At 43.5% G+C, this 71,722-nt stretch overlaps 7 protein-coding genes across 7 annotated transcripts; 4 read left to right on the top strand and 3 right to left on the bottom strand.

The window, feature by feature from the left end:
* Positions 1-4,736: 4,736 nt before the first annotated feature.
* HRG_05297 (uncharacterized protein) lies at positions 4,737-5,889 on the top strand (the record flags this gene model as incomplete). The annotated part of the gene is made up of 3 exons (XM_044863768.1): positions 4,737-4,757; positions 5,339-5,557; positions 5,794-5,889. 3 exons carry the CDS (start codon positions 4,737-4,739, stop codon positions 5,887-5,889), a joined length of 336 nt encoding a protein of 111 aa, XP_044720300.1.
* A 27,245-nt stretch (positions 5,890-33,134) lies between these two features.
* HRG_05296 (alpha-L-rhamnosidase C) lies at positions 33,135-33,732 on the top strand (the record flags this gene model as incomplete). The annotated part of the gene is made up of 2 exons (XM_044863767.1): positions 33,135-33,527; positions 33,610-33,732. 2 exons carry the CDS (start codon positions 33,135-33,137, stop codon positions 33,730-33,732), a joined length of 516 nt encoding a protein of 171 aa, XP_044720299.1.
* A 3,664-nt stretch (positions 33,733-37,396) lies between these two features.
* On the top strand, positions 37,397-38,559 carry HRG_05295 (zinc-binding dehydrogenase domain-containing protein; the record flags this gene model as incomplete). Its single annotated transcript, XM_044863766.1, has 3 exons — positions 37,397-37,577; positions 37,636-38,139; positions 38,198-38,559. The coding sequence occupies 3 exons, from the start codon at positions 37,397-37,399 to the stop codon at positions 38,557-38,559; spliced, it is 1,047 nt and encodes a 348-aa protein (XP_044720298.1).
* Positions 38,560-42,059: 3,500 nt separating this feature from the next.
* HRG_05294 (reverse transcriptase (RNA-dependent DNA polymerase) domain-containing protein) lies at positions 42,060-42,824 on the top strand (the record flags this gene model as incomplete). Its single annotated transcript, XM_044863765.1, has 1 exon — positions 42,060-42,824. One exon carries the CDS (start codon positions 42,060-42,062, stop codon positions 42,822-42,824), a length of 765 nt encoding a protein of 254 aa, XP_044720297.1.
* An 8,313-nt stretch (positions 42,825-51,137) lies between these two features.
* Positions 51,138-51,947, bottom strand: HRG_05293 (reverse transcriptase (RNA-dependent DNA polymerase) domain-containing protein; the record flags this gene model as incomplete). The annotated part of the gene is made up of 2 exons (XM_044863764.1): positions 51,138-51,510; positions 51,556-51,947. 2 exons carry the CDS (start codon positions 51,945-51,947, stop codon positions 51,138-51,140), a joined length of 765 nt encoding a protein of 254 aa, XP_044720296.1.
* A 1,548-nt stretch (positions 51,948-53,495) lies between these two features.
* Positions 53,496-53,786, bottom strand: HRG_05292 (uncharacterized protein; the record flags this gene model as incomplete). The annotated part of the gene is made up of 1 exon (XM_044863763.1): positions 53,496-53,786. The coding sequence occupies one exon, from the start codon at positions 53,784-53,786 to the stop codon at positions 53,496-53,498; it is 291 nt and encodes a 96-aa protein (XP_044720295.1).
* Positions 53,787-62,530: 8,744 nt separating this feature from the next.
* Positions 62,531-63,014, bottom strand: HRG_05291 (DDE superfamily endonuclease domain-containing protein; the record flags this gene model as incomplete). The annotated part of the gene is made up of 4 exons (XM_044863762.1): positions 62,531-62,558; positions 62,608-62,630; positions 62,689-62,948; positions 63,002-63,014. The coding sequence occupies 4 exons, from the start codon at positions 63,012-63,014 to the stop codon at positions 62,531-62,533; spliced, it is 324 nt and encodes a 107-aa protein (XP_044720294.1).
* Between the last annotated feature and the right edge of the window lie 8,708 nt (positions 63,015-71,722).

Here is a 71,722-nt window from a genome sequence, read left to right as displayed (position 1 = left end):
AGTAAGCTCCTAGTATAAAACGAAGCTAAAAGGAGAATTAAGCTATTTTATAAACTACGTAAATATATATAATAGTTAGGGTAGTTTCTAGGAGTTTTACGAGATTCGCTTATCGACCTAAATAAGTACCTTATAATTACGTTCTATAATATTATATTATTAGATAATATTATATTAGCTAAAAAGAGCTATAATAGATAGCGTTAAACCCTTAAAAGTCTAGTCTACTAGATACTAAGATAGGCGGATCTTAGATTACGCTAGGTAATCTAATTTTTATTAGCTAATATAGCTAAGTAGCTAAGGAAGATATTCGCACGAGCTATTTTATAGCGGTAGGAGGGTCTAGTACTAAAGGGCTATAGCGACCTATACTTATTATTTAATAATTATTAGATATTTATAAAACTAAAGAAAGATTATATTCTAGGTTTAGGTAATATAGCTAACTTTATTTTTCTTAGCGGTCGCCTCGATATAGGCGAGGCGTATAGACTTAAACTTAGTAAAGTATAGTAGACGTCGTTCTATATTAGCTATATAGATAATAAGGACGAAGTATATCGCTATTATATAAAGCCGCGAATTCGTATTATCGATATAGTAGATAGCTATAATATCTCTAAGCGAGATATTAAGTATCTAAATAGTATTATAGAGTAGGTAAAGGCATAGGCTTAGGTGCGGTCTATTAAAAGAAGGTTAATAATCTATAAGGGGGAAAAAGAAGAGAAGTATAGGCCTAGCCTATATAGGCGCGGAGGCCGCTTATATATAGACTTAGCCTAGACCCTAGTCTAGGCCTATATAGGGCAAAAGCCCTTATATTTAAATAGTTATAGTTACTTTACTTAAGTTTTAATAGCTAACTCTTTACCTAAGTTTAACGTCGTACTTAGGCTAGAACGGAGACTATAACCGACTAAGCTATTCTCGAATCCCTTTATAGTAGAAATAGTTAGCGCTAGGTTCGATAAGCCGGTAAATACTTAGTATTATACTTTACGCTTTCCTCGTATACTAAAGATTCTATAGCGATCGCTCGTTTAAGGACGCTATTAGATTTTAAGAAAAGATAGCTAAAAAGAGTCTAATAGTACTAAATAAGAGAGCTAGTAAGGAGGAAACTTAGCTTAGGAAGTTAGGGAGCTAGGATAATATAATTAGTATATTAAAAAGCAACCCCCTTAACTAGTCTAATATAAATATTTAGGATATATAAAGTACCTTATATATTATTAAGGAGGATATATCCCTTAGGTAGAAAAGAGTAGCGAAATATAGGCTAGATAGTAAAGTAACTACTAAGCGAGTAAAACTAAGCTAAAGGAGCCTCGATAAGTATAATTCTCTTAATACTATTATAAATTAGTTATAATAGGATCGGTTATCTTATTTAAGAGTATTTTACGCGTATATCGACTATAAGTAAAGCACGGCTATTATTATCTATAGGCTCTATAATATTATAATAGGTTACCCGTCTACGCTAATAGCGGCCGTATACGGCGAGCTTAAAGGGCGGCCGGTCGTAGCGTTTATATCGCTAAACCTTACTACTATAAACCTTACTACTTTAAACCTTACTACTTTCCGCTTAAAGAGCGCGCCTCTCGACGCTTAGAGTATAAGCGGACGCTTCCTCTACGACCTAGAGCCGAATTCGGGCTCTAAGCATTGCTCTAAGTATTAAAGTTTTAAACGTACTATACCTTTAGCTACCCCTAGAGTCGATAATCTACCGCCGCGCTATCTTTAGTTACTATAGTACTATAAATCTATATTTTAGCGGCCTAATAGTATTAAAGGATTATAGTAGAGACCGCTCGATTTAACTATATTTAATTAGCGATATAGATTACTTTAATAGTATAAGGTAGCCTAATATAATATATAGTAAGGAAGGATTATATACTAGATAATAAGAGCCGCGGGTAAAGGGCGGGTACTATACGTAATAAACTTATAAGGTGCTTATGTTTTATAGGGAGGGCTTAATAGCTAGTAAGTTATAGGCATTATCCTATCGAAAGGGCTATAGGTATACTAGGTAACGAGGGGAGGTGTCGTTGCTAAGTATAGAAGCTATCTTAAGGATATAATATAAAGCGGGAGCGATAGGTATAGTTCTTAAGGGAAGGGATAGACTTCCGAGTTCTTTACGCTATACTTTATAAAGACCGAAGAGTATATAGATAATACGCGTTTTTTTAGCACCTATAATAGGCCGGCCGGTTAAAACCCTAGCTTAGAAACTACTTATATACCGTACTATAGTAGCTATCTTATAAGCGGAAGTACGTTCTAGCTATAGTACTAAGTTTTATAAAACAAGGGCTTAAAGAATTAAAAATATACCTAGCTACTATATAGCGACTTATAAAGGAATAATATATATTTACTACTATATATAGTAACTATCCTAAGAATACGGTATAAAGTAGGAACGCGTTCTAGCTACCGGTATAGTACCGTAAGAGAAAGACTTCTAAGTCCTTACTACGTATAGTAGCTATCTCGAGAGAAAGTAGTAGCACCCCTAAAAGAATAGTTAATAGATTAAGTTATTAGTCTATATTTCGGTAACTTACTATAAAAGTATATTATAATTAGTAATAGGTAATATTAGCTATTTTAGTAGTAGTAGCTATTAAGATATATATCTTACTTTTAGCTAGGTAGTTTATACGATAGAGTAAATATAGCTAAGCTACGATTCTATATATATTATACTTATAACTAATAAGCCTTTTCGCGCCGTAGCTTAGGAAAGTAGTATAGAGTATAAACTAGTAGTATATATATTAATAGCTACTTAATATAAGCGACTAGCTATAGTATAGCTAAATATAGCTATAGACATAGTAATAAACGTTTATATATATATTCCTAGATATAGCGTTACTAGAGGGCGTCTTATAAAGGGCGCGGTTTAGCTATATAAGTTTCTAGCTCTTACTTATTATCTCGTAGACGACTCTAAGACCTCGTATCTCTTACCTTCCCTTTCTCCTCTTCTTCCCTCTAGCTATACTAGTACTTAATAATAACTTCGATACTATCCTAGCTATAACGCGCTAACCTAGCTCCGCCTACGCCTACCTTTAACTCTTTTACTAATTACTTACTTTTATCTATACTTAAAAAGGACTAATAAAGATAATTTTATTTATAAATAGTATACTTAGTAATACCGCGAATAATTCTAAGGAGATAAGGTTAGCGACTTATAGCCGTTATCGCCGCTACTACTATATAGTATATAACTTATATAGACTTATAGTATCGAGAAGAAGGTCTAAACGAGTTAAGGTCTCTAGGTCTCTCTAGGTAATATAGCTTAAAACTAGGTAAGAAGGGAAGTCTATAGACTATTCTTTCTTCTTCCTAGACTGCTAAGGGGTCTAGAGGATCTCCTATTTAAACGGGGACCTTTTAAGAAGTCCGGTATAACTATTACTAGCTAAGGGACCTCGAGAGACTAAACTATCTATTTAATAGCTAGAAGAGCTATTTAATCGGGGAGATAGAGCTAATATTACTAACGTAGATAACTTATATAGCCTTTAGTAAGTAGTAAGAAGTGCCCTCTTTTTAATAGAATATATACTATACTTAAAAACGGGATATTAACTTAGGAGAAGCTTAGAAGGATATAAAAGGGGCTATTTAGATAGGAAAAGGGCAACTAAGGAAAAAAAAGAATTATTATATAAATTAAACGGACTATTAGATTATTTAAGAATCTACTATAAAAAGTCCCTTTATTTACTTTTATACTTACTTTTAATCTCTCCTTTACGAGATATAGAGCTAAATATAACTACTAAAATCCTATCTTAGCTTAGAGGAATAAAACTTAGGCTACTTATATAGATATAATTAGCTAGCTAGTAGATATAGTATTATACTTAAAGTAAATTATCTATATAAATAACTATATTTTACTTAGCTAACTCTAACGAGGCCCCTTACTTATTCTACGATCTTATAGCTAACGATTTTATAACCCTAGCTAAAATTAAAGATCGTCCTATCGTTACGTTATATCTATATATCTTTAACTTTATTTCTATCTATAGCTTTTATCCTTATAATAATATATATAGCTAATACTAGTGCTTTACGGTAAGTAGCTAGTAATAAGTTACTTCGAAGATAAATCCTATAGGTAAGCTTAGGGCTAGATAGTATTACAGCTACGCTTTATAACCTTAACCCTTTAATACGGCCCCCCCCCTTAGGTTCTATATACTTTTTACTACGTCTAGAGGATATTAGTATAATAAGAATCTAAACTATAATAGTTTCTACTTATATATAATCTATAAGTACTATATAATACTAATATTATAGAACCCTTCTTTAGGATACTCTTAAATACTAGTAAGTCTTCCCCCTTATAACGTACCGCTTATATAGTTAGGTCCTACTATATCTAGATTTTCTTACCCTATAAGCTTAGTAAGCCCGGTCGGTTCTTTAGATAATATTAGATATTTATAAGAAGAATAAGAAGCTTAGCTATAATCGTTTACCTTACCCTACTATTACGGAGTAGGTAGAGGCGTATATATAGGTGCTATCCGTAGGATAATATTAATAAGCTATATAGAGCTCTTCTATGCGCGGCTAGCCCGCCCCTATACTTATAAGATCCGGCCCTCCGTATATAACTATACGGCTTAGGCCGCGGCCTAAGCCTATTACCTATAATAGTTAAAGACTCTTATATAATGCCCTCCCTCGAGCGCGGCGTAGCGCTGCCCTATTAACGGCTCCCGTATAATTAGGCCCGTGCCGCGGGCTCTTCCCTGCCCTTTCCCGTTAATAGGGCCGGCCCTACTAGCCTTATTATCCCCGCGCCTATTAGCCCGGGCAGCCGGGACCCGGCTCTATACTCGTCGGCCGGCTAGCCGTTTAAATAAGGGCGTAACCTATTATATACGCCCCTAGGTAGCCGGCGGCTAGTCCGGACCTACGTAAGCCTTAGGTTGCCCGTCCCCTCTACCTTAGGCAGCATCCTCTACTAAGGGGTATATAAGGCGGCATCCCCCCCTTCCCCCTTCCCTTCCTTTTCTCCCTTCTTTAACCGTAGTAGTAGTATTAATAGGTAAGTTCCGCTCTACCTAGGGCATTAGTCCGTTCCTAGCTATATAGGCCGCTCTATTAATATATACTCGTAGTAGTAGCGGTAGTAGTAATAATAGCCCTAATAATAATAATAACTTTAACTAGTAAGTTCCGCGCCTTATAGAGCGGGAGGCCGTATTCCGTCGTACTAACTTCCGCGATAGATATATCCGCCTCTCCCTCTCCTACCTCCTCCTTCTCGGAGCGTATAGAGTCGTTCGTCGACGCCGTGCTAGCCGCGGCCGACGACGACTCCGCCGCTGCCGCCGCTCCTGCCCGCGCCGCTACTACCGCTCCTACCGCCGCCGCCGCCGCCTCTACTACGCTATTCGCTCTTACGTCGCCCCTTAGGGTAACGACGCCGTCCCCGCCGCTACCCGTAACGCCCGGCCCCTCGGCCCCTACCTCCGTCTCCGCTACCCCCGTAAGTCCGTAGTTAGGCAAGCGTAATAGACGTTGTCCGCTAACCTCCTATAGTATAAGCGCTAAGTATAGGCCGGCGCCGCCCGCTCGGCCCCCTATATGCGTTATACGTCGTAGGAGCTCGACTGCTCCGACTAGGCCGGGCGCCGCCGCGGCGGTAGCTGCTACTAGTGCGCGCGAGCCGGCCGCGCCTATAAGGCGACGCCTCCCGTCCTACTCGCTACGGCGTCGGCTTAGAAGGCCGGCTCGCACGGGCAGGCGCGGGGGGCTACTAAGAAGCGCCTTACCGCCGCCGCCGCCGCCTACCGTAACCTCCGCGCCCTCGAGCGATAGGGCCTTATACCTAAGTAAGTCCTACTCCTCCGCTCCCCTATTTCCGCCTCTAACGTACCCGGCGCTAGGGATACTGCCTCCGTCGCCCTATCGGCGGTCCCCTTAGCCGTGCCCGCCTCCGCTACCGCCGCTGCCCCTACCGCCGCCGCTAGCCGCCGCCCCTCTGCCCCTAGAGCCGCCGCCGCCGCCGACTAGCTTACGGGCTTAGAGGGCCGCCTTAGCGCCCTAGAGACCGCCGCCGCTACTAATAAGAAGGAGGAGGCTAACGAGGACGACGATAATAAAGATAATAATAATAATAATAATAATAATAAGGAATAGGCCTAGGTAGTCTAGGGGCTCCGCCCTATAATAAACGCTGTTTTTATCTCCGCCCGTACTATTACGCTTATATTGCCTATATTACCGTAACTGCCCCCTCCGCTATACCTACTTCGTGGTCCTAGCCCGGGCTACTATTAGTAGTCCGCTAGTTTATCGTTCTCGTTTACCGTTCTAAATAAGGCTTTAAACTTATCGAGGGCTATAGTTCCCGTAAACTTACGTATAGGTTCCTACGTAGGGTCGAGATACCCGCGCTACTTAACGAGGACCTCCCGGCGTTTCCCCCTACCGACCTTTTTCTAGCGCGCGGCCTATATCTCTTCGACCTCGAACTCGTCCTCTCTCTCTACCTTAATTATAGGCGGTTAGGCGTCCGCTATTTCTTATCTAGGCAGCGGGTTAAAGGAGGCTCTATAAAGGAGGTTTACGTTAATCTTATTATAGACCCCCGTTAGGAGACTATCGAGCTCTATAACCTACGGGCTAATAACCCTCTATACTATAAACTTCGCGTATAGCTAGTTAAGCTTCTTCTTTAGCCGTGCCGACCTATAATTACGGAGGTCTAGCTATACCTTATCTCCTACCGTAAACCTATCTACTAGGGCCCTAGTCTTATTAGCGTGCCGCTCTTAATCTTACGCCGCGGCGGCTATCGTAGATTAGTAATAATCTATAGTCTCCTATAGCTTTTATACGAACGCGGAGGCGCGGCCCTCTAGTAACGAATTACTATACTACTCCGCTACTACGTCTACGGTAAAGGGAACTAGTAAGGGTAGTTCGAAGCTATACGTTGCAAAGAAAGGGGCTATCCTAATAGAGGTATATAGTCTACTATTTAACGTAAGTTAGGCCGCGGGGAGCTAACGGTCTTAGTCTACTTAGTTATAGGCTACGACGGCCTATAGGTAAGCCTACGCCTCCTAGTTAACCCTCTCGGGCCCTCTATCGGTCTATAGGTAATATACCGTGCTAAGCAGCTATATAATCTAAAGTAGCTAGTATAGGTACTACTAAAAGCGGCTAGTTTAATTCGATCCCCTATCGCTTATAATAGAGGCTAGCTAGCTATACGAGCGGGCCTAGTATTATAGGAAGCGCTCTATATAAGACTCCGTATCTATAGACGGCATCGGCTCTAATACTATAGACTTATTAAGTCGGTCCTTAATTACCTATATATAGCGGTTGCCGCCCTCTATAAGTAGGAGGTCCGTTATAAAGTCTATCTATATATACGTATAGAACCGGTCGGGTACCGGAAGCTACTTAAGCAGCCCCTTAAGCTACGCCCTTTAAATCTTAGTACGGCCGTAGATATCGTAGTTACGGAGGAAGCGGCGAACGTAGTGCTATAGGAGGGGCTAGTAGAAATCCCTCGCGAGGCCTACTACTATGCCCTGCCTACCCGGGTAGCCTACGATACTAGAGTTATAGACAAGCTAGACTAGCTTCCCTTAGAGCTCGTTCCGTTTATTTAGCTCCGGCGGTCTATCCTTCTCCCTAGCTTCTATAGTATATAGCGCGCCCGGCACCTATAGTCTCCCCCGCTAACGTAGGTGCCCCTATAGGTCGATATAATAGTCGGCTACTTATACCTTTAGCTTTAGCTTTAAATCGAGGCGTCGAGCGCCGGACTTAACGGCGCGGCGTATACTCTCGTAGGTACGGTCTAGAGACGATATCCTATCCTATAAGCGCTAGAGGACCTTATCTTAGAACACCCGCGCCGCACGCGCCCCTAGGCCGGTCTATCCCTCCTCGCCGGGCCGAGGCGAAGGTATAGGGGAAGGCTTATCCGTTAGCGCCGCGCCTTCCTCTACTAGGGAAGCTCCTATATAAGTCCGTAGCGCTTCTTACGGGATAAGCTATAGATCCCGGGCCTCGATGTCCGCTCCCGTCGGCCGGTCTTAATCCCTCCGGGAAAGCGTATCTAGGACTATAGAGTCCCGCCCTAGCCGGTACTTAATCGAGAAGTTAAAGCGTAAGAGATACTCCGCCTAGCGGGCTTACCGCTCCGAGAGGTGCTAGCGAGTTATAAAGTACTCGAGGTTCCTATAGTCTATAAGAACCTTAAAGCTCTTATAGCTCCGGAGCTCCGCTTACTATTGCTTAAGGTAGCTAATAATCGCTAGTATCTCCTTATTATAAATAGCGTAGTTCCGCTCCGCTAAGGTTAGCTTATAGGAGTAGAACGCTACCGGTTACTTCCGCCCGTCTACCTCCTAAGAGAGCGTTCCTCCGAGTGCCTAGCCGCTATAGTCCGCTTTAACTAACGTAGACCGGTCGAAGTCCTACTAGAGTAGCACCGGGGCTTAAGAGAATAGGTCCTTAAGCGTATAGAACGCTCCTTCCTATACGGGCCCCTAGTAAAAGGCGGTCTGCTTCCCGGTAATCTCGTTTAGGGGCATTATAATACGGGAGAAGCCCCTAATAAATATCTTATAATAGTTCGCGAACCTAAGGAAGCTCCGTACGCCTATCTACGTAGTTAGGGCAGCTTAGTCCTAAATCGCCTAAATCTTTATAGGATCCGCCTATATGCCTACGCTAGCGTAGATAATAAAGCCTAGGTACTTAACCCTCTTAACCCCGAATTCGCACTTATCCGGGTTAAGGTAGAGCCTATAAAGTTAGAGGCGCTCTAGGACCCTTTATACTTTCTATATATAGTCCTCGTAGGAGCCGCTTATATAAATAAGGATATTATCTATATATACGGAGGCGAACTTATCGAGGAAGTCCTAAAGCACGTTATTAATATAACGCTAGAAGGTAGCGGGCGCTCCTAAGAGGCCAAAGGGCGTTATAAGCTACTTAAATAAGCCGTAGCGTATATAGAACGCTGTCTTCTACTCGTTACCCTCTAAGATCCATACCTTATAAAACGCCTATTTTATATCTAGCTTTATAAACTACTTCGCCTTCGAAAGGTTATAGAGCGTATCTAAGATTAGGGGTAAGGGGTAGCGGTCTAGCCTCGTAATTGCGTTTAGAGCCCTATAGTTATAATAGAACCGTATCCCGCCCCTTAGTTTACGCACGAATAGGACCGGCGCTCCTACTTCGGAGCTGCTTACTTAAATAAAACCCTTATCTAGGAGGTCCCTTAGCGTCTTCTTTAGCACTAGTAGTTCCGCGTATAATATACTATATAGCGGTCCGAATAGTGCGGGCAGTTCCTGCCTCTTCTTATCGGTGCGGAGTACGATCTTATAGTCTACCCCTAGCTTATACGGGTTAAGCTTATCCGCTTCCTAGGACTTAAATAGCGGTAGGAGGTCGTAAAAGCGCTCCGGTATCTACTACTATAGCTTAGAGGGCGACTTTAGCTTCTTTGCCTAGAGGGCCTTATCGATGTCCGCTAGGCTAACTATATAGACCGCTACGTTAGCCGCTGCCCGGCCTTCCTCCCGCTCTAACCATCGCACGGTTCCTATAAAGATAGAGGTAAGGACTTCTTATGCCGAGTATAAAGCTCGCACGCCTAGTCCTACGCCTACGGAACTATCGTTATAGCGGACCTACCGTTACGTAGGCCTAAACCATAGCTTCTTTTAGTACGGAACTAAGTATAACTCTATATATAATAACTAGGGTTTCCCGAGGATTAGGGGAAACTCTAGTTAAGGGATTATATAGGCTACGATAAGCTTACGGCAACCGTCGACCTCTATAGCTAGCCACGTAATGCCCCTAATCACCGCACCCTCTATCGCGCCTAAGGCGCCCTTTACTCGCCTTAGGGCGATCTTTTCTACCGGCACTTATATCTCTTATATAAGCGCTTCGTTAACTACGGCGTAGCACTAGCAGCCCTCGTCTATAAGGGCGGCGACGGGCAAGGAGTTATTAACTATAACCTATATTAAAGTAAGCTCCTCTTTTATATAGGCGGATAATTCCTCCTTCTCCTTTGCTAGTGCTAGTAATTAGGGCTCCGGAGCCCGTCTTTGCTCTAGAGCTACTCTTTTTCCTCCGGGCCTAAGGGAGCGGAGTCCTCTTCGTCGTCTAAGGCAAGGAGCGGTTCTATCTTCGCTACTTAAACTACTATAGGCCGCTTAGCTAAAAGGAAGGGGCATTTTAATATAAAGTATATAGACGCGCCGTAACGTAGGTAGCGGCCGTTAGCCTTCCTTTTCCCGATTTCCTCGCTTATTACCTACTTCGCCCGCTGCTTAAAGAGCGGGATAGTATAGGGGATATTCGAAGACGACTTCCTACCGCGTTTAGCTCGGTCTATACGGGTAGCCGATATTAGGGTATCTCCGTTAGTATCGATAGTCGGCTATTCCTCTTATAAAGGGGCGGTGATCCCGTTACCGCTATACGGCGTGCGCTTACGAAGCTTCTAGAAACGCGGCGTCTGCTCGTAGCCCTATACTACCTTTATTAACCGGCTTACGTACTTGCCGTAGTTAGTAGGCATAATTACGGGGATAAGCAGCTCCTATAGGGCTAGCGTAATCGAGTTCCGTAACTATATAAGCTTCGCGCTATCTTCCTATACCGTGGTTCCCGCTGCTCGTAAGAGCGTCTCTTTAAAGTCGGGGAGGAATTCGCTAAAGGTCTACCCGTCCCTCTACTTAAGGGTCCGTAGCTTATCCTACGCCTTCTCCCGCTCCTATACGTTGCCGAACGTATATATAAGGTATTAGAAGAAGTCCTATAGGTCGCGTCTACCTCTAGGGCCGCCCTTATCCTAGAATCCGGAGATCCGCTATATCTAGGGCTCCGGCAGCGTATAGAGGAGCGAATACTACGCTATATCACGACAGCCGTTTAGGCCCTATTTCTCGTCTATTATAAACTTCGTCTATAGCCGGCTAAGGAAGAAGTAGAAGGACTTAGGCTTGCCGTCCTAAGTCGGCTAGGGAAGCGGCTTCTATATCGGTAGTACCGCCGCCGTAACCGGTGTTGCTAAGGTCGTAGGGGTTAACGCTAGTCTTATAGACGGCTCCCCTAGTATAGCGAGAACCTCGTTCTTCTCGCTAGCCGTCGCGCTTCTAATCGCTTCTAGGATAGCTATAATACTTCCTATCCGCCCGGGGGGTAGCGGGGTGCTCCCTTAGGGAAGCGGCACCCTTTCCGGGGAGATATCTATTAGATCTATTAGTTAATAGCTTATACTATTACGGAGTAAGTAGAGGCGTATACGTAGGTGCCGTCCGTAGGATAATGTTAATAAGCTATATAGAGCTCTTCTATACGCGGCTGGCCCGCCCCTATACTTACGGGATCCGGCCCTCCGTACGTAACTATATAGCTTAGGCCGCGGCCTAAGCCTATTACCTATAATAGTTAAAGACTCTTACACCTACTACCTATTATATAGAGAGCTAATCGTTACTACTATTATCGATATATATAGTTATAGGCTTTCCTAGTATAGCGCTTATACCTTTAGACCGGACTATCGCGCCCTTAAGACTTATATCGCTATAGCTATTAGCGCGGGGAGCGTTAATTATAGGTATTAACTATAAGGTAACGGCTCTAACGGTTAAGCCTATAGTAGGCAATATCTAAGGCGCGTTTACTATACGGCTATCCGCTTACGCTACTCCCGATAAGGGGGACTATATACTAGGAAAGTAACGAACTACGACTAACTCTTTACCGATCTAACTATAATCGGTCGCCCTATTCTTATACGGTAGGCTCGGCTTATATATTATATTAAGGAACGGACTTAGCTCTTTAATATTAGCTAAGCTTTAAAAGCCCCGGTATATCCTATACGATATAATATAAACCTTTAAATAGGATTTTAGGTCGTTTTTATTAACGTATAATAGTAAGTAGCCCGCTACTAAATATATATAGTATCGATCGCGGTTAGAATATAATTACTTTATATTAAATAGTGCTACTATATATATAAATACCGACCTCTATTAGACTTATACCGTACTAGATATAAAGGCTTCTCGCTACTTCTTATATAAGGCATAAACTCTACTTAGTTTACTGCCTTTATACTAGTCCGGTAAGTTATAGTTATATTTAAGGGCGGTCGCGAGGGGTGCTTCGGCGTATATTACTAAGTTAAAGACTCGCTTATCCTTAGTATAAGGGCTAGCTTTATCCGCTATCGGTAAAATTTAGCGTAGAAGACGGCTAATATATTATAGTTTAGATACTTAAGCTTAGTAGAAGGCTTAGCGTAGGTGCTATAGAAATACGCTACTAGGGCTAAGGAAAGTTTAGGACTTTATAGTGCTTAACCTAATACTATAAGGCTAAAGCCCGAGGCGACTAAAGTATTATTAGTATACTAGAGCTAAAACGTACCTTAAGAAGGAATTAGGCCGAGATAGGTATACTAAATTATATTTAATAGAAATAGGTAGGAATACTATACGCGCGCCTTATACCGGACACTACTTAACCTAAATTAATTGCTAGCTACGGCACCTTATAAGCTTTATATAGGATAATATATAAAAGACTATTACTCTTAAAGTAGCTCTTCCCTCTAGACTAGGTAGCTAGACCTCTCTTAAGGTAGTAGCGGAAATAATAGGTAATAGTCGGAGTCTTACGTTCGCGTAACTACTAAGACTATAGGTTCTAAGATAGATCTAGGCTCTATATACTTAAATGCCTCGCTATATTATATTCGCTTACGCGTACTTAGCTAACGTTTACTACGATAACGGATTTATAGTACTAATTAACTATAGGCTTATAAAGCTAATAGCTACTACCTTAATCTCTAGGTTTCTATAAAATATAGTTATAGAATAGGTTATAGCTTTAAAGAGAATATTTATATTTATAGGCAGTTCCTAGTATTAATATATATATTTCTACTTTTACCGTTAAACGAGGTATAGGAATTAACCGCTAGAGGTGCTTTTTAAAGGAATATAATATAGTATCGTTAAGTCTAAATATATATATATTAGTAGAGAGCGTTATAAGTATATTACCGGACGGTTGCCTATAAATATAGCCTATATTATAGCTATAGGTTAGCTAGGACTATTTAGTATCGATAGAAATAGATACTTATAATAAATACTACCTTATTATATAGTGCTTTTATAACTAAACGCGGTTATTAGTAGGTATTTAAATTAAACCCCTAAGCCTATAACTATAGTAGCTATGCCTATATAATATTAATAGCTATAGGAGGACGTCGTAAGCTATAACGACTCCTAGATAGATAACCTTATCGTCGACCCGCTAGTAGTAAAGGGCTCCTAATATAACTATCTCGGTAAAGAGAGGGAGAAGTCTTAATCTAGACCGGCTAGTTAACGCGGTATTAAGAGCTATTCTAATAACTAGATAGCGGCCCTAGGGTTATAGGCGTAAAAAGGATAGCCTTAGTCGGCATTAAGTAGCACGAAAGTGCCTAAGTATAAGAAATAGGTAATATAGCCGTTACTAAAGCTATTCCTATTAAGAAGCTCTTATAGCTACTTATTCTCCTTAGCTACTATCCTCGCGGCTATCTAGATCTCGGTCGAAGCCTCGATGCCCTAGAGCTCGTATACCTTAAGTCGTTGTTCGAGCTCCTAGATATACTCTCTCCGTCGGGCGCGCGATCTCCTTTAGTTATCTCGAATTCGGACTAAGCTATTCTTCTACTAAAGCAAAGAAAGAGAGATAGAGTCTTATATTAAAAAAGGCTATTCCTATTAATAGTATTACCTAGGTTTATATTACTTACTATAGGGGCTAATATTTAGCTTATAGGCTTATATATATACTCTTCTTACTTAGTAAAGGAGGAAAGTAAAATTAAAATAAAAATTAAGTAAATAGTCTTATAAGTAAAGTATCGGTCTAATACTAAGTATCGGGAAAGAATAAGGGTTAGTAAAAGGGAAAATAAGGAAATAAATAAAACTTATTAGATTTACTAGTAAGGGAAGTACTTAGGGAAAGAATAAGTAAGATATATATAATAGCTTTATACCTTCTTACCTAGCCGCGTGCTAGTTATAGCATAGCCCTTATAGTCTTCCTAGGGGCTTAAATAAAGGATAGTTAGATTTATATTTTACGGGTTATATTTACCCTATATTAGTAGGAAATAGAATACTCGCCCCTAAGTAAACGTAATAAGTTAGTTAGTTAGCTAGACCGAGTCTTAGGAGCCGCTCGCTTTAAAGCCCCTACCTATTTACTAATATTTTATAACTATTATATCTAACTAGTATTATAAAACATCTATACCTCGGCAGCCGCTAACGTAGGTCTTATAAAGGCTACCTTCTTCTTTTAAGGTAGATGCCGACGTAGGTAGCCCTTCCCTTATTACGAGGCTTCCTTCCTTATAAGCTTCGCTACCCCCTAGCACTTCCTATACTAAGACGAGGGAAGAGAAATTAAAAGGCGGAATCCTATGTTACGCTTACCCCCTAACTCCTACTATAGGGGAGCTGCGGGCTAGTCTTTATAATTCGGGAGAGCCGGTCCGCTTAGTTACTCTAGAGATTCGTCCTAGTGCCTATTTAGAAGTTAGCTACTAGAGGATTTAGGGTATAATCGACGCGTAGATATAGAAGCTAGAAGTATCTTAGTTAGGGGTATATAGACTATTTAATATAAGGGATAGTTAAAGACTTAGGCTAACTAGTAGACGTCCCCCTTAAGGGGTAGCTTATAGGCATTAGCTAAGCAATAGCGGACTATAACCCCGAAATAGGAGGAAGGTATATAAGTTAACCCGGCTAAAAGTTAATATAAAGTAGCTAAGGTCGTATTATAAAGGACTTACGGGATAATTTACTAGAGCTTATATTAAGGGTTATAGATAAGCTCGACCTAGGAAGCCTATTCTATACTCGTATAGAAAGCAGAGGAATATAGATACTAGCTTACTTATTCTTCTTCTTTATTACTCTCCTTATTCTTATAGTCTCCGAGGGCTAACGAGCGGCGGACGATCTAATAAAGGCCCTTTTATCTATATATCGACTAACTCTGCCTTAACGACTTAAGAAGATACGAGTCCCTTTTACGCTAAGTCGATTTCCTATAAATAAACTAGTTATATATATACTATCGATAGGATTCTACGTCTTACCTTACTAACCTCGGAGGTTTAGGATACCGAAACTTAATATAACGGCGTAGGCCGTCGCGACGAATAGGCGTAAGGCGAGATTGCAGAGTCACCTATAGTAGAGGTATATCTAGTGCTCGTACCTAGCTATCTTTATAACTCTTCCTCTTATAGCGACGGGAAGGAGAATCGTCTTCCTAGACTTATATTTTAGGTCGCCGTATCCGATACTTACGATCGAGTAAAGGCTAACGGTTCTATCGATAGCGAATAAGATAAATAAATTAAACTAGAGTTCGGCTTTCCTCTTTACTTAGCAATAGCGAATATATATCTAGTGCTCGCACCTAGATATCTTTATAACTCTTTTTCCTATAGCGATAAGAAGGAAAATCGTCCTCCTAGACTTATATTTTAGGTCGCGATGTCCGATATATACGAACGAGTCGAGGCTAGCGGTTCTATTAATAACGGATAGGATAAATAAGTTAAACTAAACTTTAGCCTTCCTCTTTATAAGCTAGTTTAAATTACTATAAGATTCTCCTAGTATTCCTCTTAAGGTTCGCTATAATAGTAAGCTCCTAGGAAAGAGGGGCGTAAGAGGCAGCGTACTTACTAATCTTAGAGCAAAGAGTATAAGATCTAGTATCCTTACTAGCCTTTTAAATAATAGTAGTCCTTAGCTGCCTTCTCTATTAAATATTAATTCTATATATAAGCGTTAGTACTCTTAGTAGCCCTTAGCGAGTTATTCTATAAGTCTAAAGAAGTCTTTCTTTAAAGTATAAATTTTAGGTAACTAGTAGAATTTATATAAATTAGTAGGCACGTTAGTTAAGAAAAGTATTACTAAACTAAAGGTTATATATACGAGATAATTTACGCGGAAGGCAAGGCTTTATTTACTACTTTAGAAGGCACCTATACGTTACCCTTTTTACCGTAAAAGGATAACTTTAAGCGGCATTAACCTAAACGGGGCATCTACGCGTTACTTAAACTTAGGACGCCTAGTAAAAGGAAATAGCCGTAGGTAGAGTGCTAATAGTAATATAGACTACCGTTAACTTTAAAACGATTACCTTAAAATACTTTTCTATATATACCGTCTTAGGGTTACGCTTACTCGTAATATTTAACTCGCCTATAGTACTAACTAGGACCCCTTTATTATTCTTACTATAGTCCTAGAAACGGGGCCGTTAAGCGGCTACGGTGCTATCGGAGTAGAGATCGGGCTGCTCCTAGGTAGCCGAAGAACCTTTCGAATATATAGAGGAGCTAAAAGGAGGAAATTTAGCTTATAATATCGTCTCTTAGAAAGTAGAGTATATAGTTAAGACTAAATAAATTATATAGTTAGAAGAAGTACTAGGAAAGATAGTATAATAGCTAGATAAATAAATATCTATACTAGCGGTCTAGTTTTTAATAACGCCTTATAAGCGGAGGGATAGGATAGGGCTAAGTATAGGGCGTATTATAAATAGCGGCTCCGAACTATATTTATGCCCCTAATCGTATACTAACTATAAACCACGGTTAAGGTGCCCGGCTACCCCTATATAGATAAGAAACGAAACTACGCTTAGTACTATATAATTTATAAATCGATACTTAGGTAGAGCTTAGAAGTATCGCGATATCTCGCTTTTCCTACCCTATAAGGTAAATTAGTAGGCTTTCCTTATATAAGGCGTATATATATAACGAAATAGAGAGTAAAAAGGGGGCTAATAATTTAATTTATTAATCTCTAATAAGCTCCTTTAAGGGTTATACTACCCTACTTTTATAACTACGAGATGCCTCTTAGCCCCGTGCTTTCTCTAGAATAGTTACTCTAGCTAGTAGTTAAAGTTAACTAGCTATCTACCGGAGTTAAGCACTTTAGGCGTATAATACCTTAAACCCTTACTATAGGTAGAAGCATTACTAACACGCTATCTAATAGGTCTAAGCCGGTAAAACGAATAAACCTTAGGCTATATTACTAAGTTTCCCTAATAAGAGGAGTAGCGAGTCAGTTAGTCGGTTAGACCACGTCCTAGGAGCCGCTTACTCCTATATAGGTCTTATAGAGGTTACCTTCTTCTTTTAAGGCTAATACTAAGGAAGGTAAACGTTCTTTATTATAAGGCTTCGTACGCTAAAGGCTTCGCTATATCCCGACCTTCCTATATATATATATATATATTAGTACTTAGGGCTAAGTCGGAGGGAAGAGAATTTAATAGGCATAATCCTACGTTACGCTTACCCCCTAAACCCCGCTATAGAAGAGCTACGGGCTAGTTCGCGTTATACGGACGAGGCGGTCCGCCTAGTTACCCTTCGCCCTAGTACCTATTCGGAGGTTAGGTGCTAATAGATTTAAAGAAACTTCGGATATAATCGGCGCATAGATATAGAAGCTAGAGGTATCCTAGTTAAGCTAGGGCTAACTATTAGATATTTATTCTAGGAGGTAGCTTATAAGTATTAGCTAAGTAATAGCGGACTACTATCCTAAAAGAGGAATAAGGCGTAAAAGATAACTAGCTAAAGATACTATAGGATAGCTAAAGTTATACTATAGAGAACGTATAGGATAATTTGCTAGAGCCTATATTAGGAGTCACGGAAAAGCTTATCTAGGATAGCTCGTTCGTAGTTATATAGAGGATAGAGAAACTTAAGCACTAGTCTACCCCCGTTTCCTTGGTCCCCTATTATTCTCGTATTCTTACACTCTTAGAAGGCCAATAAACGATAGAATCCTACGAAGAACCTCCTGCCTACTATATCGACTAACTCCCTCTCGACGATCTAGGAGTATACGAGATTATTAGGTACGGAGTCGATTATATATAGATAAACTAGCTAACTACGTGCTCTCGGCAGGCTTCTATATCCTAAATCGCTAATATTAGAGGTTTTAGACACCGTAACCTAATATAAGGACGCGAGCCGTGGCGATAAACATACGCAAGATAAGATTATAGAGTCACCTATAACCGACACGCAGCCGACACTAGCACTAAGCGATCTTCGAGAGGCTAAACACTCTTCCTCTCGTAGCGACGGGAAGGAGAACTGTTCTCCTAGACTTACATTCTAGGTCACTTTATTTAGTGCCTGCCATCGAGTAGAGGCCCACGGCTCCATCGATGGCGGACAGGACGATTGAATTGGATTTCACTCTCCCTCATCGCAATCTAGTCAATATCACTATAAGATTCTGTTAGTATTCTCCTCGAGGGTCTTCACGACATACCAGGCAACGCGAGCAGAAGTTCCATGACTAAGTCTCCCGGAGGATCGGTGCGGAATTTTAAGCGCCTGAGAAAAGATGGCAATCTCCTGGACAAGGGCGCAAAAGGCAACGAGCCTGGTCTCGAAGGAGCAATAAAGGGGCCTTGCAAGTCTTGCAGACTAAATGAACGTATTGATTTCTAATTATGAGTCAGGCCGGTCAACGATACGTATCGACGGGGTTTTCCGATACGGGGGTACATCTTATCGATATTAAAAAGTATGGAAATATACTTTTCCATACCCTTGGCATAAACGTTTAGGGGCTTAACCACTAAACAGATAGGCCAGTCAGCCACTAAATCCTAATAAACCGCACTGAACGGCTTACGCTAAGAGTATGGAAATGGGTCTTTCCATGCTTTTAATATCGATACGATGTACCCCCGTATCGAAAACCCTCATCGATATGTATCTGTCGGTGAAATGTTATGTCAATACACATCGGAATAAGGGGGTCACACAGCTAGGTTCAAGATGCATGTTCTCTCTCTAAAGGGGCAGTCTGAAGGGGCTATTTATACACGAGGTCTTAGGGACATCTGGGGACCTCCTGAGTAAGAGGCTTTACCCACGCATATGTGGCTATGCCCACGCATAAAGTGGTAGCCTTCCTTACTCAGGAAGTCTTCATGCGTTCCTGTTACATAGGCCAGGGATCCCTTCTCCAGGTCCCCCAACGTGGCTGCCCTGGTCCGCCGACAAGTACTAATTCAGTCCGAAGGACTTCGATACGAGGATAACTCGAAAGTAGTTCCTCCATTCTCATTGGTCAGATAGGTCTTGTGTCCCCACTCACCGGGGACTGGTCAGAATGTGTCCTGCGGCCCCACTCTGTGTCGGCCTGCCAACGCCGCACCATGTCGCCAGCTCGTAGTCCGTCATCCTTCCTCATCAAACCTTCTCTCCAATCCAACATACACATGATCGAGATACATCCTTCGGACTGTGTTACACCCTCCCCACCTCCGGTGAGGGTCAGCATATTTTAGGCTCTTTGTCGCATATCAAGCCTGCCTAAGATGATTACGCATGAAGTGGCGATATTACTACGCAACGCCGCTGTTGCCTGGCAGGCAACAGCTACCGTAATACGTAGGCAGGAAACAAGCCTTTCATTTGTGTATAAAGAGCTGCATAATTCCCTGCAGCTCGTTCACTCACTTCCTGTTCTTTAGATAATTCTCATCAATTGCCTGATGCCATCTCTGACCTGTGTGGAGCCAAATGTCTGACACTCTTTTGCTTCGTAGGAGCTTCAGAATTATAATAGGCGGACACGTAATATGGGCATTGGGGCAATCAGGTAGGAGGAGGGTGGCTATTAATATATTCCTATCCCTGTGTAATAGAGTCACAACAATCTTATCGTGGGGCTGGGTCGGCCGCGCGTGACATGCATACTTTTAATTAGCCGTCTATAACGGGCTAATACGTATTAACGAGTATTTGTGAGAATCAACAGAGCCCGACTCCGGTGTTCTTGACGCAGACTCCGTGCAGTAATGATTAGACTCTTTCTCACACCGTATGTCGGGATCATCCGTACTCGTACTCATACGAAGTAACTAAGGTTATGCTTTAATTCGACAGCTAAATACAATTTTTTGTTGGCGGCGAACTTGCTGAACTCCGAGCAGGATCAAACAGACGTTCGATGAGGCTGCATTTGATTAATGGCAATGACTATGCGGGCCGAACCACTTTGCTACGGGGGCCGCGTTACGGGGGCCGTGTGGCTAACTGCCTCCGTCAGCCACACCAATTAGGACGTCTACCCTAACGGAGACAAGTTTCCAAATATAAGTTACTACTCTATTATGAACTACTGTAAGAATAAAACGGAATAGGGACTAGCTAGATAGGTTAGCAATGCATAAGCAACTACCGGTATATAATAGGAGCCGGCAGATGTAGAGGTCGGGCTAAAAACGCGAGCGGCGACATGCCCGCTTATAAGGGAACACGTATCACGGTACGATCAGTCAGGTAGTAGAGATAGCTGGAGGTACTGCGCTGTGTATATTGTGTTCTCCTCGTCGTAAGACTAAAGCTTGCGAGAAGAGGGATTTCTCCTCTTCGGTCGGAGTGGCGAGTGGTCTATAACATGCGAGCGGGGTAGGCACGATTCCCTGCCGATACCCTACCGATATATTAGTACTACGTACCCGAGTGCTTTATTAGCCTATACCTCCTAGTAGCGCTCTTATAATTATCTCCCCTCCTATATAGACGTCTCGGCTATATCTTTAATATATATTACTTTCGCTACGCTGCGTATATTCGGTTAGGAAGAGAGGTAGTTTCGGTTATATATCGCGCGTATACGCCCGTATAAGTATACGTTAGTCTACGCTCTATAACGTTAATAGTTATTATACTAGCGGTTGCCGCCGAGTAACTATTACGGTGTCGCCTATATATCGGCCGCGTAACTATAATATAAAGAGCGTGCGTATATATCTCTTACTTCTTCTATTTTCTTTTCTTCTTTAACTCTTCCGCTTACGATTACCGTAGAGTTTTACGCCTTTTTTTATTAATCCCTTATACCTTTTTATATTACTTTTTATCGACGATTTATTAATAATAATGCCTTCTACGCTAAAGAAGATAAAGAACTATAACGCCGATTTCCTACGCTATATATAGGAGTAGGTAGCGGCGGGTTCGCCCTCGAAGCGTAAGCGATCGGCTTAGAAGTCTCGTAGTAACGCTAGTTCCCCCTTAGCGAAGAAAGCTAAGAAAGGCATAAGGGGATCCTAGTCCTAGGAGACTTCTAGTCCGGGACCTAATATTAGCGAGGGTCGTGCCCCCGTTACCCCGCTAAGTGCCCCGACTCCGACTACCGATAAGCCTACCTCTATAGGCCCGGAAACTTATAAGTCTATTACCCCCGTTAGCGATGCTAATGCTAGTAAGGAGATCGTGCCTAGGCGCTCCTAGGTAAGTGCCGATAACCCGGCTACTCCGTCTCGATAGGGCGGCTCTAGCTAATAGGAGATTATCGCCTAGGCCGCTCCTTAGAATAAGTAGGCCGATATTAACGACGAGGCCTAGCTAAACGAGGGCTAAGACTATCCCGATGCTTAGCTAAACGAGGGCTAAGATAACGATAACGGCAATAACGGAGACGGCCGCGATCCGACTCCTTTTACTAACGAACCCGAGAATAGCGGCGCCGGAGACGAGGGCACCTAGGCGGCGGTATAAGGCGGTCGCGCTCCTACGAAGAAGCGTACCCGATCTAAGGCTAAAGCCCGCCTAATTAAGGCCTATAAGGTTATCCCTTATAAGCTTTAGTATATATATTGTTTTAGGACGGTCGTTAAGGAGTATAGTACGACCGAGCCTAAGCCTATTAAGGTGCTCTCGATTAGCTATATTTTCTTAGGGGTTTCCTCGACGCGCTATAAGTAGTGCTATAGACGTACCGCGACCTATAACTAAGTAAGTTTCCCCTTAACTTTAAATATTACGATTAATAAGCTAATCTTTCTCGAGGCCGCTACTCTTATATCTAGTAACCGGGCCGATATAGTCGCTATCGTTAAGCACCTACGCGAGCTTAATAAGCTAAAGACCGGCAATAAGGATACCGAGGACGATAGCTCGGACGCGGGCATGCTCGTTTTCGAGGAGGCTAATCGGCGCCGTCTTACTATTACGGCATAGTATTTAGCCGAGGCTTTTAACGCCGCCGAGACGGCCTATCGTAAGTCCTTTAGGACTATAGGTATATAAAAGTCTACTATCGTAAGTTTTATCCGACCTTTTTATTAGCGACCGCCTAACGATATACTAGGTTAAGCGTGCCGACTACCGTATGCTAATTAATAAGCGCCGCGAGCTTATTATTCGCCTTAACCCCGCGCCCTTATTCGATATCGCCCGTATAAGCCTAAAGTACTAGGCCTAGGAATCCCGGTTAAAACTCCGCCTTATCGACGGCGATACGGGCTATACTTCGTAGCAATACGCCTTACTATTTACTAAGGCCGAGGTAAGTACCGTGCTAATAGAGATAGGTCTTAACGCGGAGGATAAGGAAGGAGCGGAGGATAGGGTAGTTCTAGTGTTTCTAGAGGTGTTCGGTATAGCGGAGGGGGCGCCTTAGTTAGTTCCCGCTACGCCGGCGAAGAAGAGGGGTAGTTAGAAGTAATAGATAGGTCTTATCTTTCTTTTATTTAGCTATAACTATCCTTCTCTCCTTTATCGTTAGGGCCTTAATAGAGTTATAGTTTAGTTTTATTTTCCTTAATAATATTTAATAGGTAGTATAAATAGTTTTCCCTATTCTCTTATTTTACTATTTTATATATAGTTATAGGACGTTCGGGCGTGCCGATATATTAACGAGTCGGTAGCGATTTAGTAGGGATTCGTTACTAATTCGGTAGCGTCTCCCTACGCTAGTAGGTTTCCTTACCTTACTTAGTCTTATGCCTCTTTTTCCCGGTTAAGCGAGTAGTATATTCTTTAATAAGGTCTTAGCTATTCGCTATATCTTTAGCCTCGACCTATTAGTTATACTTAGCTAGCTATCCTTTTTATTTAATAAGGAAAAAGGTATCGCCCTTAGATCTCTTTCGGTCTTTAATCTCTTAGACTTCTTATTTACCTTCGTCGTCCTTTAAGTCTAGTATCGGTAGGGTTTCGCTATCTTTATAGGTGCCTTTACGCTCCTTCTATAGCTTTAAGAGACTAATATAGAAAACGTTATAGAGGCGTAAGTACTTTTCGGGGAGTATAAGACGATATACTTACTTTCTAATAGCTTATAGGACCCGAAATAGTCTAATATACTTAGGTAAGAGTTTTCTTTTTTCGTCCTTAAGGCGTAAGTTCTTTATCGATAATACTATAAGGTCTCTTACTTTTAGTATAAGCGGTTAGTGCCTTAAATCGTAGTATTTCGCTTACGATTCGATAGCCTTTCCCTAGTATTCCTTAAGCCTCTTTCGTAGCTCCTATAGCCTAGTAACTCTTACTCTTACTTCGGGTACCCCCCTCTAAATAATATCGTCCTTAGTATTAATATAGAAGTTTAGTTAGTAACCTATTAACGCTTTATTAGGTAATAACCTAGTTATCGCGTTCTTTATATTATTATATATAAATTAAGCAATATATAGGAGTAACGCTTAGTTAGTTTATTCTAAGTTAGTAAAGTATCTTAAGTAGTACTATATAGCTTAGTTTATTCGTTCTATTTGCCCGTCGGTTTATAGGTAAAATACCGTCGATAGCCTACGTTTTACTTATAAGATAAAATAGAGATCTAACTAGAACTTACTTATAAATAGGGACCCTCTATCTAAGATAATGCCTTTCGGAGGTCTATATACTAATTTAACTTAGTAATAGAATAATTCTGCTAGCTCTAGGGCTATTATTATCTTAGAGATAGGAAAGAAGAGGCAATACTTAGTATATCGGTCTACGATTACTAAGATCGTATTAACGTCTCGTCTATTATACTGCACTTTAGGCAGACCTATAGTAAAGTCTATTAATAATTCTTCCTATAGTCGTATAAGATATAGTAACGATTATATAGTGCTATAGGGGCGATGCCTCCTAGATACTATACCTTAATATACTAGGTATAACTAGACGTATTTATTTACGTCTTTCGTTATTCTATCTTAGTAGAAGTTCCTCGCTAGTAGTTCGCTAGTACGTTAGGAGCTAAAGTATCCTACTAACGGATTATTATAGAAGAGCTATATTAGCTCTTACTATAAGGCTGCCTCTAAAGGCACTACGATACGACCCTTCTATAGTAGTAGTCTATCTAGGCGCACTAACTAGAAACCCTTCCCTTTCGAGAAGTCTTTAGTCTCCTTTAGCCTACTAATCGCTACGTTAACCGACTAAGTGCGTTTTAGTAACTCTAGTAACGGTTCTAGAACTTCTACTATATAAACCTTTATATAGTAGGCTGCTTCTTTAGCGGTCTTCCTTAAGAGTAACTATTTATAACTAGCTCTCTCTTTAGCCTAATCGGCTAATCGTTTAGGTCTCGCGCCCGAATTATTATAGTTTCGCTATAGATAAGCTTATGCATTTTCCTTATATAAAGGCACTTTGCTACGCTTATATTAACTCGAGGTTAAGTATCTCTTTGCCTATAAAAACGCCTTGTTATTTCTCTATATAGATATAGTATTAATAGTAGCTAGCTTCGCTTATAGCTCTAGTAATAGTTTCGTAGACGGGGGCTTCTCGCCCTTATATCTAGGCATTCTCGATAGCGCGTCTACTAGGTTAGATTTACCTATACGATGCTTAATCGTAAAGTTAAATAGTGCTAAATATATATACTATCTTACTTACCTCCTATTTAGGGAGGTCTAGTATATAAACGTTTAGAGGTTATAGTAGTCCGATAATACCTTTACTTTATACGCTGCCCCTTCGACGTAATATCGCTAGTATTTAAATAACTTAACGATAGCGAAGAGTTCTTAGTCTAGAACACTATAATTAAGTTCGGCTCTAGTAAACTTCCTTAACTAGAATACGATTAGATAGTAACGCCCTTCGTTATTAGGTTAAGAGATAATCCCTACTATCGCGAATTACAATATATTTATTTCGATGCGAATACGTCTTTCCGGATCGTAATATCGAAGGAGTCCTTAAAAGCATCCCTTAAAACGCTGCCCTTTCGGTAAGGTTTAGCTCTATACTCCCTAGCTTCTTCTTATTCTTACTCCCCTTTAGCAATATAGTTAAGGGCGCTATAACTCCTAAGTACCTATATATAAATCGTCGGTAAAAATTATAGAACCTAAGGAAAACCTAAATATTATAGTAGGTTATAGGTTTAGGCTATTAGGCTATTGCCTCTACCCGTCGAAGGTCTATCGATACCCTATTAATAGATAATATAAACCTAAGGAACTTAACTAACTATTAATAGAAGATATACTTCAATAGTTTTATATAGAGCTCTATAGCCCTTAGCCTTTCTATTACTTATCCTAAGTATTTAGTATATTCTTCTCTCGTTTTAGAGTATATAAGGATATCGTCGAGGTAGACTACGTAGATTATATCTACGAGCCCCTTAAGCGCTTAATAGATATAGCTCTAAAACGTAGCTAGTGCGTTAGTAAGTCTAAAGGGTATTACTAGGTATTCGAAATGTCTATAACGCGTTTGGAAAGCGGTCTTCTATTTATCTCCTTCCTAAATTTAAATACGTTAATACGCGTTCTATATATTAATCTTAGAAAAATACTTAGCTCCTTAATAGCGGTTAATAATCTCTAAAATAAGGGGTAAAGGGTACCGATTCTTTTACGTAACCTAGTTAAGTCCTCGGTAGTCTATATATAGCTATAAGGTGCTATCCTTTTTTAGTACGAAAAGGATAGGCGCCCCGGCTAGGCTCTTTAACTCCCGGATTATTTTCCTTTTTATCGCGTCTTAGATCTAGTCGCGTAATACTTAGAGTTCCCTTTACGATAGAGGGTAAATCGGTCTATAAGGAGGTTCTATATTAAGGATTAAATTAATTAAGTAATCCGTTCCCTTTCTAGCTAGTAATAAATCGGATTTATTAGCCGAGAAGGTATCTTTAAACCGGTAGAGAGTCGGTAGGATTTTAGCCTATTCTTCCTATAGAATCCCTTTATCTTCGTCTTTATCTAGTAGCGGGATTAGCTTAGGATTAAGCGCTATTATATATACCCTTACTTCGTTCCTATATTCCTAAAGGAATCTACGGGGATTCTATAGGGTTTCGCTGCTTAGTTAATGCTTAAACTACTACTATTATTTCTATAGGATAATATAGATACGTTTATCCTCTAAGGTAGTAACCGATAAAAGGATTAGTACCCGATCGTTTAGCGTTAAATTATCGGTACCGATATAGAAACAAGTAATTATCTTTTCGGTGCCCCTTATATCTATTATTCGGAGCGGCACTAACTATACTCTATACTCCCTTACCCTACTATTATTAAGCCCTAATAACTTAGGGTATAATAGCGCTACTTATAGCAATCCCTACTATCGGGTAAAGTATATATCTATAAGGTTAACGGTACCGTAAGTGTCTAAGTATATAGGGACTTCGGTAGGGTTTCGCCCTAATATCGTTATAGGAGTTTTAAGTAACTATCCTATAAGTATTAAGTTTACTAAAGGAGAGGCGTTTACCCTAATATCTTGCTTTTTCCCTATTTTACGGTATTAAGTCTAAGAGTCTTCGCTAGGGTTTCTACCTTTAGAGAATTAGTATATTCTATAGATAGGTGTCCCAGCTTATTATATTAGAAATATATAATTCCTAATCGAGTAGAAGATCCTCTTCCTCGATAACGTCCCTTAGTTCGGCCCCTAGTAGGTATATCGCTAGCTTGCTAGTTATCGGTCGAATCGGTAGTGTTTCCTTAACGATTCGGCCTAGCTTATCGGCCTCTCTAATTCCTTCCCCTATACGTACCGCCTTAGGGTATAGCACTACTTCTATTCCCGGTTCCTCTAAGGGTAGAAGTAGTATTAGTGCGTCGTCTCTTATTAATAGTAGTATCCTAATATCGTTAGGCGACTTATATAAGCTCTTCCCGTTAGTAGGTATAGATAGGTGTCGAATAGAGGTTAATTTAGTCCCGAAGTTATAGCTCTAGCTTAGCGAAAAACGTAAGAGCACGCGCCTTTTCCGATAGGCGTTCGAAATACCTCTCTAAGGAGTTAAGGTATAAGCTAAACTCTAGGGGGGGCTAGCCTTCTCGTTAGCGAGCCTCCTCTAATTACGTCGCTAATAGTATCTCCCTATTCGTAGTATCCTTAATTAAGACGAGTATCTATTCCTTAAAGTATACCTAATCCGTGCTATATTTAGTTCGGTTAATCGGCGTCTATTCTTTAAGGTATCGGCGCTATCTCGCTTTATAGTCGCTATATATATAATCTACCGTATAGAGGATCTTCGTTTCGTCGCGACGAAAGCGTTTAGGCGCTGCCCTAAAGGCGTCCTCTAGATCGTAAGTCTAGTCTAAACGTTTCCGTGTATTAGTAGGTTAGGATAATTAAGCGATATTTTTGATCTTAACCTCGCTACCGCGACTACCGTCTAATTCGGGGGAGTAGGACCGTCGACGCTTCCCTAAACGGATAGCGATAGCACCGGCGCGTTTAGCAATTTCCTCCTCTAATTATATAACGCGATCTTATAAGCGTTTCGTCTCCTCTAGCTCCTTAACGCGCGCTTATAGGGCCGTAAGCTTTTCCTTATAAGATAGTTATCTTACGCCTATAGGTAGCGATATCTTCGATATAGTTATAACGCCGTCTATAGTAGGGGTCTATTCCGAGGATATATCTTCCTATTCTTCGTCTCCCGAGTAGATACTCGATATATATAATAAAGAGGCCTCGACTAGTTAACTACTACGTCGCGCTATAGGAGCGTTACGTAGTCTTCTCTAAGTAGCTATCTCTACTAGGTAACTAAAAAGGCAAGCTTTAGAAATTATAAGGGAACACATATCACGGTACGATTAGTTAGGTAGTAGAGATAGCTAGAGGTACTGCGCTATATATATTATATTCTCCTTGTCGTAAGACTAAAGCTTGCGAGAAGAGGGATTTCTCCTCTTCGGTCGGAGTAGCGAGTGGTCTATAATATACGAGCGGGGTAGGCACGATTCCCTGCCGATACCCTGCCGATATATTAGTACTACGTACCCGAGTGCTTTATTAGCCCGTACCTCCTAGTAGCGCTCTTACACCGCTTCGTTCGTTGCTATAGGTACTTAATATTAGATAGTGCTCTTACTATACCTTATAACGCTTCTATAGACCTAGTTATACTTATATATTAATATATTCTTCGTAGTCTACCCTGCTACCTAATCTAGACACGGCTAAAGGCGTTAAAGTAGTAGGCCGCCTATGGGAGCCTCCGCGTCTACGTTTCGATAGAGACTCTATTTCCTTATTATTAGAGATGGTCTCCTATTCTAACCGCCGCCTCCGTATACTAGGCTGCCTCCTACGGCCGGCTTGCCGCACGCTAGTCTACTTGCCCGGTCTAAGAGCGTCTGTCTTACTTTTAGACCTTATCCTTATATTAGTCTTACGACTCTTACTAGCTGCTATCTAACCCCCTAGGGACTCGCGTAGTCTATTAACCGCTATGCTCTTAGGGATAGGCTATATAGCATTTTTCGGACGTCCTCGAAGGCTTATTGCGATCTTAGGGTCGAGAATTCGGCGGTAGGGGTTATAAGAAGTAGACTGCCTTAAGTGCTACCGAGGGTAGACGTCCTACTTTATTAAGAATGCCCCTACTTTTAATTTTCTATAGATTATATAACGATAAGGAATTCCTAACTACTAAGAGATATTATAGCCCTCCTTATAATTCCCTATAGGTTCTAGCTAAGGACGGGATCTACTTAGTATCGATTTTAAAGCGTAGCGATATTTATTAGCTAGTAGGTCGAGTCCTAACTAAGATATTATTATACGAAGCTCGCCTAGGTACTTTAACCTAGGCTTAGAGTATTTCCGTGCGGTTAGTACTTTATCTTATAAGTAGTTATCGATAAAGTCTTACTCCTAGTTAATAAGTATACCCTCGAGCGCCTTAATAAGTCTATATAAATAGCTCGTTCCGTTAAGTAGATAGCTTTTAACGTTGTTATTGCTAGCCTTAGTGCCGGAAGTTACCTAAACCCCGAAATTACGGTATTTTTTAATAGAGTAATATGCCTACTACGCGCTTACGGGCAAATAGGTCTTATTATATTTAGGATACGTATAATAAAATACGCGGTTAATAAGCGATATTATCGAACGTTATAGATAATATTATAAAAGCATCCTAGGTAGTAAGTAGTAAATTCGCTACTATAAGGCAGTTATATTTCCTTAGGATTATAAGGAGATAGAACTTCTTATATTTATTTTAGATAGACGATAATAAATAAGATTAACTCTAACCTTCTATTTTTTATCTCTATAAGAGGTCTTATAAAGATATATTAAAATAGCCTACTAGTTATTAAACTCTTTATATAGGCGCACCTATGCCTTCTTATAATCCTCCTTAGTCTACGCGAAGGCTACGTACTTCTATATCTTAAGGACGCCCCGGTAGTTATAGGGCATAGGCGCGGTACGGTCGTTTTATAAGGACGGGCCGCCGTGTCCCCCTCCTAAGAGGACGGCTTCGATATCCCCCGAAGTTAATACTATCTACGTCTATCTATTACTAGAGCTATTATCGTCGCTATCGTTATCTTTCTTTACGTCCTTCTATTTCCGTTTAGTATTAAGAAAAACGTTAGAGTTAATATAGTAGATATATATTTACTATTAGCTATCGGGGAACTAGTTATCTAGGGCTACCTTTATCTGCTAATCGTAATCTATAATAACTACTTCTAGGAGCGGAATATTATACTTCTTATTTAATTGCCTAATCCCCTCCGTAAGGAATTAAAACCCTTTACGTTTCTCGTTATTAATTAAACCGAATACGGCATTATAGATAGACTTAAGGTAAGTCTGCCCTATAACCTAGAAGAGCGGTAGTTTAAAGCGATTTATATTATACGTATTATCGAAGCTTATTATTTCTAGAAAGCGTTTCTATATTTAAAGATAGTATAGGAATATCTATATAAGGCTAATAAAGCGATTAAGCTCTATTACCGACCACCTAACGATATATAGAATGCCCCTCTCGTTAAAGAGCTTAATTAAGGCGGCTATCGAGCTTAAATCGCTAAGCTTCTCGCGGCGTAAGAGAGCCCTAGCGTTATATATATCCTTCCTCGTATAGAGCGTATTAGGGTGTTTTTCTTTAATAATACTACGTATATCGCGCGCCCTTATCCCGACCCGCCGGCTTATCGCTTTAACTATTGCCTTTATAGAAGCAGTTAGCCTCCGATAGACGGGATAGGCTAAGAGACTTATACTATAGTTATAGTTATATTAGCTATACTAAGGATCGGCAAATGCCTATAGAGTCTATATATAGTCGTTCTATTTTAGGGCCTCTATAATAACTTTCTACTTATAGCTATAATTATAGGAGCGTTTTTAGCGAAGACCCGAGCCCTTAGATAGGCGAGGCTCACCGTACCGGTCGCACTAAAATATATATCTCGTCGTTTATACACGACTACCTAAGCCGTTGCGTCTAATAACGCTAAATCCGTTTTCCTTTACGAACTCGTTTACTTAGCGTTAAAGTTCCTTAATCGATAAAGCTATAGTGCCGGGGATTAGCGGGTTAGGGATAGGCATAGTTACACCTTAGTTACTAGACCCCGTATTAGAGAAACCGCTCTATTCTTCGTATTCTTCTTAGTCTTAGCTTAGCGATAGTAATAGTGCTAGTAGTAAGGGTAACGGCGATAAGACTAGGATATCTAAAGCAACCCGCTATAGACTAGATATTTAGTAATATTTAGCTAACTCGAGAGCTAGTAGAGTATCGAACTCTACTTGCCGCCGGGCGAAGTCTAGGGCAGACTAAAAGCGGGTTATAGTTCCTATAGAGCCGTTTCTATCCTCTAACATTAATTGCTCTCGAAGGCGCTATCTCTTAAGCTTATCTAGGTCTAGAATCGCTAAGGTAAATAATCGCTAAGTACTATAGCCGCGGAAGCAGTTATCTAAGAAGATTCTTAACTATCGTAATTCCTAATAGGGTTCGTCGATACCGCGGTTACTATATAGTCTTAGGAGACTGCTAAAGAAGTTCTCTAGCTATATTATAAAAAGGTTATATAGAGCGTTATTATTACTATCGCCGTAGTAAAGCTCCGGATTAAATAGAGGACGGGACGCTTATTTATACTACCTCCTTAGATAGTAGCCGAAAGGGCTAGTTTCGCTGCTTTTAGAGCCGCTTAAATAGACCAGGGTCTCCTATACTTTTATAGTAGGGTAATTAACGCTTTAATTATTTATAGAAGACTAAAAGGCTTCTCCGTATATAAATAGCTATATCGACGAAAGATAGTTATAGAAGGTTAGTATATATATATCGCGAAGATAGTATAGGCAAAGAATAGTGTATTTTAACGTATTGTTCGCCGTGCTTTAGTATAAAAAAAGATTCTTTATTTATATATTAATATACTCCGATTTCTCTCGGCCCTTCCTCCGCAATATCTCGGATATCTATCTTCTATCTAATTACCTGCTTCCTAGATACCTTTTTCCGTTATAACCTCTATCCTTTATATGGCCTAGATACCTAGATCATAAAACTACTTCGCGACATTATACGAATCTTCTGGTCATGATAAGTGGCCGAAGTGTAAGACCGGTACGGCTGGCAGGATGGCGGTGTCGGTTGGGTGGGTCTGACGCCAGGTTTGGAAGTCACCAGCCACACGGCCCCCGTAACGCGGCCCCCGTAGCAAAGTGGTTCGGCCCGCATAGTCATTGCCTTGATAATTTCGACCGCAAGGTTGTTATTGTCTTGCACATTAATAACCCAACTAAGCGGCACAGCGCACTCCATGTCGTCTTAATGCCAAGGATTATTAAACCAGGCTTAGATAGGCAAATGATAAGTGGAGAGCCTGCAATTGATTGGCCCATATTAAATAACATCCGCCGGTACGAGGTACCCCCCAGAAGCAAGAAGTCTCCTCCTGCGCAACCCATTCTTCTCTGACAAGGCGAGACAAATCAGAGCACTTCGTACCTGCTAAATTGTTAGGCATTGAAGACCGCAGAAAACGAACTTGTCCTCGATGTTGACTTGAAGATTCGGCAGTTCATCACTTCATTTCATCAGCCATCGCTTACCACCCGTCATGGCCACAACAACAAATGCCGAGAAAGGCATTGCCGGCCGCATTCGGCGCGCTTCGCTTTCTGTCATAAATGCGAACACCCAACTAGGAATGTGGCAAGCTGCCGGCACCGCAATTGCACAGGCCCCAACTCTCACTGAGCTTCGTGACATCGAACTCGGTGGCAACAACATCATCTTCAACGCCCAAGGCCACTCGGCACGCCTTGCTGCTGTTCACGAGGGTACCGGTAGGTTGGTGCTCGTGGAAATGAATGCTACTTGGTCAAACCCCAGCGGCCTTCGTTCTGAGAAGACGCCTGCGGTGGATGGCCAATACATACGGCAAATTGGTGAGACTGGTGCAGATATCGCTCTAGCAGCTGAGAATCGGAACAAACATGGCCAGGAAAAACACCACGGCCTATTCCGGGGACACCACGACGGCCACGAGAAGGCAAAATGGGTCGCGACCAGTTTGCATAGCTTAAAAGCCTTTTGGAAATTTTTCCTCACGCCATCAGGATTTCTCATTACCATTGGTTTTCTCAATGTTGTTGTTCGTCATCCCCTATCATCGCCGCCTTATGGGAAGGGGTGACGTGGACTCTAGAGTTGCTAACATGACGTTGCAGGCATGGGGAGTAAGTCCTCCAAATCACTGGGTTAAAATCCCCGAGTTGCAGTCTTGCAGCTCATTAATATCCCTGTTATGATAGCAATAATCCAGACATCCCTTCCCTGAATGCTAACAATATCTTGGTGTCTGCCTAGGCGATGCTCTTTTTCCTTCTCCTCAAAGCCGCCCCGGCAATGAACCATCCGAGTGCCGATGACGACGACTCCCCTCGGAAAATGTGGATTGAAATTGACAGTCAGATTCTCAATGCTCTGTTCTGCGTCACCGCGTTTGGACTCGCCCCTTTGCGCTTCCGCGATTTGTACTGGTTCGTGCGAGCCGTTCACTTCAAAGACGAGACGGCTATGCGGAAGCTGGCCAACCAGACCAAGTCCTGGTTTCGGCCGCCGCTATGGGCTAGACAGAACGACGAGGCGACAACAGTCAAAACGACGTTTACGGGCCAAGTCGCACCGCCGACGCCCGTCTGGAAGCTGGGCTTTACCATCTGGATGATGGTTTTGAATACCTTGCTGCAGGCCGTCTTGTGTTTTTATATGTGGCACTATGACCGTATTGATCGACCAGTAAGTGAATGGCAACAGCTTTCTTCTCATTCCATTTGTTCTTATTAGTCATTGGCCGTGACAGCTGACCGCTGCGATTTAGTCATGGGCAACGGGGACTTTCATCGCCTTGGGCTGTGGCGTGGCTATGTTGGCTGGTCTTATGTCATGGTGGGAAGGACGCAAGGTTAAAAATATTGAAGGCCCGGAGGTTACCGTAGTCTAAGAATAAGACTACTTGTCGAGACATGATTATGCCCTGGTGTGTAAGCCAACATGACGCCAATTCAAGTAGCTTCTTCCACGGCCCTCAAGGCACGGCAAGAGGCAGTAGCGGCGGCGTTAATTATTGAGATACTTCGTAACCCCATAATACCACCTCTTTGCAGTACCTCTTAGAAGCACGGCTACCGTCATATAGGACATGTGTCAAGATCGGAACGCTCATTCACTGTGCTGCCTAACAGGCAGCAAGCAGTTCGTAATGCCATATTAGTGATGGATTCGAACCTTCTAGGTGACGTCGTCATCTATGCTGCCTGGGTGGCAACATCGCCACTCAGCCCAAAATCACAAGAATCGAAGCCAACTTTTCACCATCACTTAGATAGAGAATTAAGAGTCTTTCGTTGCCCGATTCACAGGGGATCTCCTTCCCGATCGTTGCTCAGTCATCCATACTGTCCGTGCCTCTTGTTGTGTGACAGGGCGTCTGCGAGGAGCAGAGTGGCAGGGCGGATCCCGGTCTCTCGGTGGAGGGCCATAATAGGCATGGTACACTAGACGGGCGCGATAGCGCGCATCGCGACGTTTAAGGTTAGCTGGATCCTATTCTCTGGATCCTATTCTTTAGGTAGGTAATCCTCGGCGGAACTAGGCGGGCAGTCCCCCACATAGGCCGGAGCGCCCCCCGGTGCTATATATTGGCGCCGTATAAAAGGCTCGGGAGGACGTAGGCCGTGATCGCATATCGTGTCCACCGAGGAGGGATTCTACGCCGGGTATTTAAGAGGTTCTGGAGGAACCCTGCGGCCTTCCTCGCCTTCGCGGCCCACTTCTCTATATATGTGCGGAATAAGAGCTTTCTGTCGTACTAGACGCCGAGCTAGCGCAGGTCCTGCTATGGCTCCTTTTCCACGGGCCTGTGCCAGACCGACGGCAGGCCCCCCTTATATCTCGGTCTCGTAAAGTGGATAAATTCTATCTTACCTAGGTTAAACACTACCCCGTTATCGGCTCCCCTCTAGATCAGCTCGCCCGCGGCGCGCGTGGCCCGGGCGGCCGTCTCCTATTAGGACCGGCCCCTAGTCAGGGTTGCCACGTTATCTGCGTAGCCGAAACGCGAGTTCGGTTCCCCTATAGAGTAGATGGGCGCTATATAGAGGAGGAAGAGAATCGGGGAGGCCGGGGAGCCCTATAGCAGCTCGTATATTAGGGGGGTTGTCGGCGTCGTTATATCCTTGAGCTGTATTCTGGCCGACCACTGCTCTATAAAGCAGTCTGCCCACCGGACCAGGTTAGTTGGCCAGCCCTGTTCCCGGTTTCGCAGAACCGTGTCAAAGGCGCCCTATATATCCATCGTAACTAGCGTGGCGACTTTCCCCTTAGTGAGGGCCGTCTCCGCGTCGTGGAGCAATACTAGCGCTAGGTCAAGCGCTGAACGTTTGGGCAGGGCGCCCGCATGCTGGATATGGATGACCCTTTGAGTGATCGCAGCCTAGGCCAGGCGGCGGGCTATTGGGCGTTCGAGTCCCTTGCCGAGGCAAGCTAGGAGGGAGATCGGCCTCCAGCCTCTCGGAAGAGACAGGTTCCTCTTGCTAGGCTTAGGGATTATTATGACCTCTGCTGCGCGGAAGCAGGCGGAGTGGTAGCCCAGGTGTAGGCAGCCTTCGTATAGTCCTCTCACCTCGCCGATATGGTTCCAGACGCAAAGTAGCATTCGGACCGTGATGCCGTCGATCCCCGGGGAGGTGTTGCCCGTAGAGGTGCAGGCGCACGCCGCATCCGCGAGCGTGACGCTGCAGTCGAGGGTCCTCCTGGGGCCAGCACCTCTGGGGCCCAGGGGTCCGGGATGTCGTCCGAGGCCCCGCGCCTTTCTAGGATCTTGACTCGGAGCGCGTTTGCCTTTTCCGTCTAGGTCTCGAAGACCTGGTCGCCTACCTCTATAGGTGGGACCCGGAACGGGCTCGGTTTCCTCGACCACCGCATGATCTTATAGACATCCTAGCTGCTCTCGGCGCCTTCTAGAACAGTCTGCCAGAAACGTCTCTTAGCCCGCCGTACCGCCCGGCGCAGCTCCCACCGGGCAGTCTGTTACCTTTAGGTGGTAGTAGTAGTAGTAATAGTATTGATTACCGTCTGGGACTACCTTTTTTAGTTGTATTACGCCCGGAGGGTTCCCCCATAGGGCCATCTAGGACTACCTTTATTATTATTATTATTATTATTATTTTGTATTGCGCCCGGAGGGTTCCCCCATAGAGCCACTACGCTAAGCTACGTACCTACTATACATGGTTCCATCGCACCTAAAGCCCCACGCTTCTTTTCATCTCCCTCCGCCGATGGCTCTGCTAAGACCACCTGCCCCTACCCCTGCCCCTACTACCCCTATCACGCTCTAATTACTAGTAGCAATAGCTCTAAAGATAGAGGATATAGTAATAGGGAGGATGATTAAGGGGACTAGGCGGAAGAGACCTTTTTTCTTTTTTTTTTAAAATAAGAGGTAGTTATTACGGCTCTAAAGGTCCCTCTATTATTGTGCCTTCTATTATATATATGGGTCACGTAACCTACTCCTTATACGGGCGGTGTGTTTTAATTAGCCTAAAAGTTTTACCCCTAGGTCCGCTGCGCTACTAGTTGGCTAGTTAGTTATATAACCTACTAGGCACGGCAGGCTCCTATAAAGAGGGATCCTAATAACCACCTGCTAGAACCTACGGAAGCATCCTTATAGATAATAATATAGGTATACTAGTCTCGCAATAAGTTAAGTATTATATACGAAATTAATCGCTTCTTATATAATGTTTCCTTATCTAGCTTTAAAGGGCCTAAAATAAAAGAATTAAGTTATTTAGGCTAAAAATAAAGCTGCTATAATAGATTACTTTATAAATCTCTATAGAGACGCGTCTTTATTATAGTGCACGAAAAGAGGGGGTGCACGAGAAGGTATTAGCTTACGTTACATTAAGATAAGGCTAGTAAACCCTAATTCTCCTACGTTTAGTAGATAGCGGGCCCCGGAGGAAAAGAAAACGTTCATTGCCTATCTAAGTATCTATTATAGACTAATAGCGCTATCCTTCTATATACCTTAGATCCTCCTAGTATTAGGACGTATCTTATTATCCTTATCCTAAATAAGAAATCTTTTAACTATAGGTTAATAAAATTAAGACTCTATTAATTACCCTCCGCCTTAAAGGTAATATATTTAAGTAATTAGTTTATACCGGTATAGCAATTGCCTATATTTATTACCATATAAATAGATATAAGTTTATAGTAATATAGTATGCAGGGTAATAAGCGTATTAACGGCAGCATGCCGAGTCCGGACTCACTCCGAGTGCCTCGGTATATCTAGACCTATAGTATAGATTACTTGCTAGATATATTTAAGACGAAATATAACGATTGTACTTTAGTTTCCCTTATCGGCCCCACCGGTTATTATATATATAACGCGGAGATAGGTAACTTAACCTGGGATTACTTAACCCCGGATTCCCCGTGCTGAGAAATCTAACCTGATACATCGACTTTCTTATCTACGTCGACGGCTAAAGGCACGAGAGTATAAAGGATATACTTTGCACGTAAGTGGCTGCCATTATCACTTTTATCTAACTTTTTCACCTTATTCTACCAACAAAGCTATGGCTCAAGAAAACCTCTCCCTCGTCCTCGCTGAGCGACCTACGGGCGATATCATCGCTGGTCGCACACTCACTCAGAAGAAGTCCACAATTCCCTCCGCAAACGACCTCAAGAACGGCCAGGTCCTTGTCGAGGTTCTCTACCTCTCTCTCGATCCCGCTATGCGCGGATGGATGAGTGGTACGTCGCTCACGTGACATACTGTTCGCGTTCCTTCTTAACTAACCCGAGGTCAAAGAGGTCCGCTCCTATATCCCGCCTGTTAAGATTGGTGAGACCATGCGCGGCTTCGCTGCTTGCCGCGTTATCGCGTCTAAGAGCACAAAGGCCAAGGAGGGCGACTTCGTCTCCGGCCACGCCGGATGGACCCAGTACGCCATCTTAGACGAGAAGCACTTGGACCCCGCGTCCAGCTATCCCGGCCTCCAGGACCCCATCGACATGCTGTCTGCTCTAGGACTCACGAGCCTGACAGCCTGGGTTGGCATGACTAAGATTGGTCTCCCTAAGGTTGGCGAAACGGTTGTCGTGTCTGGTGCTGCCGGGGCGACGGGCAGTGTTGCTGGTCAGATTGCCAAGATTGCTGGCGCAAGGGTCGTTGGTCTTTGTGGCAGTGACAATAAGTGCAAGTGGCTGGTTGATGAGCTGGGCTTTGACGTCGCCTTAAACTATAAGGCCGACGACTTTAAGAACAAGTTTAAGGAGGCGACTGAGTCATATATTGACGTTTACTTCGATAATGGTAGGCAACTACGGGACTCTTCTTTCTATAAGTGAGTCTATGGCTAACCATGACCAAGTTGGTGGCGAAATTCTCGATATGGCTATGAGCAGAGCCAAGGAACACGCTCGCTTCGTCGAGTGCGGCCAGATCAGCCAATATAACACCCAGACACCCAAGGGTCCGACCAACATCACCAAGGTCGTCACCATGAGAATCCGCATGGAGGGCTTCATCGTGTTCGACCACGTCCAGGACTATCCTCGAGCGCGCAAGGAGCTCGCTCAGTGGATGGCAGAGGGCAGGCTCAAGAAGACAGAGCACGTCCTTACCGGGGGCTTAGAGGTTGCCGAACAGGGTCTTATTGATTTATATAAGGGCGTAAACCAGGGAAAGCTTATTGTCGAGGTCAAGCCTAAGCAACTAGCTCACGGAGGATGAGCTAAGTAGGCATAATAATTAGGGACTAAAGAACTCTTAGTTTTCTATCTAATAAGCAGGAATAATTCATCCTTAAATATACAGCTATATTAAAAGGAAATAAGAGATTCTATATATATAACGGTTATAGAGAGTTGTCAGAGGGAGCAGACTGACGGTCTAATCCGCACACGTATAAACTCCGGTGAAAGAGGCAGGTCAGACACAAGGACTTGAGTCAGGTATCGATACAGTAGAGGAACATTGCCCTAATCGGGATACACGGGAATTGGCACTGATTCAGGGCCACCACGGGTCCCAGATTGGTATCTATTCGTATAAATACCCCTCAATGTCGCACAGATAGATAAAAACATGCATCATCGTTTGGACTCAATTGTGCCTGCCTTATCCTTCCGCCCGCGCTCTCAGCTTAAAATTCAGTGGCAACACCCACAACTACGCAGAGTCAACGTGACGCGTGCATCCCTCGCAGGAGGTAAAACACACGATGACACTAGGCCCCAATATCAGAAGGGGAGGTGTACATCACCACACTCAAGGAAAGCCTTGACTGGACCCCATGGATTAGGGTATCAAATCATGGGCTCAAACGCACCACATCTGGGAGTACGTTAACCCAGAAGGGACCGTGGTGCTCGAGGAGCCCTGAGGCCTAGCTGGGAAGAGCTACTCGAGAAGGTAGGGCAGAGGCCCCCGAGGAAGCTTTCCCAACGAAGAAAATAAGTATAAGGCAGCAAGGAAGACTTCAATGAGAAGCTTCAAGATGCCAAGGACCTCTTTAGGTACAAAGAGAAGACCTTCCAGGATCAATTGGACCGCTTCAAGGCTAGAGAAAAGCCATGATGCAGATCGAGGAGGTGATCAAGAAGTCCATCAGTGAGGGGCTCCAGGGCGAGACCCTGATACAGCTGACGCCCGGGACAAGATCAAAGAACTCAAACAGAAGGTTCTCCCCTCAGCGGAGGAAGAAAAGAACCTTATCGATGAAAGGTATCATCAAATCATCAACAAGAAAGGAACCGGGACTGGAAGGCCTGGGCAGAGCAGCTGGACCAAGTCATCCTGATTCAAGAGACCTAGCGGTCTCGACTATTAATGACACAAAGATTCGTCAGGACTTCCTCAAAGGGACCGAAGAATGGGACCCTAGCTGGCCCATGACGATTAGGCTGCTGGACGCACTCCTGGAGAGAACAGGACTCCCAGCAACCCCTTTGCGCACCCTGATTGCCGACTTTAAAAGGGAGGTTGGATTCAGGAAGAAAGGAAACCTCAGAAGACCCCAGGGTCAACAACGCAAACAACGCTCCAAGATCATCTGATCAGAGGACTAGGAATGGCCCAGAGGGGTCACACAAGTGCCCGGCATGTAAGCAACACTGGGTCAAAAGGATGAGTGGTGGGAAAGCTGCTGGACCTTTAGAGCGATGTTCCAGAAAGACCCCGAAGGATGGATTCCCAGGGACCACCTTAAGGAGGCCATCAACCAGCACCTTAAGGAGAACCCCTTGGACAAGACCAAAGCCATGGAGTGGAAGCCAAAAGCCAAAGACATCACAGTCCGCAGAATAACAACAACTCGAGCAAACAGGCTAATACAGTGTCGCACGTGCATAGCACTAATACGAGTGAAGACTCTCTCGAGGACAAGGCCATCTATGATTCAGGGGCTAGCGTACATGTCTTTAACGACCTACGATGGTTCGATGAGGATACCTTCACCTGGGGATCGTCAGAAGAAGTCCGGGCAGGAAAACTCCTCCAAGTCAAGGGGTAGGCATGGCCGTTATCCCAGTGAAAAACGGGATCAATTTGAAGCTTGAGAGCAGCTACTACATCCCAGAGATGCCAACAAGTGTGTTCTCAGCTCGTCAGGGATTGTTGCGAAGATCTATGGAACCAGGTTAACGGCACACTCTACCATGAGCCCACAGGGCGCACTCTGGTCAGTCTGCAAGAAATTGAAGACCAATACGTTATTGCAAGCCTCTCAAAGCGGCCCCAACACAGCGTCTTTGTCACAAGCAGGGCTCCTAAGCCACCAATGGGTGGGCAAGCAGACCTTTGGCACAGACGGCTAGGACATCCGGGGCCAGAACCCTTAGCCACCTAACCAAGATGGGGACCGGCCACGTGTGAATGCGAGGTCTGCGCAACAGGCAAGGCAAAGAGGCAGGTCTCCGTGAGGAGCCCACTTTACGACCCAGAGGGCCGGAGCTCAATTTAGCTTCGACTTACACCCAGGCCCGGTGGCCGGATTCGGGGGTGAAAAGTACTTTGCGCTCTTCACATGCATAACGACCAGGATGAGGTTTTATTACGCGTTGAAGAGCAAAACCGAGGTCCGAGATGCCTTCAAGAAGCTAACATCAATGCTAGAAACTCAGTACGGGATAAAACTGATCAACCTGGCTTCTGACGGAGAAAAAGCCCTTCTAACAAAGGAGCTAGTCAAATTCATCGAAGGATTGGGCATTCGGGTCTTCCAGTCAGCTCCATCCACGCCCACGCAGAATGGGCATGCAGAAAGGTCCGGGGCCGTGGTCAAAGAAAGGGCCCGGCTTATGAACCTGGACTCCCGCATCCCGGAGGAGCTCTGGACCGAGACCTACCGCACAGCAGTGTATTTGCTCAACCGTACGCCACTTAAAGGATCTGATCATAGCTGGAGAAGCCCACACGAACGATGGTGGACCCATATGAGGGACCACAACCCTCTATACGGCCACATCAAGCGAGTCCAGCCGAGCATAAATCACCTGCGTGTCTTCGGCTGTGTGGCCTACCCAATGACAATCACTGCGTTGGAGCATGTAAAGTCACATAAGACGCAGTCCCCGCTTGAGCAGAGAGCTCATATCGGTTACCTGGTGGGCTACAGATCGACCCATCAATATGTCGTGTGGATACCCTCGATCCGCCAGACCAAACTGATGGTCTCGGCGAATGTACAATTTGATGAGTCAACAATGTACGATCCGAAGAGGAAGAAGACGCGGAAGCCTTCCAGGTCTATACATACGATGTTCTTCGTCAAATGGTGGCGATAGACGTCCCTGACGACGAAGACATAGAGGAAGCAGGAGTGCGCAATTACTCCGATGATGAGACAGATGACGGAATGACGCCGTACACCTCGGAGTCAATTGCGGCACCCTCTGCAGACGAGGCGACACAAGAAGCACCGAATTTGAAGACTTCGATGAGGGCTACAACGGACAGTGCCTATATTTCGCCTCCAAGCACTTCAAACAGTAGGGTGGAGGAAGAAACCTCGCCCTCCCCACCAAGCTCTGTCACCACTAGCGTGACCCAGCAGGAGGTCACACACCACGGAGTCAGGACCCGGAGGTGGAAAACTCAAGCATTATCTCGAGCCCTACGCGGACCGACCCGGAGCCTCAGGTATCATTAGGCACGCCGATCCTAGACGTATTGAATGAGCGATTGAATGAGCCGCCTGTCGATCCGGGGGGTGGTGCGCTCGAAGAGCCACAATGGTCAGAATTCGAGGAGCTGTCTCTGGGGGTCGGGGAGAGCCCGACCCCAGAGTCACAATCACAACCCGAAAAACGACCCCGCAAGGCGAGGACAAGTCTCAGGATAAACCCGCCAATGTGCTTGAGGGCAAGAGACAGAGGAAGCCGAAGAAGGCCTTCATCAATAACATCATTGCTAATGCCTCGAAGCACAGGCTTCACGTTGAGGATATGCCTCCTGTGCCAACCTCCTTTAAAGCCGCGATGGCTTCGGAATACGCCTCCCAATGGATAATGGGGATGGGGCGTGAAATTGAGGACCAGATGAAGCTCGAAACGTGGACCAAGGTGGCCAGAAAGATGGTTGAAGAAGCCGGCCACTTCATAATCCCGTTGCGATGGGTATATGCATATAAACTGGATGAGCAGGGCTACGTCACTCGCTTTAAAGCCCGACTTGTGGTCCGTGGAGACCAGCAGCCGGAAGACAACGAGGACACATACGCGGCCACACTACGAGCAAGAACCTTCAGAGTGTTAATGGCCCTCTGCTGTCTTGAAGACCTTGAAACAGAACAGTACGATGTGAAAACAGCGTTTCTGTATAATAAGCTCAAGCATGCCATCTATTGTCAGATGCCACCAGGCTACCTTGAGCCTGGGCTATGCTTGAAGCTTCTCAAGGACTATACGGGCTTCGAATCGCTCCAAGGCTGTGGTTTGAGGAGCTCGGCTTCTTCAAGAAGCTGGGCGCTCAACAACTCGTCGAAGATGCCTGCGTGATGACTTATAAAGGAGTCATCATCTTCTTCTTTGTGGATGACATCGTGATGATGTATCCAAAAGAAAAGAAGGCCGAATGGGAAGAACTTCACGCTGCCATTATGAAGGAATATACCATCAACCACATGGGGAACTTCGCTGGTTCCTAGGGATTGAAGTCATCAGGATAGGGCCCAGAAGAAGCTTTGGCTCGCTCAAGCCTCGTATCTCTCGAAGATGGCCAAGAAATTCCACATTGAGGACGATGATCAGATCCTTGGCGTGCCCCAGATCCCGATAACGACCGAAGAGCTCAAGCCATACGAGAAGACGGCTACTAGGGACGAGGTTCATCAATATCTCTCTCTAATTGGCTCAATTCTTCACCCAGCGATTCACACCAGACCCGACGGTGCGTTCCCGGTTGGAAAACTGGCACAATTCAGCCATAACCCGGGCCCGAAGCATAGGAGAGAGGCCAGGAGATGCCTGGCATACCTCTATCACACGAGAGATCGCTGCATCTGCTTCTCAGTCAAAGAAGCTGAACGCAGGTTCCTCTGCGCTTCTGATTCATCCTTTGCAGACAACCCGGAGACTCGAAAATCCTCACAGGATATGTCTTCTTGTTTCTAGGCGGACCCGTTGACTGGAAGGCTACGAAACAAGCGACTGTGACGACGTCGTCCACAGAGGCCGAATTGCTGGCCCTGTCAAGCGCGGCGAAGGAGCAAATGCAATTTTCCCGGCTAATTAAAGAGCTTGACATCAAGGTAGAAGGCACCAATGAGCTATGGTGCGATAACCTGCAGACCATCAGGCTCCTGACTGAACTAAGCGCAAAGCTCAAGACGAACCTTAAGCACATCGATATCCATCGTCACTGGCTTCGACAGGAGGTTCAGGAAGAAAGACTCCAGATCACATGGATCAAGTCTACGGAGAATCCCGCTGATGGAATGACAAAGGCCTTCCCCAGCAAAAGCACGAAGCTTTTGTCAAGCAGCTAGGGATGCAAGGGAGACCGGTGGCACCAATTGAAGCCGATGCGCCGGAGGACAGTTTCGACAGTATCACCACCCAGAGAGAGATATAGATGCTCTCCGAGCATCACCCAGGCACGGGATGGACCCATCATTTTGCTGGTATTGACTTGTTAAAATGCTCCTGGTCACAACACCAAGGAAGACATCATGAAGAGCATCTCCCTCAACGGTAGTAGCCTCACTCGCTGGATATTTGATAAGATTGGATGATTCGTCTGTCTCTTTTGCTTGTTTGCCTCACTCACCCAGTGAGACCGAGGCAAAGGGGTGTGTCAGAGGAGCAGACTGACGGTCTAATCCGCACACGTATAAACTCCGGTGAAAGAGGCAGGTCAGACACAAGGACTTGAGTCAGGTATCGATACAGTAGAGGAACATTGCCTAATCGGGATACACGGGAATTGGCACTGATTCAGGGCCACCACGGGTCCCAGATTGGTATCTATTCGTATAAATACCCCCTCAATGTCGCACAGATAGATAAAAAACATGCATCATCGTTTGGACTCAATTGTGCCTGCCCTTATCCTTCCGCCCGCGCTCTCAGCTTGCTGAGAAGAGTCTATTAGACATAACCACTGCCTAAGTTAAGGGGACAAAGGTCCTAGTTATATATATAAGAACGGCGCCTATATAGGTCGGGATACCTCCTTAACTAGGGCGGAATGTCGTTTAATACTCCTACTTGTCCTAGTCTAAGGGGCATTACTTCCGACCTCTTAGTTATACTCTAACGGTAGCTAGCTAGGATGCCTCCCCTACGGACGCTAAGTAGTAAGGCTAGTTGCGTACTCCTCCTACTCGTTTTAATCTATAGGGCCTATCCCTAGCCCTTTACCTTAGTATTCTATAGACCTAGTTAAGACGCCTCCCTTAAAGGCTACTAAGTAGTAAGGTCCGTTACGTACTCCCCTAACTAGTTATAAGTCTATAGGGCCTATCCCTAACCTAGTACTATTATTTATAGGTGCTAGGATACCTCCCCTTATAGCTATTATAGAAAAGAGCTATTAGGTACTCCTTTTACTAGATCTATATTTATAGAGCTACCTTTCCTAGCCTACTTTATAACTTTCCCTATATTCTAAGTAGTAATCCTATACTATACTCCTACTTATATAAGACCTAGTATACTTCTAAATACCTTAAACCTATTCTTTAGTAGTACTTTTATAAGGCCGTCTATAACTTATTAGTTTATTAAGATATATTAAAGGTCGACCTCGCTTCTATACTACTTCTCTTAGATAAAATACTATTAAATATTAATATACTTTATTCTTTTATAAAACTAAGGATTTCTTATTAGTATAACTACTCCTTAGTTATCCTTATAATTAATTATAGCTACTAGTATATATCCCTCCTTTTTTACTACTTATAGCTTTATTAAGACCCTTTTATAGCTAGATAGCTTCTTTTATTACCTAGGTTTATCTAATATATTCTACTTTATAAGATAAGAGGGCTATTAAGGACTACTATTTTAATAACTAGCTAAGAGTACTACTCTTAAAGTTAAAAATATAACTTAAAGTCGACCTTTATATATCGCGGTCTCTAGTTTAGTCTAAGTTATTAAACTTAGTTAGTAGCTTAATTTCCTTTTTATATACTAAGTATAGGTCGATTATAGCTTTTATGTTAGCAGGTCTCTTTGCATGCAAAGGGTGGGGTTAACCGGTGTGTTATATTCGTCTATCTTCTGCTCTTTAAGGGAGGGAGGAGGCCACGATGCTAGCTATGTGGCCTCATCCGTACACGTGACAGCGCAAGTGAGCTAGCTAGATGAGTACAATAGATTACTATAATTCCCACACTGGCAACTTTTCTTTTGCTATAAGAAGCATAGCAATGATCCATCTAGGTTCAAACGAGAAGAAAGACCTAGTTATATAGGTCATAATAACTATGCCGTTATAGCTATTTAAAGTCCGGTTGTGTGGACTACCCATAATAGGGATCCTAGGGAACGGACGAAAGAAAGACGGGCTAATTAACTGCAATAACCATTTAATCATTGGCGTCATAAGTAATTAAGGGCGTTAGACGTATCCTTCTATTCGAATTATCAGACTATTAGTATCGATAAGGCGTTCTAGGGCTCGGTTCGGTGATGCCTTTATTATAGCATTAGCTAGATTGTCTGCACCGTTGATCTAACGAATCTCTGCGATCTCTCGTTGCTCGTACGACTAACGAAGGGCCATAATATCGATTATTAATCGCTTCTCCTTCGTTGTGCCTAGTTTAATAAGACATTCGTAGAGAGAGTACGAGTCCGTATAGACGATTAGAGGGATAGAAGGAAGTCCGAGACGGTCAGTGATTATCTTTAAAGTCGTTAATACCGATATACTAATGTCGAATCTATTAACTATTCTATAGATTTCTAAGGCTAAAACGCTTTAAGTTATCCTTTTATATTTAGTTAAACTCTAGTAGATAATATTGCCGTTAATCCTAAACTCTTTCTCTTTATAGTTAGTCTCGTTAGTAAGGACAATAACGTAACCGAGTTATAAGGATAGGTCCTTATTATTTGCAAACGATCCGTCTATAAAAGATCAAAAGCTTTACGGTGGCGAGATTAATAGGTTTATAAATAAGGCCTCGTTCTTAGTGATCTATTTACCATTGCAAGCGCTTATTTATGTGAAAGGCTGGCCCGGAGTTTATTCAACAAGCAGGTGCCTAGGTGTTGTCTATCTAGAGCTAAGGAGGAAAAGAAGCTGAACTCGAGGCGTAGCCTCGAGTGCGAGCTTATATTGCCCTTCTCGGAATGTTCTCGCAGCTTCTGGGTCCGCGGAGCGGGGCCGGTGTTGCCACCGGAGCACGACCCACCGGACCCGGTACAACCGGGTCCACCAGCCGGGCACAGCCCGTGACATTTTAAAGCTTTACAGTCGTTGTTATTAGGGGTCTAGACTTATGCTGCGATAGAAACGTTAAAGGAGGCTTCGGGTTAATAGATTAAGGCAATATACGATCCGCGCGCTCGTTGCTCGACGTAGCGTTGGCTATAATCAAATGCTCTAGGGTCAATAGTGGCGATTTTAGAGGCTTGTCCTTTCTGCTAAAGCGATAGGGATCCTATATCTAGTAGGGTAAGTTTTGCACTATTGAAGTCAACCGTTATTCCTAGGGTCATCGAAGTCTTTGGTTTAGCTCGAAATTGTGCTTCCTTAAGCTTTTCTTCTTCACGGGCGGAAAAGCTGTCTGTTCTAAGCATAAGGGTATTATCTATCTGCATTCTAACAATGCCCAACGTATTAGGGCCGGTGTTTGTGATCAAAAGGCAGGAATCATAGGTTAAAGTAGACATATTAAGGTTCTTAAGGTGATGTTGTTGATATGTACGATACCAATAGACTCCAGCTTCTGCAATTCCGTATAGGGGCTTAATAACACGAATGATCGTTCTATTTGGGTATTTGTCTTGCAATTCGGTGGGCAAATAGGTCAGAATTGTCCGGAATAGCTCGGTTTAGGATTGTGGGTATGCTTGAGTGATGTCGCGAAGGGAAAGGGTCATGCCGTTGCCTTGAAGAAGTCCGGGGGCAATAGCTAAAATAAGTCTTTGACTAACGCGTTGAATTGTCGGGGATTGCGTTAGTAGGGTGGTCTTCTCAAAGTCGCTATGTCCTTAAACAATAAGTCGTGATTTCTTATACGGTTTAGTGTCTTTGCCTTTGACTTCACGAACTATTCGGGAGCGAAAGATGTAATGATTACCGTGAATTATTCGACCGTATCTTTTAAAGCTAAATACACCTCGTCCTACGAGGTCAGTGATCTCGATGTTATCGGATTCTTTAAATGGGGCGCCGGGAGCAGTGATGATGTCTCGCAGGGATAAAAAATGGAAGGTAAGAGTCAATCTATTCATTGTCGTCTATCTAAAATGAATATGAGAAGTTCTGTCTCCTTATAGTCCTGAGGGAATATGACTGCCTTGTGGTGGCGAATTTGCCACTTGCCACCCAGGGTGCTTTTGTAATGTTATCTAGAACGTTCGATGACATCGCTTATCAACCGCGTATTTCATTATACGCATCCTGAATGCGACATGATGCCTTCATTCCTGAGTTTGATGGATAAAGCGTATGCATCTTCTTCCTTCTAAGTTAGGAAACTTTAGCCTGGAGGAGCGGTCATCATAATCAAATCCTTTGGCTTGTTCTTAGATCCGGGTGGGCGTCCTCTCTTGCGGGGTGCCGGGGGGTCAGGTCGGGCAGGGGTTTCTTCTTCGTCCTAGGCAGGGGCAGGAACTTGAGGGATTGTGGAGTCATCACGCAGGTACGGCTGTACGTGCGTGGAACGAAAGACTTAGGGGCCATTGACTGTATCAATCGTAACGTTATGTCCGTCAATCGAAGCAATCTTGAAAGGTCCTTGCCAGCCGTCTTTTTCTCTCTAAACACGAACTTCACTTTGCAGTGGGAGGGATAAAACGTCGGCGGTAGACGGTCCGTTGCGCGTGCGAAGGGCATCTTTAACTTATCTTTCCGCTAAGAGTTAGCGGAGCGTCTTCATCGCTTTCTGCATCGCGGCCGACCTTTTTAGGGTAGAAGTAGAAGGGGGCGATTCCACAGTTAAACGAGGGTAGGCGCCAAAGACAAGCAAAGTTAGAACAATCCCGTCAGGTCTAGCTATGTCGTTAATAGCTTTTACAACCATTTGGAGCACTGCTTCGGCGGAGGTGACGTTACTTAGTTCCGCGTTTAGGATGTCATACGCGCGTCGGAGGGGGGCGTGATATCTTTCAATTTTTCCGATAGACCAATTGTGAAAGGCCTCTAGTGAGTTGATACAACTAACTAGTCCCTATGCTGTTTACTATCAAGATACAGAAGAAAGGAAGAAAGAAAGAAAATCTACTACAAAAGAGCATAACGGCTTTTTATAGCTTCGAGCCAATGGAAGGTTCTAGAAGCTAGGCGGCGCAGCCGCCGTTAAAGCGGCTTGCCCGTTACATTACCTCCCTCCCTTCCAACGTTTCCTCTTCCGTGGGATCGTGGCAATCTATGTGAAGAAGACTTAAGAAGGTGACACTCTTTTGATGTTTCTTCCATTGCTTCTATGCATCAGTGTGTCGAATAGTGGCGAGGGGCTCCCACGTAGGCTGCGAGTAATCATGCCATTTTACGAGCACCTTCTTATGCGTACCTTCCATTCTTTCATCCAGAATTCTTTCGACAAGGTACATCTCTTGGCCGTCCACCAGCACCGGCGGGGCACTCTCTTAATTGATTTTCTGCGAAGGCAATGGGTCTCCAGGGACTAGCCGGAGTAGATCGACGTGAAAGACTGGATAGATGCGTCTAGGCATATCCAACCTATAGGCATGTGGGCTGACTTCCGCGAGCACTTGATATTTGGCATATAACCAATCGAGCTTCTTGCAGGGTCGCGATGTTTTAACATTTCTTAAGTTAAGGTATACCTAATCCCTAGGCTTGTATCTCGGTGCGGCTGTCCTATGCTTGTTGGCTTGCGCTTGCTGTATTTCCTGGGCCATAGCTATCGCTGCTTGCGCAAACTCCGTGGCGTCCTATAGTCTCTGAATGAAATCCTCCGCTGTAGCTTCTCCCTGTGTCGTGTCTTCCGTTCTTCGATGCTCAACTAACTAGATTGGCTCATTATGGTAGCTATATATAAAGAAGAACGGACTCAGTCCGGTAGAGGTTGCTTCCCGCTCGTTAATAGTCGCTATCGCGATTAGAAGCAAGTCTAACTAGTTCTCTTGCAGATAGTTTGTCTATATCCGAAGAATCCTCTCTACCTCTTGGTTCATTCGTTCTGTTGCACCGTCGGTTTGTGGATAGTACGCTATCGATAACCGTTGCTCGATCCCTAGCAGCTAATAGAAATGTTTCCACATACCACTGACGAACTAGGGACCCCGATTACTAGTTATAGCCGTTAGGATGCTATGGACAGGGTAATGTCGTTCGAATAGTCTTCTTGCAACCGCTTCTGAAGAAATATCGTATAATCCTTCGAGTTCGACGCCTTTAGTGAGTCGGTCCGTGACCACCATGCAGTTCGTCGCGCCATCCTTCCCCGACGGTGGGAGGTTAGTGATAAAGTTAATAGTAATTTCGCTCTATATACGTTGCGGAATAGGGAGCGGCTTTAGGAGTCCTTTTTTTATATCCCTCTAGATGGTGTTTCGTCCGCAAACCTCGCAGTTGCGCATAAACCGACGTATATCGCTAGCGGCACCCGGCCAGAAGAAGCGTCTCGATAGAGTCGAGTACGTAAGGTCCCTTCTAGGATATCCGGTAATATAAGAGTCGTGAGTTTCCTAGATAATCCTCGTACGTAGCGGCTCCGAACCGGGTATCTAGACGCGTTCTCTAAAGCATAGTAGGCCTCTATTGTCTAATAAGCACTCTGAAATGCTAACAACCTTCTCCTTCTATAATTCTATTAGCAAACTCTTCGCTCTATCTGCTACTAGCTTCGCGAGTTCTTAATAGAGCTTATCTTCTTAGCGTGCGGCGTGCCACAGCTGCTGTAGTTCCTTATCTTTAAATATCCTAATCTCTTTTCCGAAGTTGATTTCCTAGGCACCCTCGGTGTTGGTAGACAATGTCGATATTGGGACCCTTCTAAGGTGATCATCTTGGAATAGCCTTATAATGCGTCCCTTTAGTCGTTTATCAGAGTGGTTGGCCGGCATATCCTGGTCCCGTCGAGAGAGTGCGTTAGGCAATCCGCCCTTGCGGCCCGGCCTCTATTCGAGCTCGAATTAGAACCTAGACAGGAACTCCGACCACCGCACTTATCTCTCTGTTAACCTCCTTTCCGAGTAGAAGTATCTTAGGTTCTTGTGGTCTGTTAGGATCTTGAAGTGCTCTACTGCCCGTAGCTCTGGTTCCTACTGCTCTAAACATCTGAGAATGGCGAGTAGCTCCTTGTTATAGATAGCGTAGTTCGCTTCGGCTGCCGAATGTTTCTTCGAGAAGTATGCGACAGGTCGTACCAGTCTATCCTTATTATCTCTCTGTAAGAGCACGCCTCCCGACGCGAATCCTGAAGCGTCTGCTTCTAAGATAGTCTCCCTTTCTGGATAGAAGTGTGTAAGGATCGGGGCCGTGATCAATAGGTCCTTGAGCTTCTCGAAGGCTTCTTCGCACAATCTATCCCAACGGAATGGCACGTCCTTCTTCGTTAGCCGCGTTAGCGGCTCCGCTATCACCGAGAAGTCTGGCATAAATATCCTATAGAAGTTCGCGAATCCGATAAAACTCCTTACGGATTTAACATTCGTTAGGGTTGCCTATCCCTTCACAGCCTTAACCTTCTCTGGGTCGACTCGGATCCCACACTCCGCCTCGATAATAAACCTAAGGTATTTCATAGCCTTAACTTCGAATTCGCTCTTGTTGATGTCTAGTTGCAGCCTAGCGTCTATCAGTCGTTGGAGGACCTTGCCGACTTTGTCGCGGTGGTCTTGCAGGCTTCTAGAGGAGAAGATCAGGACATCGTCGATATACGCTGACATAAAATCATCTAGGTAATCCTGGAGCACGCTGTTAATATACCGCTGAAAGGCTGCTGGTGCGCCTGTTAGGCCGAATAGAACTACCAGCCATTCGAAGGATCTATAGCGCGTTCTGAAAGCTGTCTTTTCTTCGTCGGCGGGGGCGACCCTGATCTTATAGAACGCTGCTATAACATCTACCTTAGTGAACTACCTTGCCTTGGCTATAGTTCGCAAGGTCTCGCTCAGTAAGGGCAAGGGATAGCGGTCCCTCTTCGTTATATGGTTTAAACCTCTATAATCTACGCAGAAGCGGATGCCTCCACCGGGCTTCTTCACCATAAGGACTGGTGCTGCGGCTGGCGAGCTGCTGACTCTAATAAATCCCTTGTCGAGTAGTTCTGTGAGGGTCTTTCGTAGCACTAATAGCTCCTCGCGGGACATGCTGTAAAGCGGTCCCCAGGGTAGGGGCTTCTCTCGGCCATGCTCGTCTTTTAGCACTTCGATCTTCAGGTCCACACCTGGCCGATGAGGGGGCAGCTGGTCGGCCAGTTGCTGAGAGAAAGCTCGAGACCACTTGTGGTACTGTGGTGGCAGCTTCTCCATTACGTCAGTCTTCGGTTTCGGTCTTAGGGCCTTGTCAATATCCGCTATCGTGACCGAGTGAACTCCAATGCCGCCTTTTCGTTTGTCACGGCGTGCCTCTGCTAAAAAGGTTGCGGCCATGATATTAGAGACGTCTAGCTGGGGAGGCTAGTAACGTCGTCGGTCTCGTACTTGAACTCTACTAGACCCGATCTCGAGATATCCTTCCTTTGCGTAGATGTGAACATCCTAGTCTTCTATCTATCGTTTACCTAGGATTATGTCCTAGTTAAGATCGTCGATAACGTATATAAAAACACGATGCTGCTGATGTCTATCGAGGTCGATCGACATATACGTGATCTTGTCGATTTTGACCTCCTTGCCGTCTCCCGCTATATTCTCTAAGATGCGCGGCTGAACGCGTATATGTAGCAACTAGAGAGAGTGAAATATGCGCTTACTAACCGCGCCGTAGCAGAGGCAGCTATAATCGACGAGAGATGGCATAAAGTCTGTGCCGTTTACCCTAACGTCTGCTATGAACGGTTCCCCGTCTATTTTTGCTTTTCCGCTCACATCCCATTCTCTTACAGCCGCCGCGTGTCCCTAGTCTAAATCTTTATCGCTATGAGACGAAGCTTCGTCTTCGGCGATCTCGGCATTAGTGACCGCTGGTCGTGTCGGAGCCACGGCATTGACCTGAGTGCGACGGGTCGCGTTTGCGGGTCGGATAGGCGCAGCCAATGGGCAGCGCTCGATCCTGCAGTTGTCTCTTCCACAACGAAGGCAACGCCCTTTACGGTAACGGGCGTCTATCTCGGTCTGATCGACCTACTTTGCACGCTTGCCTAATAGCGCTTGGTCTTCTGGTCGGTTGGATTGGTGACTATATGTGTTCTTATCACCGCGGGTACGCGCAGCGTTTACTTTCGCGGATGCTTATAGAGTTGGCTCCCATTCCATTATATCCTCTCGTCTAACTTTAGTTTTCTGGCCGGACTCTTTCTAGGCGGCCTGGCCTCTATGGTTCTGGTGGTTGTTATAGTTGTCCGAACTCTTTATGTTGCCTCGGGGCCTTTTCCACTGACCCAATAGTTCTATCTGGCTGCTTAGCGAATCGCATCTCCTCGCCAGCCCAACGTAGCTGCTGATGGCAGAGGGGTCAGAGCCTATAAGGGCTGCTTTTATTTTATCGTTTAGTGCCTCCTAGAGGTAGGAAATCTTGCTGTCGTCTGGCTAATACTCGGCGTTGGCATTGGCGATCTCCCTCTTAAAGCGGGGGTAAAAGGACGTAAATGGTTCATTCTCCCCTTGCTTAATCGAATGTAAGTTGCGTGTAGCTCTCTGCTTGCGATCCCTCTCCCCGTATAATAACTCGAGGCGGTTGAGTAGTTTAGCAACATTGAACGTTTTCTTCTCGGTTTGCATCTCTATAAATGTGGTCACGTTATCTTTAGCCTTGCCTTCTAGGCTCATAAAGATGTATATAAAGTGGCCCTCTGCATCTCTAAGGGCTTCTTTATCGACTCGTAGTTTTCCTTCGGTTTCTAGTTTCTAGCTTCGCCACTAGGCCTTATCGCCGCCGAATTTCGGGATATCTCGTAATTTAGGGCGCTTGGTTGGATGAGGGCTGTGAGTGGCGACTACATGGATGTCCTCGATGGGGACAGCCGGGGTGACAGATGGCGTCGGCTCTGGGAGTTCAGACGAACGGGATTGCTGGTGTTGCTGGAGTTCCAGGGCAATAAACCGTTCTTCAAACTGGGTATTTCTTCGGGAATTCTCTTCTCTCAAACTTCGTATCTCGGCAACTAGGGCGCTGAGGACGTCCGGCTGCATGTTGTTATCTTCGGCCATCGCGACTTCGCTGAACGTTAATAGTTCCGACGGGACTCAGTTACTTTGGTGTCTTCAGTGTCTTTAGTGTCTTTAGTGATCTTGATAGTATGTGAAAGGCCTCTAGTGAGTTGATATAACTAACTAGTCCCTATGCTGTTTACTATTAAGATATAGAAGAAAGGAAGAAAGAAAGAAAATCTACTACATAAGAGCATAACGGCATTTTATAGCTTCGAGCCAATGGAAGGTTCTAGAAGCTAGGCGGCGCAGCCGCCGTTAAAGCGGCTTGCCCGTTACACCAATGCGTCTCAACAGGCACTTAAGAGCATTTAATCCCCATAAGTTTTACTTCTTAGCGGAACTCCATTGAAGCAAAGTTGGTCCCTGCGTCGTGTCGAATGGTGTCAGGGGGTCCAAGGTATGTGTCGATCCAGACGGTCCGAAGGGTCTCCCATGTATCCTTAGCTAACATTGAGGGTAGGAATCTTGCTCCCTGGAAAGCAGTGGCTGCGTCCATAACGTGCAAAACAAGGCGTTGTAGGCTTCCTAGGTACATCACATTAACGATGATTTCGTAATTGAACTCTTGGTCATCCTTGAGGGTGAATTTGAAGCGTCTCGGGGCTTGCGAGTGCATTTGACAGTGATGGCAGAACTTAGAGATAGTCTCTAATGTGCCTATCGAAACGTCGCTGTGGCCGGCTTGCTTCAAAAGGTGATATAGCTTAGGGACTGCTGGGTGTCCAAATCGTCGGTGAAGTGTACGAATCTCAGTCTCTATAAGAAAAGCGATCGAGTCTTCAGCTTTCGAGAGAAAGAACCAGGGGTGTCCCCATTTTCGGGTGACAGGGATGCTTATTTGGCGATTAGTATAATGATTAGTACAATTGAGTGTGTCCGTAATGTTGTTAAAGTAAGGGAGTTATTAAAATGCCCCCGCATTTCAATAGAATGCCCCCAAGCCGTGGCTTAGACTGTGGCGGACGCCTTATTCCCCACCACGCCAAATTTTTGCTGTGTACTTTACTAACAGTGTCTCACGCGGTCTCAGCCAAGACAAATGCATCTTTGCATTACATTACAGCGCGGCTATGTTGCAACAACGATACAGTCATGCCCGTAGTCCAATTCCTCCTTGCGTAACGCAGCTATCGCGATCTTGGCATCATCAATGGACTGGTCTATCGCGCCTTCGACTTCTGGGTCAACGTAACCTTCGTAGGGCTGATATTTGAAGATTTTGAAGTCGAATCGGCCTCGGGACCCTTGAATTGAATGAAGCCGAATCGGGTGAGGTCTTCAAATTCGACGAAACAAAAATCAGGAGTCTTCATTCAATTCATTCATAAAAATTGTAAATAAATAGCGATATAGTCGAAACGTAAGGCGAAAAAAAATTATCACCCCGCTTCGCGGCCAAGGGGACATATAGGGAGGAAAGGGTCAATACCCGAAGCCACCCACCAAGGGCCTCTTCCCTATTCTTCCTCGGTAGGCTCATATATACATCAATAAACAAGCTACTTTGACCCTATCATTAAGGGGTTTGCCCCGCGCGGACACGGTAACTTCGAGTTCGGCCGCGCTTATGATGACGCTCTACGTATTTAAAAGTCTATTATATGTGTTTTAGTTAGATTCCACCGTCCACACTCTACTAGCAAAATCCTAGTCCCGCGCCGCCCGCGTCTAGCGGGGGCGTCGCTAGGGAAATCGAGGCGAAGGACGGCAGTTAGGGCGTCTATATATTATAGTATAACGACCCTAACAGTGCCTAATACGCCACCGTTTTAGCAATCTTGCCACCCTATACGGAGTATTAAAAAACACTATAAAGCTTATAAATAGTGCTATTTTATAATGTATATAATTTAAATATAGTGCCGCTCGAATGTTCTAGATTTTCTCGTTCGGATAATATAACCCTCGATAGTTATATATCGTTAACATTTGCTTAAGAAATGCCATATTATCTTAAAGGCAATTAATAGATAATACATTTTTTAGTTAGAATACTATATTTTAAGCATATATTAAGCTCGGCAACCTATATTCTAGATATAGAATATAATAATTATACCGCTATATAGCCCCTAGCAAGCTAATTCGAAAAACGTATTTAGATCCCTTAATATCTTAATACTACGCGAACAATTAGAAGTAACACGAATCGCATTAGCTCGCGATTTAGAGGCTATTAGGGACTTATCTACTCCTCGAGCCTAATATAACTGCTACTTGTTTATCTATATAAATTAGCCGATTAGGAAGTACCCGAAAAATCTACATAATAAGGATATATTATACCAACTAGCCGCGTTCAGACGCGTTATTTCCGCTCAGTTTAACCACCTGTTAATTCTACTGCTGTCGGAAAGACAGGGTCGTCAGCCCATCCACCTTTTGCCTGCGTGGCGCAACGGTCTTCGCGACAACTGCCACGACATTATTTTACCACGACCTCGCCTAATTCCTGCTTCGATATTCCGACAGCGGCTTCGGATCAGCCCCCGAATCAACGCTCTAACCGACGACCTATCCTACCCGTTCAACCCCGACTCCTTGACACTTTATTGTGGTTTATTTGGTGTCGTTCCGACTACCTATGTCGCGTCTATTCTCGAGCCTTTTAGCCAAGATCAGGTAAAACTTTATTACTCTCTAATCTACCCTCCTTATTTAATCACCTTACGAGTGGATAGCTAATTATAATATAATACGTAGTATGGCCCCTGCTAAAACAAAAACATCTGCCGTAGCGAATTTCTTTGCTCTAAGGACCCGGCGTAAATTGCCAACGCAGAATTATGCCCGCATCGAACGTCCTCAATTTAACCCTCGGAATCCCCCGCGCGCGCGCGCTAATTCTAGCGCAACTCCGGCTCCTTCCTCTCCTCTTCCAACTAGCGAAGATATAATTGTCTGCGCGCCCCCGGGTCATCCTAACTGTGAGTCAGATGATGACATGCCCGACGCGGATACACTAGAGCCGCCATTGAATAGTAGTCATATGACGCTCGCAGAGAAAGCCGGACTTATCAAGAAGTGGGCCGACAATAAACAAAAGCATGTTCGCAAGAAGAGAGACAAGAACAGCCACGTCTATTAGTATATGCAGAGGGAAGCTATAGACAGAAGCTTTTACTTAGAGGATAAGGATAGGCCGAAGATCTTCCAAGAGTTCCGGTAGACTTATATAGAGTGCCTTCAAAATCCCAATACTCTTCGGAAGAGATTCTAGGTCCTCGAATCGAACCGCCGAGGGGTTACCTCTAGCATAGGAGACCATTTAAAAATCCACGGTATTACGAAGGAATCTCACCACGCTCGAATTAATGGATACGGCCGCGCCATTAGTGGAGGAGATTATATAGAGGCAGACGCATAGAGCGGTCGACCTAGGCAGAGAGCAAGACTTATAGCAAAGGAGTCTATCCGCCGGTAGTTTATAAAACACCGACAACCCTTCTCTGTTATCGAGACTCCTGTTTTTTAAGAGATGTTCTTGGCTTACAACATAATATATATATATAGGAGTCGTATAACGTTACGTAATTATATATATATAGACTTTGTCGAACGCAGGGAGAAGCTAAAGATTGAGCTTAAGTATAATTATGCTACTATCTCGTTTACCCTTAATATCTAGACAGCACCGAATCGGGTGCCTATTTTCGCTATTATTGCGCACTAGATTACACCGGAATTTAAGGAGAGAGAGGAAGTTATTGAGTTTATTGAGCTCAAAAGATCTCACACTAGCAAACAATTAGCTGAGATAGTTAAGAGGACGCTTAAGGAGCTTAGGCTCAAGCCTAAGCTTCTCGCTATTACGGGAGACAACGCCGGCAATAACGGCACACTCTATTAGTCTTTGTACGATTCTCTTAAGACCAAATTCGACGATAAGGTAAGCCTAATAGGGAGGCCCCGCATACGCTTTTACGGTAGGAAGAGTTAGATCCGCTATCTAGCTTATATTACCTCGCTTATTTATAAGGGCGTCTTGCAAGATCTTAAAGTAGGCACAGCGAAGGAAGCTAAGAAGATGCTTAATAAGTGGGACGAAGAGAATAAAAGCAACAACTACACCATTCCGGGAGACTCTAGTCGAAGTAGGATTGCCTAAATCCGCCTCCTCAATCTCTATATATTGAGATCCGGGTCTAGGGAGCAAGACTTCAAAAGCATGCCGCGCACGCACTACCGGAAGCCAACCTACGATGTCGACACTCGCTGGAATTCGGCCTACGAAATAATTGACCAATTCCTCGAGCTTGAGGCAGAGTATACTGAGTTCGTTAATACTCACCCGCAAGTTAAGTGCCTCCTACCCTTATCAGAAGAGATTGTCGCTCTCTATTAACTGCGGAAGGTTCTAAAGCCGTTTAAAGACCACACTCTAAAAGTCTCCGAAGTTATGCCGCCGATCTCACAAAGTCTCGATATTTATTGGGATTTGGAAGCTCTCCTTGATAATATAGTCGAAGGAGTTAGCGACTTTATAGACCTTAATATGTCTATTCGAGACGCCTTCTCGAAGGGCAAAGCAAAACACGTTACTTATATAAAGAAGCTTAACGATTAAATAATGCTATTCGCAGCTCATATCCTAGATCCGCGTTATAAAACTTACTAATTGGAAATAATAATACCGGATCAATACTCTAAGATTATAGCTAAAGTTAAGAAGTATTTTAAAACGGAGTGGCCAGAGCTAGTAGCATTAAATGCCACAAACTTAACTATAAGCTAATCTAGACTAGCTGAGCGTCCTTAAGGAGTCTCTATTGCGCAATGGAGAGCTATCTAAATGAAGAAGGCGAGGGAGGCGGAGACGGGCGCGGCGATCCCTATTTCGGAGCTTGAACGGTGGTTTGCAGCTCCTCGAATAGAGTTCGACGAGTCTATTGCAAAGTCTCCAGACTTCCTACTAAAGTGGTGGAAAGAATATAAGGTCGAGTGGCCACTTTTGGCTGCGGCGGCGCGTGATCTTCTCTCTGTCTCTGGCTCTAAAGTTGACGTGGAACGCCTCTTTAGCGGTTGTAGAGACGAATTCGGTATCCGCCGTCACGCCTTGAAGGCAGATACGGTGCGAGTACTAACACTTTTACGGAGTGCTTATACTTAGGAAGATAAGATCGATCAGGCGTTGATCAAGGCGGCCATAGAGTATGACATCCTGCCCTTTGCCAATAGTATTATTTAGAGACCAGACCACATTCCGGGCAAGCTAGAAGATAGTATGTATAGATATACCCTCATTATATATGTAGGTATATGCTAATCTGTGTTTAGGCGAGAATCCTCCTTAACCTCTTCCTCCCACCGAGGCTCCCACCGAACCCCCTACCCCTAAACCTCCTGCATCCTAAGCCGATAAGTCTGCGATATCGACCCCCTATCTAGATACAATGGAGGCTTCGGAGGATTGGGGCTCTAAGAGTGTAGCCGTGTACAGTGGCGGATTCGAACGCGTTGTACCGACGTATTTTAAGGATTCGGCAGAGCTTTAAAAGTGCTTATTTTCAGTCGATTTACCTAGGACAGGCGGATCAGTATTTATGTAAGTTAATTTTTATAGTATTCGGGATTATCGACTTCTTAGAAGGCTATAACTTAAAACTATATACTACTTATTGGCGTTTTTGAGGCATCTTTGCAATCGCTTAGGTACACACCAAATTCACTTCGTTTAGGGGATCCCTTTAAACCATTTATGAATGGCCTGAATTGGCCTAAACCTAACTTGAATCGCGAAAATTGGAGCTTGAAGATTTTGAATTAAGATCCAAAAAATTCAATTCATTTGATTCATCCTTCATTCAAAATCTTCAAAAAATTCACCTTCGTCTATCACCCCTAAACCTTCGTTATCTAGCCAAGCCGGCACTTCCACAATATCGTCAGGGTCAGGGTCGTCTTCGAGGCGTTGAATCGTTCGATGTGATGCACGAGGCATCTCGGTGCCGGGCTCGTACGGGTCTTGTTGTGACTCTAGCCGCTAGAGGCCAATATCCGTTAATGATATTATCTTCGTTGTAGCAAGGGCAGCCGGGGCTATAGATAACGGAGGTTGATACCTTTCTGCCTCGTATTGCTCGAATTCCTCAATAAAATCAGCAGTGGCTTTGTCTCGCCGTGTCCTCTTTGCCGTGCCCGACTTCAAGTCGTCACGAGGGCGGCCTTTTTGCTTCTTGACGAGCGGTTCGTACGGTGCCGTGACCGTATTGGTATTATCATCACGACCCCGACAGCGCTGCTGCCGCCAATAAGGGTCAATCTCTTCCAATTCGATATAACCTTTAATATAGAGGGTTATGTAAATAACGTGCCGATAAGGGAGCCTATACGCCGTAAGGAGACTGCAGTGATAAGGGCTAGGGGGCGGCTTAGAGAGATCACTTATAAGGCTGCGTTTTTCCCGTAACATTAGCACTATTGCCGTAGGCGTCACTTGCTCTCGTATAAGTTCGAAAAGCCGGATAAGTAACGATGTAGGCACCTTACTAGTGACTTTATTATCTGCTGCTTTAACGGATGCCTCTTAATTAGCCTAAAATCGATTAAGGATACGGAAAACGCTAGCAAGATCGCTAGTGCTACTCTAGACCGACTTCTTCATCGTGGCATATAGGGACTCGACGATCGAGGTTATTATATGCCTAAAGTAACGATACCGATTAATAAAGTAGGCCACGAGTTTTTCTTTCTAAGGCGCAATCCACGTATTTATAGCGTATTATATAGCGGCGGCTAGATAACGCATTAGCTGCTGTATTTGCTATAGATTGCGGTCGAAGTCGTCGATTATTGCACTTTGCAAGAGGCTATTCTAATCCTTAAGGAAAGCAGTAAATTTAGCTGCCCGGATAACCCTACCGTTAATGCCTTTAACTCCTAGGGGGAAATGCCTCTTCGTGCGTATAAGGACGTTCTTATTAATATACTAGCGGCATAGTAGATATAGTATTAAGTAGAAAGTTAGATTGTTATTTAACGCCTTAATTAACGCGAGGTCTCGGTCTATAACGATAATGCGAGGCCGTTATTCGATAGATTATTTAATAAGGAGGCGTTAGAAGTAAGCGAGAGCCTAACCGTAATCGGCGTTAGTCTCGCTAGCAAGGAACGCTATAAATATCTAGAAAGTCTTCTTATTCGGCGACGATCTATAGGCAGTAAAAAGAGGGAGGTTAAAGCGGTTAGTCTTATATATATAGTCGAATAGTATCGTATAAGGATACTAACGATAGAGCTTAATGCTATTAACCGGGGCAATAAAGAGATATTAGAGGCGGTCTTCTTAGTCGCGGCGCTTAAAGCAAATATAGTTATCTAACGGCTATAATTAATCGAATAGCTATTATAGCTTAGATCGACCGTTAAGCTCGACGAGGCGATATTATAATAAAATATTCCGAATATCTTATTAATTCGCATTATAGATCGTAGTCGGATAGTTAGGCTCGTTGCGGAACGCGGATAGTATCTGCCCTAGTCGCTGGCCCTCGTTCTAGCGTATAACGATATCGTTAAGGCGTTAAGTTAATACGTTAACGCGGTTACGTGAGAAGTTAGCAGGACTCTCGGTAGGATCGTGGTTGTGTTGCTGCCTATTAGGCTCGACGATCTAGGCGTTGGAGACTTACTTAATCGTAAGTCTAACCCGGCATTAGCACATTTAAGTTAAAGTCTTACGGCGGGCCTTCTCTTCGATGCTATTTGCCTTCTAAGGCTTATACCCTAAGCCCTTAGTATAACGGAGTTTAACCCTCGTAATCCTATTATCTAGCGTACGGGATGGGACTTTTTCCTTAATTCGGTAGGCAAAGCCCTTATTAAGCCTAACGGCATTAACTACCATGCCCCACCCCCCTTTCGGTAACACCCACCTTTCGGTAGCGCAATTGAAAAATTCTCCACCAAAAGTCTACCATTTGAACTACATGAAATATGATCAGAACTTAACATTATAAACACAAAAAATATATCATTCCGTAGAGAAATGGACGCTCTTATATGTACCGGCGCTTTTACCATTCGCCCGGATCTGGTGGTGACTGGAAGGGCTTCGGTGCCACCTTGACTTCAATCACTGAAGCTGTCTCCACCTCTGAGACCGCCTCCTCCTCTGTGTCAGAATTCAGCACAACGGCTATCTCTTGGCTTTTAATTTGGGAATGGCTTCCTCAGCCACCAAAGCTTCACTGAGAGTCATGAACCGTCTGTTCGGGTTCGGAATTGCTCTCCTCTTCTTGCCTCTCTGCAGCCGGGCCACTTCTTCCTCTAGCTTCGCGATTCTGTTGCTGTGCTCGGCAAGCGTCTGTTCTTGGGCTTCAAAGCCTCTAGCTATCACGGCGTATCGTCTCCGGGTGCCAGGAGTCTTGTTCTTTCCGAAATCGCGAATCTGGCGGCTGTTTCTTGGCGTATCATCAGAACCCAAAATGGCGCGGACTTTGGAGACGTCTCTACAATGTCCGCGTGAATTTCTGGATGCCGCAATGCCTTGGATCGTGAGATCGGCCAATTCCCAGTGACCCTCCAGCCGGACAATATATTCTTTGCCGTCATTCCAACCTCGCGCGCTTTAGCATATGCCCGTATAAAATTGACCTTATGAACAGGCGCAGAATCGGTCACACAGGTCAATTTCTGAAGTTCTTTCCGGTAAGCTGCCTTGGAGGCATTGAATACACCGTTATCTAACGGCTGGAGGCCATGAGAGCAGTGGGCAGGAAGGTAACAGCAATAAACGTTGTTCAAAAAGCATGTGGCCATCCATGCATCCTGGTCTCGGTTAACAGTAATTCCTACAGAGGTGGATAAAGAAACGCACCGTTGCATGACTTCCATGTCCATCTAATATGATCAGTCTAGCATCTGAGGCATCGGCTGGTCGCGTCTGGGGCAAATAGACCCTCTCAAGCCACTCAATAGCGATATGGTTGTCCGTCCATCCGTTGGGCGACGTTATGTAATGCCAGTCGGCTATTTTGCCGAATTCCGTCAAGAACCACTGTTTCTGAAGCTCTTTGCCCTTAAAGATAATGCCAGGGGTAAGGACACGGCCGTCCGCGGTGATAGCTTCAATAAATGAGGTCCAGTTGCGGGACTGTGGCCCTTTCAGAAGGGCCTTCCGTTTTGGGTCTGCACTCCCAACCACAAGACTATCCAAACCTGGCAAAAGAGTCTGGTTAGTAAAAGTAATGAAAGACAAGCCAAATACTCACCAAAGCCAGACATAATACCGCCTTCGTCAACATTCACGGTATTTTCTGGTTTAATCCATCCATACTCCTTTCCCTGATATCGAAGAACCAGTGAACCGCCCGAGGCGTAAAAGCATTAAATCGGTTAGCTTCCTGACGTCTCCCACGCTTGTTCTTGATGTCCGGATGGCGATTGATGAATTTAGAGACCCAGTTGCGCCCCACTGTCCGCTCGTTGTTCAGTTGCTTTATAAGAGCCTCCACACATGCGCGGATCTGACTGTGGGAGGGAGCATAGCCGAGAGACTCTTGGCGGAGGATCCAAGAAACCAAGCGAGCTTCCTGAGACTTACTCAAGAGTTGACGAGGCTGGATCTGATCAGCCAGGGCTACCTGGCCTTTGAGTCTGTCGGAAATAGACTGCTGAGGTATGTCATACTTTTGGGCGGCGCGGTACTGCGACAAGCCGTTTTTTGTGACATCAATTATCGCATTAGCCATAATATCCTCCGTATAAATACTCCGAGGCCGCTTTAAGGTCATTTTGGTCATGTGGTGGAGGAATAACGAGAAGAATCATCGTCAGGAGGCGGAAGGAGATTAGGGGGTTGGATGGTAATTTCGCGTGCAAGGTACGCACAGGCCGCAGACCCTGTACAAACATTCAACCATCGAAAAGTAGAATTCAATCAATCCACTATCTACTCCAAGTGACGGCTTGTGAATATCTTCAAAGCTGGCTGGAATCCGTGTAAGTGAAATTGATGGTTTTTGGTGGGGATATTTTCTAATGCGCTACCGAAAGGTGGGTGTTACCGAAAGGGGGGTGGGGCATGGTATAGCAAGCGCGACTTACTAGGTCTCGAATTCGCGGCGGTATAGTGGCTCTATTATAGTATTGCGTAGGTAGTTCTTAGTATTAGCAATGCCCTTACTTTATAGTAAATCTTACGAAGAGAGGATATAAGTAGGTATTAATTATATTATATATGCCCCTTCTAATACCTTCTTCTAGGCTCCCTATTAATACCCCCTTATTAGTCGTATAGGTGCATTCGCTCGGGCGGGGGCTTCCGTCGGCAGCCTTACTATTTGCCTTTCGACCTCTATAGACGGCCTTATTCTTCTAGCTTCTACGGGTAGCCTCATTATTAGCAGTGCTAAACACCCTCTATATACGTCCCTTTCTATCTCGCCCAACGGGGCCCTAAGCGGTACCTATACCCTTTATAGTCACCCTAAACTTAATATCTTAGACGTGCTTCGCGATAGTAAATATAGTATTTTGCGCGTTAATCTGCTTAATAGACGGTGTAGGTATATAGACCGATATCTAGCTTACTAGCTGTTAAGCAGGGAAAACGATGGTGTGGTGACGCCCTTGTTATGTGACCGTCTAAGCCACGACTTGGGGGCATTCTATTGAAATGCGGGGGCATTTTAACAACTCCCAAGATCAAAGTCAGAGCACGGGTGTCGCTTGGTAAAGCTGAAACAGTAGGCTTAATCACACAAACAACATGTTCGGCCCATACTCGTACCGCAGGCACCCAAAATCCGTATAGCCTCCTTGACCATCGTTTTTACCTATTTTGCAACTGTTAGTAGTGCATGATTCATTCGGCCGGTGGCTGCCTCATATTTGCGAAAATCGTTTGTCACATTGGCGCAGTTTGCCTCCGATGAATCAAGAAGCTAAGTTGAATTCATTCGGCAATTCGGTATTTAGCGGACGACGAAGCGAAAGAAATAGTTGTTATTATAGTAATACATCTTGTGGACGCTGTTGGTGTTGTTATCCAGCTCTCTGCGGCTGTATTCCTTGCTAAACCGCGTATCGTATTGTTCCTATGCCCTATACACTATTATTGTGTTAGTTATCTTCCGAAATTTTAGGCCCTGAAACATCCCGTCTAGGTCACTAAGCGGCGCCCCTGATGTTATAGTGCGGCAATCGTTTCTAACCCCGGTTAACGAAACTCGTAAGTCTACTATAGGTTCGACCTTGTTGTTAGATAAAGAACTTGATGATGTCGACTCTGTGCTTACAGTAGATGATGCTGCTCGCGATATATCGGCGGACTCGGAGACTAATTCACTTAGCTCTCTTAATGCCGGCTGCTTGACCCTTGAACTAGTCGAGATAATGGATGTTGTGAGGGACCATTTCTTCGTAGTAGGGACTGTCCCCTCTCTCCCGAGTATCAGAGTAGGTGCGTGGCGATCATTATAGCAGCTTTGAGTCCTTTTAGGACCTAGACGTAGGAGTTTATAGCCATTTAACGTGCCCTATTTCGCCGGCGGTATTACGGAGACGTATGGAACTCTATAGCTCTTACCAGTTTGCGCGTAGCCTAGTATCAGCCTAGGGTTTAATTTAAGTATAGGCTAGTGCTCAGGAAGCCTAAGCCTATCAATGAGGTCGAGCAATATATCGCCGCAGGTAGCTTTTTATTCGCTAACCGTAGACGTAGGACCTCCCGCCCTTACCACTGTCAAATGTAAGACAACCATATCTTGCCCGCCTCGGTTGGTTCAAAATGCCCAGGTAGTATTCTCACTTCTTCCCGAGCTCCGAGCCGTGCATGGAATAATCCTATATATGCTGCAATAGGTAATAGATTAGTAGCCAAAGCCGGCACATAGCTTGCGGGCGGTACTTAATATATTCTATAATAGTGGCCGGCGTATTACTTACCGGTATAGCAACACGGAGTTTTAGTTAAATTGTGCACTGTTTGCTTATAGGTTCACCGGGCGCAGTGTTACGGCTTGGGACCCGCAGTATCGTATAGTAGCGAAGTATGTCGGTCTGCAATTACTGGTAGCATGATAGATGCTCGCAATAGGCCTTTAAAAGAAGCCGAATATTAACCGAGTATAAAGCCACTTAATTATAGGCCTTAAGTACGATAAAAGATTATTGTGTGCCGCGTTAACACTTATCGTAGAGATAGCAGATAGTGCTATATAGATTTAAAGCTAAATAACTTTTCCGTTATCGTTATAGCTTTCTAGTTAGGTTTAATTACCGTGGTACTCGGCCAGACAATTATACGCTATAGAGAGGAGAGAGAACGCTTATAGTGGCAAATTGACCCTAGTATAGCGGCCGTAGAGATATCTAACTATGGCGGTACCACGGCTCCTAAGTTAACTATGTCTATATTAGTGTAGAGCCCTCGAACCGATCGATTTTATAGCGAAAACGGGGAGGAAGGGTAAACGGGCGACGTAGAACGATATATTAAGTGTTTAAGCACACGGAAGTTAGGGAATTTACGACTAGGGCGTATTCTTAGACGGAGACGCTAACTTTTAAGGGCTAAAGGAAGCTAGGCCTCCTACTACTTCCTCTTAGATACTATTCTAGAGCTATAGCTAGGTCTACTTAAGTGGTCTATATTGCCTTACCCTTACGGCCGAAAACCTATTCGGCCGCTACGTTTTTATACTATCTCTAGCCGACCTAGTCGTCCTACTTAGAAAGTTATTAATATTAAATAACTAAGCTAATATTAAGGTCTTTAGAGGTATATTTACGGCGAAATACAACGAGGGCGGACAAATTAAAGGTAGCGAGTTTAGTACTATATCCTTATCGCGTATATCGTAAAAAGCATTTAAGGTTATATAAAAAGCTTTAGCTTTAATCTACGATATATATTTACCTACTTCCTTATTAGGTCTAAGCCGTAGAAATAGTAACTCTATAGAGCTCGCCCTTAATAAAGCCTTTAGGAGGGCTAGAGCCTAGAAAGCGGTAGATTAGCGCTAGATCGTTATAACGTTTTAAATTTATAAAAGGGCGAGGCTATACTATAGGCGACGGAAGAAACGATGGATTTAGAGACGATATAGTAATGTTCGCTATAGACCTAGAGGACGTTATATTATCGTCTCCGCGCGGCTATAGGCTTCTTTCCGACGGGTTCTAATAACGTATATAATCTTTAATATAAAAGCTATTACTATACTCTTACTTTAATATCTTTTAATAAAAGTCGTAGAAGAAGTATATAGATATAGTAAAAAAGGTATACTATTTATACCGTAGCGTACTATAAAATCTTTAGTCCCTTACTATTCTTATATATAAGTATTAGTAGATACTATATTACTATTCTTATATTACTATCGGTAAGAAATACTAGCGACTCCTTTTCGATACTAGAGACATTGCCTATCGGTAACGCGAAAGCCTCGCTTAAAAGTATAGAGATTGTTTTACTATCTTAATTATAGTTAACTATAGCTAGAGCTTTAAATATATAGTTTAGGGCGGTTATTACGCTATATAGTATTAGCGCTCTAGCGGTTATTATAGTATTAAGCATCCTTATAGGAGTTCTTCTATACTAGATTAAGAGGAGAGGGAAGAATAGTAGAGCGGACCTTAGCGAAGTAGAAGAATTACTAAATAGCGACTATTTAAGGAGGAGAAGCCGCGAGCATCTAGCTAAGCTCCCTATATAGGATTATAGTTTAGGTAGTTTCTTAACTTCTCTTAAGGCGCCTCCTAGCCTTCTCCGGCTAGGGCGTAATATTATAACCTAGACTAGCCCGGACCCCGCCCCGATGCCTAGAGAGCTTTAAGGGTGCCTACCTAGCACTTTAGTCTAGCGACTAGACCTCGCGTTATCGATCGCGTAAGTAGTATAGATATAATTAACGCTATAAGCGTTAGTAGCGGGGCTAATAACTACGGGCTATTAAAACGTTTACCCTAGGCTTATTCTAGCTACGAGTTCTAAATTACTATAGTAGGGAGATTCGGTACGCTACTATCTAGGTTTACTTATATATAGGTTACTTCTAACTTAATATATTCTCTTCCTAGGGTTTATTAAGATTATACTAGTAACCTATCTAGAGGTATCTAGAACTTCGACGTTAAATAAGAGGGAAAAACCAGAGTGCCTAGGGGAAAACCCTCCCCTCTTTCGTAGCTAGTCCGCCCTTATACTAGGTCGCGGTTGCAATACGTAGGAATCTTACGCCGGCTATCTTAGGTATCGTTATAGTTAGTCGGAATCGCATTAGCCCCGCTATAAAGTAACCTTAGAAAGTAACTCCTTTATATACGTAGGGTATATAGCGTTAATCGGTAGTACGAGCGTTTTTAGTTAACGGTTAATAGTTAATTATATAATTATCTCCGACCTTATCCTATAACGATATCTTCCCGGGCTCTACCTTATTTTTCCGCCGTAAGGCTTAGCGGGCTATTTTTTTTATTAATGCCGGCCTTTAGCCGGGCCGGTAGTCGGGTTATCGTACCGGCTTCGCGCCGTACTTATCGAGTTACTAGTATCGGCCCCGGGTTTTTATTTTCCCGGTCGGGGGGCCCGGACCGGGGTTAGGGGGAGGTCCTAACGAATTCGTCGCTAGGTCCGGGTAGGCGAGGTCCGGGCCGGCCTACTTACAGCGGGGCTAGACTGCTAGTATATTTATAAGCGCTTCTAGAAGCGCTGATTAGCTAATTAATAAGTAGGTTAGCGTAGTCTGCTAGTCCGACTAAAAATTAATCGTGCCCTCGGCTAGATTCGAACCGACTCTAGCGTTATAGCTAGTAGGCTTCCTAGGTATATAACTACTATACTACGAGGGTTTCTTCCTAGGGTTTACTATATCCGCGGATATCTTAGTCGTATAGTAATAGCTATAGCGGATCTTATATAGGATTTCGTTCGCTATAATAGCTTCTATTATAGCTAGTAAGCTTAACCCCTTAGTGCTATATAAGGAGATAAACGAAATATATCGCGCGATACGATAAGCTTTAATAGGATTACTTATAGAGACTATATAATAAGGGCCGATAAAGTATAGTTAGGGCATAGCCGCTTAGAGACAAGCTTTTTGCGCCGTCCCCTATATACTTAAGCGTAACTAGAAACTATAGCTTCTTCGTCCGACGTATTATGCCCTATAACGAACGCTACTACTTATAATCGACCACCTATACCTCGTTAAAGTCGCCTGCCGCGGCGTTGCACGTCGTCGCTATAGGTATTCTTCTATAAGCGCGTCGGTAGCAGAGATATTTATAAAGGCTAGGTCGATAGTATTACCCTAGGCGTGCGTGGCCTTGCCCTTAGACCTAGAAGGTTATAGGGGACGATCTAGTTAGTATAGTAAGAGTAAGCTTAATAAGTTTACTATCTATACTAAATAGAGGTATAAAGTCGTAAAAGAGAAATAGACTTTATTGCGTAGGCTTAGTATATAATTTAAGAATAGCTAACTTTAACTATATAAATTAATAGAAGCCTAAGGCTTTTCTAAAGTAAAATTATTATAAAGTAGCTTAAAGTACTTAGCGGATACTTACTATCTTCCCTAAAAGAGCCTTATATATATATAATAGATATAAATACTATATAACTAAAGAATTATTTATATACGGCTCTCTTATAAGTCTTTAAAAAATAGTTACTTTAGCTTTAATAAGAACTCTATACGATATTTTTATTTAGATCGTAAACTACCTTTTACCCTTATTAAAAGACTTACTTTTTAAAACGTAGAATTACCGAGAAGTTCTATTAAAGATAGTAGAATCTGCTGGTATATAGGCTTAATTATTTAAGGACGAAACTTAGCTTTAAGAAGTTATTAATATAATATATAAGTATATTAATAAATAACTAGTTCTATACTTAATCGGTAAGGATCTTATTAAAATCTCTAAGGGAAAGATATAAGGAGCGTACCTAGTATTGCTTACTAATAACTAAGGCGGGGACGTTTAATTTATAAAGTAAATACTATTTCGTTTCTTAAAGCCCTATATATTTAATAAAGCTAGTTTAGAGGTTTACTTTAAGGGTACTAGAATTACTTTATATATTTACGATGCTATTAGATCGTCTAAGACTATATTAATCTAAGATCTAGTAAGACTTCTTCGCTAAGAGGGACGTAGGGTATCGATATACGCTATCTACTATAATAACTAGTCTATACTAAGGAGAATTAAACCTAGATAAATTTAAGGGATCGAAGGGGTAACGTAGAAGAGGAAAAAGGCGGTTCGCGAAAGGTATACTATCGTACTTCGCTACCGTAATAGCTAATCTAGAAAGCGACTCCTTAAGAGCTTAACTAAGACGACTAATTTTATTTATATACGGCGTTAAAGTAGTATAAGAGATAGATTTAAAGTAGCTTAACCTAGCTAGAGAGAAAATTAAGAGAATTTACTTAGCTTCTCCCGACTCGGTAATACTTTCGTTATATTTACCTAATATTAAATTGCATAAATTCTCTTAATTAGACATCGTAGTACTTTATCGTAACTAGCCCCTTTCTTATATAAAGAAAGAGTAAGGGCGGTTATTAGAAGTTATTTAGATATTAATTATCTATCTAAAGTTATTAGTTTAGGGTCTTAAATCGCTAAATTAACTAGCTTACTATCCTTACCCCCCCTTTTACTTACCCCCCCCTTTTACTCCGCTAAATAAGATAAACCTTACTAAAATTCTAATTCTTAAACTACTTATATTTTAGCGAACTATAGAAATAAAAATATAAAGGCTATATTATTTAAACGAGAATTAAATATACTAATTAGTTCTTAGTCTTTTTATAACGCGACCTAGTCGTATAGTGCGCTAGGGAGGCCTAAATACCTTAACCTTAATCCCTAGAGCTATCTCCGTCTCTAACTCTACCTCCTCCTCCTTTAAGTCGCAATCTACTATAACGGCTTTCTTTAGACTCTTAATTTCGGGGATAATCTTACCGGCCGCTAAAGCTTTAGTAAGATATATAAAGCGTTTATTTAGGTTAAGGATAGCCCTCCTCTTTCTTCCTCTCTTTAGCCTATTTACTTCTTCCTCTAGCCTAGTAATTTTACTACCTTATTCTACTAGTATCTATTCTTAAGTTTCCTAGCCTTTTACTATCTTAGTATATCGCCTCTAAGTTATAGGTATTCTATTCTTACTAAGATTACGAATATAGTAGCTAGATTTTAAGGTATTATTAGAGTCTAAAAACGGCCTATATTCTAGGGACGCCGTAACTTTATCTTCTTAGATCTTAGGATGCCCTAACGCCTTAAAACGCGAGATTAGCTAATTTCTAGTAGTTCTTTAACCGGATAAGATATTTCTTATTATTATTCCCGTTTAACGAGCTATAGTATACGTACGTATAAAGTTAACCTTATTAATAGGCGTAGAATTCGTTAAAGAAGCTAGTCTATTAAGCTCCTTTTAATAGGCTGTCTTTATAATATTAAAAACACCGTTATCTAATAGCTAGAGGCTATAAGAATAGTAAGATAGGAGATAAAAATAGTAGATATTATTTAGAAAGTATATAGCTATCTACTTATTCTATCGTTAAATTAGTAGGGCGCTATTACTATAAAAATAAAGGACGAACCGTTATATAACTCCTATATCTATCTAGAATAATAAGCCTAGCCTTAGAGTTATTATTAGGTCGCGTCTAAGGTAAATAGACTTCCTTAAGCTATTTAACGGCAATATAATTATCCGTCTATCTACTTAGTAAAGTTATATAGTGCTAGTCCGTAAATCTTCGAAACTCTTCTTTAAACTACTATACCTAGAGGTCTTTACCCTTAAATATAATACCTAGAGTTAAGGCGCGCCCGTCGGCGGTAATAGCCTCTATAAAAGTAGTCTAACTTTAGGACTAGGGTCCCTTAAGGAGAGTCTTCCGTTTAGGGTCTAAACTACTAACTACTAAACTATCTAGACCTAG

The sequence above is a fragment of the Hirsutella rhossiliensis genome (assembly GCF_020360975.1).
Source record: "Hirsutella rhossiliensis strain HR02 chromosome Unknown scaffold00005, whole genome shotgun sequence".
Lineage (NCBI taxonomy): Eukaryota > Fungi > Ascomycota > Sordariomycetes > Hypocreales > Ophiocordycipitaceae > Hirsutella > Hirsutella rhossiliensis.
The sequence above is the reverse complement of the archived record's forward strand: the minus strand, read 5'-3'. Positions and strand labels throughout refer to the sequence as shown.